Below are 58548 nucleotides of genomic sequence, written 5' to 3' on the forward strand. Positions count from 1 at the left end.
CTGAGGACTGTGTTCTTGGAAAAGCATATGCAATCTAAAAATGTATATACCACAAACTATTTTCTCCAAAATAATAATGATGAGAAAGAGAACTCAGTCATTCTGAACTTTATAGTAGGAGAATATACGATATATGCATAAAGATGGGATATATTTAGCTGTGAAAGATGGCTGGAGTTAGTGGAGAGTTTCACAAGTGTAACAGGCTTATCTACATTAGATGACTACTGTGTAGGGGAGGCTGAGAACCAGAGATTCAACCTTAGCTTTTTCTTTAAGACTTAATCACAAACACATCAACTGTTTAAGGTGTGCTGCCATCTCCTGGCCAAACTTGTGTTGCAGTCAGATCACAGCAGTTACAGCAAAAAGTGAAGCAGCTATGAGTATGATGTGGTAATCCAAAACAAAACAAACACGCACACCCTCTGGGAGAAGGCATGCTGCGTGCTGACGGACAGTCCCTGGTGGCTACAGATAGTGCTGCTCTGCTGGTAGAGGCCTATGATGGTGTCCATCAGGCACTGCCGAGCAAGCAAATCTGAAGAGCAGGCTGAGGCAAAAAAGGAAATTCACATATTCCAAATGCAGATAGGCCCATATATAGATTCCATGCCCAGATTCTCTCACAGTGTAATGAAGAGTACATAGGCTTGTGCACAAGTTCAGAATGTTGCAAGTTCGTGCTGAAAAGAGGCTGGTGGAAAGGGTGTGAACCCAGGAGAGGCTCTGAAAAATAAATTGCTATCACTCCACTTTGCCCCCGTCTTGGCTCTCCTGCCTCCCATTCCCGGGCCTTACCCTCTGGTAGTGGTTATGTCAAGTGCCCAGAGACCGAGAGCAATCCATGGGGGAGAGTAACATGTTCCATCGATCTCCAAGGCAAACTAAAAGACCTCTAGGGTCCCAGTGGAAATGGAATGGAATAGAGAGCATTCTGTAGACACAGTGAGGTTAAGGGAAAACAAAAGCCAAACAGATATGAACCTAAAACGTTAATGTGATCTTTATTATACAGCACATCTGGTGTTTGTGCACCCCAGAAGTATACACAATACTCTATAAAACCAAACCCAGCCATTCAAAATTACACTAAATGAAGACTTAACCCATAGTTGCATCTCTTAAAAATATACACAATTAACACTGTCCCGCTGTAACAATATCATGGAAAGAGACAGGTAGCACAAGGAGGGAGAGCGTGTAAGAACTGAAGTTTGTGCCAAAGTAATTTTCTCTTGTTATTGCACTTTTATTCTACACACTTAGTATATTACACTTTTTATTTAACACTGTAATAATAAACATTAGTCCTTTGAAACAAACAAAAACATTACATAAAGACAAAAGACAACAAGCTGTCCAGGCCAATTTCCTTTCCAACCCTCTGAGTAAGGTGTCCCCCCAGTGTCAGGTGTTCACACACAGTCTCTTCAGTCAGCTCTGTGGACTGGATGTTAGTTAACAAAGCAGATAAAGTTAAAAATAAAACCCTTTTCAGAACAGTAGTGTACTTAAAACCCCCCAAGGGAGTTTGCCATACAGGTTTCTCAAGTTGACTCCCTCCTAACCCACTTAAACATCACACTAGCCCTAACCCACCCCACCCCCACATTTAGAAGGATAAACCCTCTTTTTTTTTCTTTTAAAGAAAAAGTGGGTTATTTGATCCAGCAAATCCAAAAATCAAGCTTTGAAAACTCAAAGAAAGCAACTACTCTTTCGGCAATGGACTCTTCGAGGGCCATTTATTCCACTCTGATGCAGTATGAACTTAGGAGGTTCCCTGATTAGTCAGATGGAATACCACGCATGCCGTCTCTCCAAAGCAAGGCCAGAGGGAGTCTGTTCCCCAAAGTGCTGTTATAATCACCAATCCCTTTTGGCTTCTCAGTGCTAAATAATAAGCCAAAAAATAAAGTGTCATTCAGTGCAGTTATCACTTTGCAGCCCCGCTACCCCAAACCACTTTGCTGATCAGGAAAAAGCTTTGTCAACACCTCTTTGGCAGCTCAAGTGAAAATGCAAAAAAAACGCATTGGAGAGCTGACAGGTACTGCTTGAGAGTTCTACCAGTCCCCTGTTTCTATCCGTGGTAGTAATATATCCCTCCCTTCACTCTTTCCTTGAATTTTAGTGTTAAAAATTAGGAGAAGCTGCTGCCTAGGCTCTGTCCCCTTGAAACTGATGGAGTCACAAATGACTTCTTTGGTCTGGGAAGAACCAGCACAGTCCTCCTTCCCAGAGAAGTGAAAGGCTTTTGCTCAATCAATGAGCCACTCGCTGCAGAGGATCCAGGGAACTAGGGCATGCCTGTGGAAACCTCACCCCGACGTGCATTCCGCAACGCCCCCAGACTGACCTTGCCACTGGCTCCCTAGGCACTAAGGCAGCTACTCTGGAGCCCCAGGCTCCACCGCGTCTTCTGATTGCTCTGCAGGAAGGTCCGTCACTCAATTCTGAAGCAACAGAAGCGACCAGACCTCAAGCACATTAAAAATGGCCAGGTAATCATTTTCAGGCTGGGGTAAATTGCCCTAATTAAGTTGGTAAGAAGGATGGAACACAGTGAGGGTAACTCTTTCATCCCATCCTTCTTCCTCCCCCTGCCACAATCTCACCTCACCACGTGGGAGCACAGACAACCAAAGCTAGGAGGTAAAATCTTCAGGACTTCGGCCTTGTTGAGCCCTCTACGGCCCAAGTGCTGCCAGGCCTCTTTGAATATCTAGTGTCTTCCCAAGTAATATACAATACAGTACATTTCATGGCATTGCATCACCTAAATAATGGATGCCAAGCAACAGAAGAACCCCAAATTAGCAGACACTGTTATTCAACAAAAGCAAAGTATACACACGTGTTATACATATGTATTCCTGTACTCAGCCTGCTGAGCGTTTAAATAACACTTCCAAATATCTACATGTGGACTCTGGCTGACCTGCACCTTTTCTCAGAATACTTTTTAAAAAATGAACTGCAACCACTCATCTCCTTACTAAGCGTTAGCCCCTCCCTTGCTTCTCCCTACTCAGGCAAAATATGTGCGCAATCTGCTAGAAAACTGGTATCTGAGAGCAGACTAAGCCACGGGGGATAAACTGAAAAGGGACTCTGGGTGGAGAAAAACCTAACCTCCCATGTGTAAACGGAGCTATGAACTAAGACTTCCAAAGAATGTTAGGAATGTGGGCTCCACTATGGGAGCACAGAGTCCCGATTATGGCTGGAGTTAAAAGACAGTCTGGAAAAGGGAACTAGGTAAGACTTTTCTTGAAATTTCATACAGAAGAGATTTATACTGACTTTTTGGCTAAAGAAACAGCTTGGGCATCAGTGAACTGCTGGATATGCTCAAAGCCATCCAACTCTTCCCTATCCAGGAGTCATCTCTGCCTGGAAAGGTCTCAAGTTGCCCCCGCAAGCATCAGTCCCCTTGGGAGCTCTCTGTAATGAATGTCAAATTCTTCCCATAGCCAAAAGGTGAGGGGAAGGAAAGAAAGAAAGAGCGAAAGAGAAAAGTCTCTGCTTTCAAGTAGAATCATCGAGTCCTCTGCTTGGCCTCTCAGAATGTGACTTGCATAGCCGGTCCATGATGCCCTGGAGCATGGGCTGGACAATGCCCAAGAGAGGTCTCTGCGAGGGGTCACCATCCCAGCAGGCTTCCATCAGCTGCCAGCACTCCTCGTCAAACACAGGGAGGCGTTCTGGACGGGCCCCTAGAGAGAGGAGCATGGAAATAAGACCCGAGGTGGCGAGAAGGGAACCGACACAATGAAGAGGCATGATCAGCTCACAGGCTCTGTCCCCTTGAAACTGATGGAGTCACAAATGACTTCTTTGGTCTGGGAAGAACCAGCACAGTCCTCCTTCCCAGAGAAGTGAAAGGCTTTTGCTCTATCAGTGAGCCACTCTCTGCAGAGGATCCAGGGAACTAGGGCCCCAGTTGGGGCTCAGGATGCTACACAATGCAGTGAGCTTTGGCTTCAGCTGCAGGTATCTAGGTTAGAACCTAATAGTAGCTGTGATGAAAAACTGGAATACACTGGCAAGAGGATGTTGAAGAATTAGAAATTTTAAAGATAAAAACCTGTCTGAGAGTTCAGAACCACGCTGCCTGGAAGCAGAGGTTTGACTTAAATGTCCTTTCTGGATTCCATGATGGTTTAAATGTGTATGAGGTCCTGCTGTGGAGTGGCCAGAGAGGAGGACAGGAGGCCGCTGCGGCAGTGCCTGGTCTCAGTCTGCTCTCTTCTGGGGAGTCAGGGCAAAGCAAGGCTCGTGGTTCTTACCTCTCCGCACATTGTTCCAGAGATGGTCTTTGCTGGCACACCTCTCAAATGCCTCAGGGAGCTTGACAGAGCCTGAGCAGATATACCAGAAAAGAATGCCAAAAGCGTAGACATCCACAGAATTATCATACTTCCCTATAGCAAGAAAGGGTGACAAGTAGTGAGCCAGGGAGGGAATCAACAGCATCACCACTAACTTGCATCTGCAGAGGCCTTTACACATTCTTTCCTAAAGCCTTTAATGCCCATTATCTCTTATAACAACCCTGTTAGGCAGGACACATTTATAATGCCCATTTTATAATACGAAAAACTATGGCACTGGGAGGGCTAAAGATTGAAAGAGCCAAGACTAGAACTTGACAAAGGGGAAGGAAAACAGGCCTTTTACTTTATTTTATTTATTTTATATTTCACTGATAGTCATTATATTTTGTATTTGATTATTGTTTGTGTGAAGTACTTTTTTATTTTTAAAATAAATAAATTAATTTATTTATTCTTTCATTCATTCATTTTTGGCTGTGTTGGGCCTTGGTTGCTGCACACGGGTCCTCTCCAGTTGCAGCAAGCAGGGGCCACTCTTCGCTGCGGTGCACGGGCTTCTCATTGCGGTGGTTCCTCCTGTCACGGGCTGGAGCACCGGTGCCTGGAGCACCGGCTCCAGGCACGCGGGCATCAGTAGCTGTAGCACTCGGGCTCAGTTGTTGTGGCTCACAGGTTCTAGAGCACAGGCTCAGTAGTTGTGGCTCACGGGCTTAGTTGCTCTGCGGCATGTGGGATCTTCCCGGACCAGGGATTGAACCCGTGTCCCCTGCATTGGCAGGCGGATTCTTAACTACTGTGCCACCAGGGGAGTCCGGGCCTTCATTTTAATGGGACAATCAAAAAGATTAATCCTGAAAGGTCATGTTAGGGAAATAAAGTTGGGAAATACAGGTGGGTAGATAGGTTGGAACCATAACATAAAGATTTTTAAAGTCGGACAGAAGAGTCTGGATTTGATGGGCAGCAGGAGTAATTTATCCTTTAGAGCAGGAGGTGACATGAAGAAAATATTTTAGAAAGATTATTTTTACAGCAGTAGGATGAACTGCAGTAGAAATAATCAAATGAATTTAAATATGAAGTAGCCAAGATAAAATAATAAAAGTGGGAATAGAAATTTTTTTAAAAGTCAGGGAAAGAAAAATGATGACTGTCTATTTCTTTTCAATGTGCGTAGGACTACAGCTATCCAACTAACTCCTAATCCTTATATGTATCACTCAATGAAGGGTTGGGGGAAGACTTGTGGCTAATGAGAGAAATCCAAATATTACAAATTGCTAATTTTAAGTCTTACCAATACTAACAAGTGACCTGCCATTCCCTTTCCACCTTCCCCGGCGATGACGCAACCTTCCTCATCCATTCAGCCTCAAAACCTCGGAGTCATCTTTTAGTCATTCATTCCTGTTCATCACCCATATCAAGTTAATTACAAAATCTTGCCCATCCTTCCTCTGAATTGATCTCAAATCTGTAACATTTTTTGTTTCAGCACTACTACCAACTTAATCCTAGGTCTGGTCTCCACCACTGGTCTCCCTACATGGCTCTTGCCACTCAATCTGCCTTACCTACTGCTACTAAACATTTCCATGAACATCTCTTTTCATCCGTCACCTGTTCAAAAGCCCAATAGCTCCTTACTTCTTTCACATCAAGCCTTCACTCCACTGCATAAATTTCAAGCTCAAATATATCTTATCTCCAACTTGTTTGCTATTACTTCCCACACTGATTTCTTTCCTGTCATGCTTATTTCTAATCGGCAATTTTGCTCCTATTTCCTCTCCCCCAGCCTCCAGAATTTTCTCTCCTACCTAACATGGTTGGACTCTAGAGACAGAAAGACCTAAATTCCAATCCCAGCCTCATTATGTCTAGCTCAGTGTTTTGGGGTTGGTTTCTTCATCAATCTGGCCTCAACTTAATCCATGACATGGACATAAAAATGCATCAATATCACCACAGAATTGTCATGAGGATTAAATGGAACAAAATATATGATATAACATACCCACAGTGCCTAGCTCAAAGAATATATTAATAAATATATTGACTTCCCTTCCCACCTACCAAATTTTCCAGATCTCATTCAGTTTCTATCCAGAATGTCCCCTCTACCACAAAACCATCTAACATTTCTTCTCTGAACACCAACATTATGTAGCACTTAATCACATGTTGTCTTATACTGCTTCTTAATTATTTTACCTCTCAATATATCTCTGTCAACTGTAAGTTCTTTAATGATAGAGGACAACTCTTATTATATAGGAGTTATTCAATCAGTACTTTAGGATTAAATAATTGGTTGACTATGGCAATGATGGCACTGACAGCCCAGAGAGACATCCAAAACAACAGTTGGTGACTCCCATTTACACTTTTCTTTCTTGCCCCTTTACCTCTTCACTTGTCCCCCTACTTGTCTTAGGTTTCCCCTGTTCTGGTTTCTCCCCTGCCTGTGCCAGAACTGCCAGTAGTACTTGTGGATACTACTTAGCCCAAAGGGTAGCACTTGGTTAAAACACGGAGCCCTGCCCAAACCCACTCCCTGCCCTCCAGCTTACCTGTGAAAAGTTCAGGGGCCATATGAATTGGTGTCCCCACAATGCTGCCTGACATCATGGCCTCTGGCTTGCAGAATCCTAAGTCAGTGATCTTGGCACGGTTCTGCTTGTCCAACTGCCAACAAAGCAGGGTGAGAGTCATCCTATGCCTGGTCCTGCACGTAGCGCTCAGCTGCATACCCAAGCTCAAAAGTAGGCATCTACCTCACAGCAGTACTTAATCAACTCTGCCTCTATTCTCCCTGTCTCTAGATTCACTCCCATTACTGTCTTCTCCCCATACTGTAAACAACCTGATGGCAAGGACTGCCTTTTTCATCTTTGTACCCCCAGCACTTAGCATAGTGCCTAGCACATATCAGGAGCTTAGCAAATCTTGGAAGAATGAATAAATGAAGGGCACTGAGGAAAGTATTATTAGTTCCTGATTATTCTCCTCTGACCTCCAGAACCCAGGGCAGGAAGTTGCTAAATAAGAAGGTTGAGTCCTCTAGTCAGCTGAGGAGGGTTTTTTAATTCCCTCTAGTTTCCTTTCCTGAGGTCCAAGACAATAAATCTGTCCCAGGTGAACGGATAAAGAAGATGTGTGTGTGTATATATATATATATATATATATATATATATAGGAATACTACTCAGCCATAAAAAAGAATGAAATAGTACAGTAACATGGATGGAACTAGAGATTATCAAAAGAAGTGAAGTGAGTCAGACAGAAAAAGACAAATATCATGTGGTATCAATTCTATGTGGAACCTAAAATATGATACAAATGAACTTATTTACAAAACAGAAGCAGACTCACAGATATAGAAAACAAACTTATGGTTACCAAAGGGGAAAGGGGGTAGGGGAGGGATAAATTAGGGGTTTGGGATTAGCGTATAACAACTTCTATATATAAAACAGATAAACAACAAGATCCTATTGTATAACACAGGGAACTACATTCAATATCTTGTAATAACATAAAATGGAAAAGAATATGAAAAGGAATATATATGTAGAACTGAATCATTTTGTTGTACACCAGAAACTAACATATTATAAATCAACTATACTTCAATAAAAATAAAAATTAAAAAAAAAATCTGTCTCATTTGGCTATTGACAAGCCTCTTAGGTTTCAGCCTAGAACTTTAGGAAGATATTTCCCTCCCCCCAAAACTGCTATCATCTTTATATATCATTTTTTAAAATTTATTTATTTATTTTTTGGCTGTGTTGGGTCTTTGTTGCTGTGCGCGGGCTTTCTCTAGTTGCGGCGAGCGGGGGCTACTCTTCGTTATGGTGTGTGGGCTTCTCATTGTGGTGGCTTCTCTTGTTTCGGAGCACGGGCTCTAGGTGCACAGACTTCAGTAGTTGTGGCACGTGGGCTCAGTAGTTGTGGCTCACAGGCTTAGTTGCTCCACGGCATGTGGGATCTTCCCAGACCAGGGCTCGAACCTGTGTCCCCTGCATTGGCAGGCGGATTCTCAACCACTGCGCCACCAGGGAAGCCCTCTTTATATATCATTTAACTGTTGCCAGAGACACTTCAGTGATAATCCAATATATTTTCAAAAGGAGTATGTCAAAAGATTCTTTATAATTTAGATAACAGGACTGGTAGGTTCATGACTATCTTACCTTTTAAGGTGTGTTTACCCATCTCAGTCCTCATCTACCATCTCAAACCCTAAGCAATAACAAGACCTGGAATCCTCAAAAATATCAATGTCACAAAAGCAAAAAAAGGCAGGACTATTCTAGATTAAGAGGCTAAAGAAACATGACAAAATGCACTGTATGATCCTTGGATTGGATCTTGGGCCAAACAAACAAATAGACCATATTTGGGATAGTTGAACATATTTGGGACAACTGGAAAATGTTAATATAGACTGTGTATTACCTAATAATATTGTATCAATTTAAACTTCTTGGGTGTGAATAATGGCATTTTAATTAAGTGGAAGAATGTCCTTTTCCTTAGAAGATACAAGCTGAAGTATATAGGAGTAAAGTTTTATCTGCAAGTTACTCTCATAGTTCAGTAAAAAATGTGTGTGTGTGTGTATGTGTGTGTGTGAAGAAAGAGAGAGAGAGAAACAAAGAGAGACTACAATAGGAAAGAGAATATGAATCTGGGTGAACAGTATGTGGGTCTTCATTGTACCACTCTTTTAGCTTTTCTGTAAGTTTAAATTTTCTCAACAGTGTTGGGAGAAAAAACCTTAAGCAATATAAGCTAGGCCTATGATGCAACTCCCCCCTAAGCTTCAGGTCCAAGATACCATCCATCCACTCTGCTGTTAACTGGTCACAGTCTTTTCCTGTGACCGAATTTACATTCATGTGTACCTCCCTCCACAGGTCACTTACACATAGAGACAGGGAGTTATCTTGGGGAAACAGCTCTTACTTACCAGCACATTCTTCAGTTTGATATCACGGTGGACAAGTCCCTGGCTGTGCAGGAAGCGGATTCCTTCCACCACATCTAGGGCTATCTGCAAACGGGTCTCCAGGGTCAGCCCAGCCTTGGGGAGACAAAAGGGTTTACCTGTCACTAAGAAGACAACTCCTCAATCCAACTTGCTTATACCAACGAAGAGTTCCTTCTGTGAGATACTGAAAGACTGACCACGCTAGGGTACACAAGGGCAGAAAAGTGGATGAGAATAAGGGAAGAAGAAGGCAGTCAGGAGAGGAAAATAAAGGAAAAGCAAGGAAGGGCAAGCCATAAAGGCCAGGTCAGATCCCTTGGAGGCAGCACTTAGGCCAGCCGGATGATCCCCAAATGTGACTAGGAGAGCCACAACCAAACGCCTGAAGGCATGAGTGCATCTCTAACCCTGAACAAACTCTAGAACTGCCTTAGAGGCTCAAAGTGAGTATTTCTAGGACTCTCAGGCAGATTTACTTCCATTGCTTTGTAGGACTGGTTAGCCTTTGGTTTTATGGATTCAAATACCAAAGTCCCCCATCTTACTTCTACCAAGCCTCCAATTTAGGGTCTCTTGAATTCTGGAGAATGTTATATCACTCATCCAAAAGCCCATATATGGTTGTCTAACCCACTTATGGAAAAGAATCACACGGTACTTAGCTTAACTCCCCTGAAATGAAGAAGGAAAGCCGCTTGCAGAGTCCTTTTATTCACCATATTGATTTCTCATGGCTCCTGCAAGCATTTCTAAGGATTCTTCTGTCTTATTCCATATAAACCGGTACAAGAGGCACCTGTGAGAAGGGACCTACCAGATACTCTGGGGTTAGCTTTTCCAGCTCCAATGTAGAGGACAGACAAAAGAAACCTCTCTATTTCCCTGCTGGTGGCTGTTTTAGATGAGGGGAACTCAACATCCAACTGAGGGTATTTCACCTTCATCCAAAATCTTTCACTTCTCACTGTCTACGGCAGAATTTGAATGCTATGGAACTTTTAACGTTTTTGGTCTTCTATAATTTGTTCCCAACATTTCTTTGCATATTATCTCCCCTCTATTCCCCAAATGAACCAGCTCCTCCAACACAGTCAGTGTCCTTCAAATGTTCTGGGCACTAAGCTATTCCTTCCCCCGGTATGACCTCTTCTTTCCATCTGCCCAACTTTTACCCATCAGGGTTCATTTATCCAACTCAAATGCCACCTGTTCATGAAATATTCACTGACTACAATTATTTTATTTTATTTTTAAAAAATTTTTTTGAATTTATTTTTGGCTGTGTTGGGTCTTCATTGCTACGTGCGGGCTTTCTCTAGTTGTGGTGAGCAGGGGCTACTCTTCATTGTGGTGCGCGGGCTTCTCATCGCGCTGGCTTCTCTTGTTGCAGAGCACGGGCTCTAGGCACGTGGGCTTCAGTAGTTGCAGCACACGGGCTCAGTAGTTGTGGCGTGGGGGTTAGTTGCTCCGCGGAATGTGGGATCTTCCCAGACCGGGGATCGAATCCGTGTCCCCTGCACTGACAGGTGGATTCTTAACCATTGCACCACCTGGGAAGTCCCTACAATTCTTTTAAAAGCCCCTGGCCAATTATACTTTTTGACATCCCCTCATGTTGCTTAATACAGGGCCTTGTACAAAGTAGTCACTAATAAATATTTGTTGACAATAAAAACTAGCTTAATTCACTGAGAACGAAAAAAGAGAAAGAATAGCAGAGTTATAGAAAGCTTTTCTGCTCTTCTGTGTAGTCTAGATTTTTACACTACCACGAGAGGTAAAAGTGGTGAACTGCAGTATTCTGGATATAAACTGGGCAAAAAAACATGTTCTGAGACATTTTTAAGGTTTTTTGGAAATGAAGGTAATAAAGCTTGATTACTCCAACATTGTCTTATGAGAGCTAGAGGCTCTGAATAAAGAAGAAAGGAGGAAAGGCCAGAAAGGAACCTGTGGATCTGGCTGCCAGCTGGGCCTCACTCCCTCCTTGCCCTGCCTCACCTTCAGCCCACTGTAGAGGTCCCGGTGCAGCCGCTCCATAATGAGCAGCACAGCGATGCTGGAACCACCACCATAGTTGTAGTCGATGACGGAGCCGTGCAGATCCACCAATCGCTCATGCTTCGGCAGAGACCTGGTGAGGAGCGGAAAGGTCTGGGCTAGAGCTAACCTTGCATAGCATGTCACTACAGTGGAAGAAATAACCCTGAGACCGTGCAGAGTCCAGGCCCAGAGGTAATAGCCCTCAGTACAGCGAGAGGGCAAAGAGAATGGCCTCTCTAACGAGGACAGAGAATTATGGAATCTAAAAACTGACAGGCCTTAAGGACTAAGGAAGAAAGTCAAATGGAAGGATGGGTCTGAAAAATTAGGACGGTGGGGAAAGGGCAGGTAGAGGCAGGAAAGGCCTTGAAGAGAGCACATTTCTGGGCCAGACACTGGAATACTGGTCTATAACATTTTGAGACATAGGAATGGAGAGACAAGGTTTACTATAGCTCTTGGTACAAAATTTATACCAGGCTTCTAAGCTTCTTCTCTGGATCGTTCCCCACGAAGATGAATGAGACCAGAACCCACCTCATGTAGTGGAACTCCAAAGCTAGGTCATTCCAGTGCTTCTCATCTGGAGGGACAACTGACTTGAGGGCACAAGGGAAGTGTCCCCCCCAGTTGTCACACAGGTACACCACACCATACTGGCCCCGGCCCAGTTCCTGTCCCAGTTTAGGTTTACCTGTAAGGTACAGAGACAGAGATAAGGCAGGAAGGATGGGAACTTGCTGGGCAACCTCCCTAAGATTCTTAGACATGGACCTGCCTAGAAGCAGGAAGTCATAATTATGCCAGGGGAAGAAATTTGGATGTTTTCTAAACCAGTAGTAACCTAACTGGTTTAATTTGAATAAACTTTGGTTGTGTTATTTGAACTATATAAATAGCAGGACCAAACAGACTTCATCAGAAATTCAAAAATACATCAATGGGTGTTTAGGCAGCTTCACAAGGAAGCAGCTTTAGACACTGGGGTTCTCCAGGGTTGGACATGAGGATGTCAGGTATCCAGAACCTTCCTCCTCCAATTTACTAGGGAAAAAAATAAGGACTCACGATGCAGCAAGACATCCTGTAAAGAACGGCTTTCCAGCGAAAGGCGGGCCAGGCGGGGAGCATGATCTTTCCGAACCTTCAGCCATAGATCTTCAGTTTTCTCCAACCGGCCTGAGTGGCCAGCTTCCAGCTGGGAAGGAAAAAGAAGAAAGAAATATGACTTATCAGGTCCCCAGCTTTGGCTTCTTCACCTATTATATGGGGATAATAATATCTACCTCATGAGGATACCTGTGAGAATTAAATGAGATATATGTAACATAGCTCAGAGATTGGCAGACCGTGAGCATTCATTAAGTAATACTTTTTCTTCCTGGATGCATAATCACGTCTACCCACCCTCCCCTCCACACACATGTACACATGCACACGCGCACACCCCAAAGGGATAAGCAGATGTCACATAACTGCAAACTACTATGGAAGTTGGAATGTCATCCCTTTCTGTCACTCATCCCTAAAATACTATATAAACTCATATAAAATTCCTACCCCTCGATTTTCATTCCTCACTCAGTGAAGTGGGGAGACATTAATTGAGTTCCCTCCATTCTCTCTAAAGTTAGAGAAATATCCACATGAAAAAGTTACTGATGAAACAACCTGTAACTTAGTATTATCCTTTAACAGAATAGAAAGGAAATATACTGATGACTTTTTAAAAATTATGTAGACAGCAGTAGATGAAACATTCCACAGTGGATGAGGTTCCTCTCCGATTGATCCAGCTGTATGTCCTTTCCTATATACCCACCTGCCGCAAGGAGGCTGCAAAGGCCTCATGAGAACTGTTGAGCCGAGTCCGGAATTGGCTGCAAATGCTCTTGGCCAGCTTGGAGGCGCTGAGGCTCTCGATGGCTTCCTGGGCCACCTTTCTCTTCCACTCTAATGTGATGGCAGGTGGGCTCACCCATGTGATGCGCTGGATGATCTGTCAGGGTGAGGACAGTGAGAACACTGAGGGATGGGAGACAGGAACCACCAGGAAGAACCAGCACCCCTCCCTCTCTGGGTTACCCACTCGTTAGGCCAGGATCTTAAGACAAGAGCTGTATGAAGTCCAGCACTCCTCTGCAATTCCATCTACCTCAAAATCGGGGCTCAGCCCAGCGGAAAGCATCAAAGAACACTAGGCCTAGTCTGCGTGCTCACAAATCAATACGTTACACTCAGTACTGGGGGTGCCTGATAAACCCCTTTCTAAACACAGCAAATAGCTCTACGGAAGAGTCAGATGGAACATCAGAAAGGAAACCGCACTCATGGCCTCTGGCAACAAAGCCTGCTTCTGAGAAAACACTTAGGTTGGGAAAAAGAAATATGAAGAAGATAATGAAGCAGGGTTTTATGGCTCCATAAAATATCATTTAGACACATCACTTTTAAGAGTTAAAGGGGGCACTGTTAATAATTATGAACAGGCATAAACCAGGATTCTCCCAGGCAGGCAAACCACGACAAATGGCCACCTGCCCTGACAGACATCAGTTTGTTTAGGACAGACACCCTAGACATCAGTTTCTGTTGGAGCGACCAGATTCACCTAAGCCAACTAGGGGCTGAAAAACACTTCCCTAAACAACCTCTACCTGTTTGATTTGCTCCCACAGCATCCTTGTAACTGAGGACCCTGAGTGAAATGTGACTTCAACATGATAGGCAGCATTTAAGATCTGAAAGAGAGTACACAAACGAAAGTCAATATTCCCTGAGTAGAGTGGCTAATTAAAAATGCAATAAATGGGGCTTCCCTGGTGGCGCAGTGGTCGGGAGTCCGCCTGCCGATGCAGGGGACACGGGTTCGTGCCCCGGTCCGGGAAGATCCCACGTGCCACGGAGCGGCTGGGCCCGTGAGCCATGGCCGCTGAGCCTGTGCGTCCGGAGCCTGTGCTCCGCAACGGGAGAGGCCACAGCAGTGAGAGGCCCGCGTACCGCAAAAAAAAAAAAAAAAAAAAAAAAAAAAATGCAATAAATGATATTTATTTCAAGAACATGGTGCAGTTTCAAGGTTCCCAAATCTATCCCTCAGTGTATGTGCAGAGTCAATGCAGGCTGATCATCTATCTGGTGACTATTTGGGCTCCTTTACTTCATCTTCATCTTCTTGCTCATTGACTTAACCGCAATTTGACCGTTCACAAGCACCTCCCACGGACAGCGGTCATGAGATAGGAAAATAAAATAGAATTCAAACTGGACTGGCAAAAAGTTGAAAGGGAAATTCTTGACCAACTTGAAGCTGGGTTCGTGGGTGGATTCTGTTTCATGTGTTATCTGTGACACGCTCTTAACTACCCTTTGAGTACCTGTTTGAGATAATTACTGGTGATGTGAACCGAGACATCCTGAGACTTCTCCAGGCTCTGCAGACACCGTTCCAGCGTTCCGACGAAGCTCTCACGTAGGTAATCCACAGAGCTGATCAGCTTGTTAGCCACTGCTTGATTAAGCCGGGAGATGATGAGTTCCTGGATCTGTCGGATGCAGCATTTGATCTCTCTGGTGCCCACTGGTTCTCCATTCTCAGGGACAATGACATCTATGGAGGCAGAGCAAAAAGCTAGTTGGCTGTGAGGGGAAGGGGCAGGCACACTGAATAAAGGCAGCTCCCAAGTCAGACCCAAGGAGCTACCATGAACAACAGCTACTAAACGCATATGGCTGACAAACTGACTCTCAGTATGACCATGGGCCATGCAATCCTCAACTACTTAAGGCATCTAAGAATCGTGAGAAGGAGCAACTGTGTACAGAATGAACCTATTGATTTTGTCAGCTCTTATATCACATTTATAGAAGAGGAGAAACAACATTCATTGACTGCAGACTATTTGAAATGCACAGTAAGTATTTTTCATATGTAATCTAATTTAACCCCAACAACAACACTGTCAGGGGTATATTACTGGTTATATTTTATATGTCAGGAAAAAGCCTCAAAGAGAGAATAAAGTGGGTACTGGGAAGGGATGGTACAGTTAGGAAGTAATATAGCTAGCATTTGAATCCAAAGCTCATGGATTCCAAAGCCTCTTATCTTTGTAATAATTCACACTTCCTAGCATATTAATGAGAAAAATCCAAGAGTCAAGAATTCAATTTTAATCAACTACTAGAGAAATAAAAAGTAAAACTGGAACGTTGTCCCCACTATGCTACTAGCTCTCAGGATTAGAAAAGTCTGTTTTGCAAACCAGAGGACAGAAGAACTTAAGAGAAGACAAATCACCTATAAAAATTCCACTCCTAAAAAGGCCCTCTCTAATGTTAGAAACTTATATTGGTACTACCTCTTTGGAAGATATCTGGCAATATCTATCAAAAATTTAAGCTAACCAACCAATAAACAAAAGAAATCTATACACCCTTTGACCCAACTACTCTTTCTGCTTCTAGGAATTATTTTTCTAGAAATATACCCTTACAAGTCTCAAATACATGCATGCACAATGATGATCAATGCAGTATACTCTGAGAGAGAAAGAGAGAAAGAAAGGAAAGGAAAGGAAAGGAAAAGAAAGGAAAGGAAAGGAACAAAAGAAAGAAAGGAAGGAAGAAAGAAAGGGAGGAAGGAAGAGAAAGAAGGAAGGAAGGAAGGAAGGAAGGAAGGGAAGGAGGGAGGGAGGGAGGAAAGGAAGAAAGGAAGGAAGAAAGGGGCTTCCCTGTTGGTGCAGTGGATAAGAATCCGCCTGCCAATGCAGGGGACCCAGGTTCGAGCCCTGGCCTGGGACGATCCCACATGGCTGTGGAGCAGCTGGGCCCGTGAACCACAACTACTGAGCCTGCACTCTGGAGCCAACGAGCCACAACTACTGAGCCCGTGTGCTACAACTGCTGAGGTCTGTGCACCTGGAGCCCATGCTCCACAATAGGAGAGGCCATCGCAATGAGAGGCCCGTGCACCACAACGAAGAGTGGCCCCCACTCGCCGCAACTGGAGAGAGCCCGCGTGCAGCAACAAAGACACAATGCAGCCAAAAATAAATAAATAAAATAAATAAATTTATTAAAAAAAATAAAAGAAAGCAAGAAACAGCCTACATATCCAGCAGTAGGGGAACAGTTAAATAAATTAAGGTATATCCATTAGAAGAAGACAAATTCCTCTGCACATTTATGGAAAGATCTCTAAGATATGGGGTAAGTGAAAAAGCAAGGGCAGAAGAACATATAGAGGAAAACTAGATGACTAGGAGACAGTACCTTTTTATCTTTGAGTAAAGTACCACGTTTATAGGTACTATCTTTTCAAAACATAAATAATTTATAAAGTATGTATGTCATGATACCTAGTATGCATGCATTACCTTTATTTTAAAACAAACAAAAATCAGTAATAAAAATCTGGCTCCGGGGCTTCCCTGGTGGCGCAGTGGTTGAGAATCTGCCTGCTAATGCAGGGGACACGGGTTCGAGCCCTGGTCTGGGAAGATCCCACATGCCGCGGAGCAACTAGGCCCGTGAGCCACAACTACTGAGCCTGCGCGTCTGGAGCCTGTGCTCCGCAACAAGAGTGGCCGCGATAGTGAGAGGCCCGCGCACCACGATGAAGAGTGGCCCCCGCTTGCCACAACTAGAGAAAGCCCTCACACAGAAACGAAGATCCAACACAGCCAAAAAATAAATTAAAAAAAAAAAAATCTGGCTCCATAGGATATGTGGCAGCTGTCTTCTAAATCTACTTGTCATTGCCTGAAGGATACCCAGAATGTATTAGAACAAGGTAAGAAGCAGCACGTAAGTCCTGTCTAAGATGTAGCCAACTAGGTAAGTAGAACCACAAGTCCATGATGTAGTTAACAGAGCCAGACATTTGATGTACTTGTTCCCAGTTACTCCACATCTGAACTAACCACTGTGCCCCAGGTACCAAACATGATTACCTGGTACATGATAGACAATCAAATGTTTTCACTGACTGCTCAACCTACCTGCCCTGACAACCCTTTATCATGTCTACTCTGATGCTGGCATTGATGCTCCGGTGTCTTTTATTCAGGCACTGAATTAAATTAAACATTCAGAAGATTTCCTAGGATTTCCACTGCAAGTGAGCACTTCTCAGCAACTCCTCCCTACAATGGGAATTCGCCAAAGAGGTATCTTCGTTCATCTTTAGAAAGACCTATAAGAAATCAAGCATGCTATGCTTGCTAAAGTATATTTCCTTTGTATCTATAAGTGTGACAAACATATACCATCACTCACACACTCATTCATTCTCCAAAGATATACTATACACAGACTCTGTTATTTGCTGCAAGGGATATAGTGATGAATAAAGACCCAGATCCTGTTCTTCATTTCTAGGATTTTAGAAAATAGAGGAACATAAACAACTATAATAATAAGATAAAAAGTGAAATATACCAGAAATTTCAGTTCCAGATGAAATTCTATGGGAGTTCAGATGAACTGCAATCATTATTAGCTAAGAAAATTAAAGACAACTTCATGAAAAATGTTATTTGGAAGAGGCCTTGAAGGGTAGGTAGGATTTGAAAATTCACAAATAAAAGAGATTCAGGTTTAGGGCAGGGCATAAGCAAAAAATAAAATAAAATAAAATAAAATAAAGGAAGCATACAGAGGACAGGAAGCAGTTGAAACCAACCAAAAAAGAAATTACAGGAAGGTGCATAGTGGGAAATAAGACTGAGAAAGTTGGAAAGGGTTAGGCTTTGGAAGATCTTGAATACTAGGCTAAAGGAGTCTTAACTCAGTCTGCAGAAATAGAGCCAATAAAGATGAACTGGGGAAAGGAGAGAAAGATCTCAGTGAGATCAGTCAGGTAACAGTAGTTCAGTTAGACTAAAGAGGAAGGAATAGAGAAGCAAAGGTATATATGAAATAGGGAAGAAGACTCAGCAGGACTTGGCAACTGACTGGATACGGGGACAAGAGAAAGAAAACAGTTAAAGACCATGCTGAGGTTTTTGTTTGAGACTTTTTTTTTACTTTTTAAAATATTTTTATTTTTTTTATTTGGCCGAGCCGCGCAGCACGTGGGATCTTAGCTCCCCGACCAGGGATCAAACCCGTGCCCCCTGCATTGGAAGCGCAGAGTCTTAACCACTGGACCACCAGGGAAGTCCCCATGCTGAGGTTTTGAAGCTGGTTCCCAGGAAGATGGTAGCATCGGTCACTGGGAATAGATTAAGAAGCAGTAAAGCATGGAAATTAAGAGTATGGGCTCAGGAATCAGACTGTCTAGATTCAAATTCTGCCTCTACTATTTAGTAGCTGTGTGACCTTGAGCAAAGTACTTAACCTGTCTAAGCCTGAGTTTCCTCATCTAGAAAATGGCAATAAGCAGAATCCACCTAGGGAGGTTGTTTTAGAGAAAAACAAAGACAAAAAACTGAGGCTAGGTCCCATGTCAGAAATGCTGATTAGGTCTGGAGTGGTCTTTAATGGTCTCAAGCATCTACATTTTCAAAAAGCCTCCCAGGTTATTTGGATGCATAGCCATGACTGAGAACCTCAAGGGTAACTTGCAAACCACGTACTTTAATTAATAGGTAGTAGAGCTAATGTTCATACAGAAGTCAGTATACAAAGTCAGTAGCATCTAAACCTCAGACACCAAAAGACCAGACTAAGCATTTGGCCCAGTTTTGTTAACAGTCATTCATGAAGAATGGGAACGCCAGAAAAGCCAAAACCGCTACTTTGGGAAATCCTTCTGAGTTAGGTCTCAGGAGCAGCCTGAAAAGAAAATGAGACCATGACACACAAAAAAGAACAGACAAAGAAGCATGGGCCATGCCAAAGGAGCCAGGGTTGAAGCATGACTCAGTGACATTCTTCAAGCAGCTCTTCTCCAGTTTTATCAAGGCCAAGGGGATACAGATATAAACGGGAGACTAAAGAGCACTATTGGGATGAATTTACCAAAAGCTGGACTAACAGTCCTAGGAAGGAATGATGGTGGAATCTTCCAGGAAGGTCTCTCAGAACAAAAGATGCCACCTTGGCTAAATGATTTAAGGTGGGCTCCTGCTAATGACAGTGGGGGTAGGTGAGATGATCCTGAGGTTCCTTTGGGCTTCAGAATTAATGAACTCAACTTCCAGCTGGAAAAGAGTTAGAGGATGCTGTAGTCCCCACGCCCTACCAAGTTCTCTAGGACCTACCTTTAAACTCCATGTTGGCAGCATCATCCAGAAGCTCCTCCTTCATGGTGTTAAGCGTCTCAACGATCATGTCCTTCATTTCCTCCTGCTTTCGGTTGGCAATATTCATCAGTGATTCGTACAACTCATTCTCCTTTTTTCGTGTATATTCTAGACGTTTGGGAGTAATCTGCAGGTCCCGCTGCATGTCAAAGGCCTGGTTAATAAAGATGTCGAGGCAGCGGCAGTGCACCAGGTTCAGGGCCTTGGCTGCGTCCACCAGGTGAGTCTGTAGCACCTGGTGAGAAAATGTGTTCAAGTGTCTCAGCTTCTCACTTTGCTCCACCAACACGCTCTGAGCTTTGGTGTCCTGGCTGGGGTTCCCACAGTTACAGTGACTGCTGCTCAGATAGCCCAGGTCAGTTAGCTGGCGATGGAGTGGTGATCTTTCATTCTCCATTCTTCTGGTGGAGGAGCTGATTATCTCCGAGCCCAGCTTCGGCACTTTGAAAAAGAATACGGGAAAGGAGAAATACTTTCGGATTTCCTGAAGCTCTTGCTCATCCCTTTCAGAGAGTTCATCTTTGTGGAGTGCATAGGTTATCACAGGCAAGAAATCATTCACCAAGTCACCCAGAACATCCACTGTGGGCCGGAGGCCTTGGCACGGTGCTACCACAATGTCCACTTCCTAGAAGGGGAAGGGGGTCATATCAGCACTTCAGGGTCAGAACCAATCCTTGCCTCCCCAAAGTCCCACACTGAGGCCAAAATCCAGATCTATGATGGGGCAACTGAACTTCGGTATGCCCCAGTCATTTGTCCACCTCCTTCCTTGGTTACCAACACTCCCTGGTGCAGCCTATGCAGGCAGGCACTCGTCCAGAGAGAGTGAAAAAACAAGTAAGTAGAAAGGATGGCAGTCCTTTTAGCCATTTTATTTATTTTTATTTATTTATTTTTTCTTTTAGCCATTTTAGATAAAAGAGACTATTTAGTCCCTTTTGTTGCTTTGGAAACTCCCATTAATTCCCTCTGATAAAGAAATAAGACAAATAGTAGATGAAGAAAGAACTCTTAACAGACTGGGAGTGAATCTGCCTAGAACATTCCTCCCCCTCTTTCTAACCTGACTAACTCATCCCTATCTTTCTAACACAGCTAATTCCCAAGGTCCTTTAAATCTCAATGTATACATCGTGTCATACCCCTCGGGAGTCTTTCCTATTACACAATCCCGAGCACTCTCTACTTCTCCTTTTCTTAATGTTCAACACATTTAAAATTTATTTATTTAAAACCTAATTCTTTCCCATTAGGCTATAAACTCTTTGAGGACAGGGACCATGTCTATCTTGTTCACTACTATAACTCCAGTGCCTAGTACAGAGTAAGTCCTTAACTTTGTTGAATCAATCAATCAAGCAGCAAACCAAAGGCTAGATCTGCCAAACATTACGGTCCTATTCTAGGAGTTGGCAGGCATCCCAAAGTCTTAGCCACCTAAGTCTTAGTAATACCTTTACGCTCATGTTCACTTGGTCTGGCAGAGATTAAGATTTGCCTATCCAATATTTAACCTCTGCATTATTGGGAAGGCAATGTCTTTTATAGACGGGGTAGCCAATAATAGGTGGGGCAACAGGAAAGCTCTTTAAAGGGTTGATTCTACTAGTAAGTACACCCTTTGGACTTGCCCTTCTTGCTTGGAGCACAGATGTGACAGACAGAGCAGCAGTGATCATCCTGCAGTCCTCGGGCAAACGTGAGAGTAGAAGCCAGCCTTGAGGATGATGAAGCAAAAAGAAATAGGGGGACTTCTCTGTGGCGCAGTGGTTGGGAATCCGCCTGCCAATGCAGGGGACACGGGTTCAAGCCCTGGTCCAGGAAGATCCCACATGCCGCGGAGCAACTAAGCCCATGCACCACTACTACTGAGCCTGCGCTCTAGAGCCCATGAGCCACAAATACTGAGCCCGCGTGCCACAGCTACTGAGGTCTGCGCGCCTAGAGCCTGTGCTCCGCAACAAGAAAGGCCGCTGCAATGAGAGGCCCATGCACCACAGCGAGGAGGGGACCCCGCTAGCCGCAACTAGGGAAAGCCTGCATGCAGTAACGAGGACCCAATGCAGCCAAAAATAAATAAATTAATTAATTAATTAATTTTAAAAAAAAGCAATAGGGAGCTTGGATCTCTGATGACTACAGAGCTGCCACACCAGCCCTCAACTGCCTAGCTTTAGACTTCTTTTATGTGAGGGAAAAAAACTAACCTCTGTCTTGCTTAAGCAAGCCCCTACTTTTCTGATTGTTTTGTACGATGAATCCAATCATAACTGATAAACCCAACGCCTGAAGTGAGTTTCAAGAATGATCTTTGGTTTAGAAACAACTTTCCACAGGTCCTTTCCCTAGCTAGTAGTTTCTTTTTATTGTTCTACTTCTTTCCTAAGGATCTTGAAGCACTTAAGAGCATGTATTTCCATCCATGCATAGGTTCCTCCAAATCTCTGAAATTGCCTACTTTGCCTGGCACTCCAGACCTAAGTGTTGACCTGGAGACTTGTGCCTATATCACCATTGCAGGCACACCAACTCCAAAGTCTGCAGACTCAAAATCAATCCTTTGCAAAATTCTAGTACATTTTAAAGAGTTATGAAAGAACTCAACACAAATCTGCTCAAGTCTGTGTCCTTAACAGTTATCAGATGTAGCCCATTTACTTTATTTGAAATCTAAGCTATGCAATTTGTTTATTTTCTTTCAGACTAATACTCTGTTTTTATTCCTTTTTTGAGCAATAGGTATCATTGATGAAAGATTTTTAAAAATCAAAACCTGGGATCTTTTCCTTTTTGATCTCGGCTGGGAAATGCCAGCCTATTGTTTCTTGTAGTGTGTGTGTGTGTGTGTGTGTGTGTGTGTGTGTGTGTGTGTGTGTGTGTGTGTGTGTGTGTGTGTGTGTGTTGTGTGTATGTGTTGTTTCTTGTAGTGTGTGTGTGTGTGTGTGTGTGTGTGTTGAAGGACAGAGAGACAGAGAGACAGAGAGACAGAGAGAGAGAGAGAGAGAGAGAGCGCTCTCCTATTTCCAGCAAAGCACAAAGGTCTCACCTTCTTCCTCAACAAAGAACTCATAAATTTTATTTGCAGGTAGGTCACAGAACTTTCATTTGGCTGGCCACTTTGAACTCCCTAAAGCTAAAAGTGCTTTTACCATCTCAGCATTTGTAATTTGAGCAAACACTGTATAAATCCTCGTGCTTTCTACCCAAGCCTAGGCCAAGAAGAAATCTGCTGTTTCATGTGTGCCTCGAATTGCATGGAATGTTTTCTGATTGGAAGACTAGTGTGACACTCACCCTGCTATTCAAAACAAGCCCCTTCACTACACTGAGTCACACGGCTGGAGTACCAGTCACTTCATGAGGCACATTCAAAAAGTGGGTAAGCAAGAACTTTTAGGGTTTAGAGTACCACATGCAATTGCCTAAGTGCCAAAACTTTAAAGACATATAATAATTAGATAGGCTAGAAGAGAACCCCAAGAACTGAAAATTTATAACAAGATAATTACAGATGACAGTGGTTTTTTAAAATATTTTAAAAATTGCTTCTGACTTAAGTAAATATCTTTTTAAAGGTATAAATCAATCAAACTTATTATAGAAATATTAAGGGAAGAAAGCCTAAATATTCAAAACCTAAGTTAAGTGTTGTTTAGAAAGTTTTCAGGAAGAATTTTGTTGGCTTGTTTATTTGATGGATTTTCTTAAAATTCTAAAATAAGCTTCCAGGTTTTCCTCAAAGGACCATTTTGTGTGTGTAACACAACCATCAGCCAAAGCTGCCACGTCCATTTGTAGAACCAACATCCTTTGTAAGGGACAGTTGACTTTATTTGCTCATAGTTGCAAATTCATTTTTTAAAAAATGGATTCAGTGGATAAAGAAGATATGGCATATATATATATATATATATATATATATATATATATATATATACACACACACACACACACAGTGGAATACTACTCAGCCATAAAAAGAATAAAATTTGGCCGTTTGCAGTAACATGGATGGACTTGGACAGCATTATGCTAAGTGAAATTAGTCAGAGAAAGACAAATACTGTATGGTATCACTTACATGTGCAATCTAAAAAATAAAACAAACTAGTGACTATAACAAAAAAGAAACAGACTCACAGATACAGAGAACAAACTAGTGGTTACCAGTGGGGAGAGGGAAGGAGTGAGGGGCAAGATAGGGGTTATGAGGTACAAACTACTATGTATAAAATAAATAAGCTACATGGATATATTGTACAATACAGGGAATATAGCCCATATTTTATAATAACTATAATGGAATACAACCTTTAAAAATTATGAATCACTATGTTTTACACCTGTAACATATAATATTATATATCAACTATACTTCAATTTTTTTAAATTCCCCCAAAATGAATTCTGATGGTAGGTACTGCCTGGTAACATTGGCACCTAGAAAGAAGTTGTCTACTCCTAAATACATCTTGTACTAAACAAAAATGGATAGAAAACAAGTACCATGCTCTCCTCCGTTCCCCAGTTAATTAACTTGTGCAGTCAGTCTCACTGTTCTGACTACCGAGACTGTTGGAAGACAGGCAAAAAGAGCTGCTGGCTGAGACCCTGGCAGCAGTACAAATTAGACTGGAATGTGATATGTGATTCTGCAATACTCACGGCAAAGGGATGACTCATGCCTGACGGTTATAAACAAAAAGGGAAGCCATCACTGTCTCCTGGAGACAGGGAGTGAAAAAAATTCACAGAGAGGATGAGCCCTGTTCTGGGTCCTATTATGGCCACCTGAGAGGGAAGACTGACCTCAGACTGTTTCATGGAAGGCTGTGTTCCTTCCTGGCACTTAGAACAGTGTCTGGCACTTAATGAGCATCCAATAAATAAATGTGCAGTTGGACTTCCCTGGTGGTCCAGTGGTTAAGACTCTGTGCTTCCACTGCAGCGGGTGTGGGTTCGATCCCTGGTCGGGGAACTAAGATCCCACCTGCTGCTTGGCATGACCAAAAAAATAGTAATAGTAAATAAATAAATAAATGTGCAATTCCTGGATGAATAAATGATGCCTTTACTACTTGCTCAAAACCACTTTCAATCATCCTATATAAAATTTTCTATTTTTAGCCCATATCCCACACATTTATCTGGAACTGCTATTTGCATCTACTCCAAGAATGAAGCAGTGAGTAAGCATTTTGCTCCTAACTCAATCAAGGAAGAAGAATCCCAGGGAATCATGAGAGTACGCCATAATTCCCATTTTGAGTCACAGCAAATTCCTAAAGAGATTTCTCTTTTAGAATACATCTGCACAAATCTGTCGAATCTACATAAGTTGATATGTTACCATCAATTTTCTTGGCAAGATTAAGAGAATGTAATAGAAAGGAGATTGCTACTCTGCAAACACCAGAATTTACCTCTCTGGTTTTGCTTTTTATGTAAAAGCTTTTTATGTAAAATGACACTACCTTAAGTGCCAAGAAGAAATGCCTCAATCACTGAAGCCTGACCACTTCCTAAGAATATTGGCTCTTACTGGTGAGGACTCCTTACTCTATGGCTCATGGCACATTACTGAAACTCAGTGATAGCTAAGGATGATTATCTTAACTGATGGTTCAAACAGAAGATGATCACGTACTCAGGTAGGTCATAAATATCTTTGTTTTCCCTATAGTTCTGAAGCCTCATTACATCACACAGAAGAGAAGTACATAACTATATAAGAGTCCTGCCCTTGCCCAGCAACTGACACAGCCTCGACTCCAATCCCTGCCTCTGTATTCTACCTATCGTCACTATCAATTCTCCTCCCATGCCCACTCTCACAGGGCAATGGGAGGTTTTTCCCATCTGTTTTTACACAGGATTGATTTTTCCTCATTTTTATACAGTTCCCTGAACTATCACTCTTAAATATCAATTACATATAAAGGCAAATACCTCCCTCTTCTTGTTACACTGTAGAAAATCCCTTTACTCTTGGTACAAACACTCTCCATTGGGGAGCTGCTTTCTAGAATATAACAGGCCACAAGCAGCTGTGTCAACCCAGAGCTTCACCCCAGCAGTCAGCATAGAACAGATACAAGCTCACCTCCCTACCTAGTAAAAAGTAGGGAGTGGTAACTCAGAGGCCATAACAAGACTTGGGAAAAACCATAATCCCAACCAAAGCCCTGAACTAGCCACAGAAAACATGAGGCCATCATGCTAAAAGTGGAAGTATGTTTACAATCCCAAACACCCCAAAGTAAAGGCTTTAGGTCTGCGTCTCAACTCATAAGCATGAAGCCCTTAAGGATCAGAACTATCTGATTTCATACTGTGATGAATGAGATAACAGACAAGTTGACAAGAATGTACTGAATAGCCTCTGTGTGGTCTGTTGGGTTGGCCAAAAAGTTCGTTCGGTGAGGGAATACATTGTTTCATAAAATTCTTGGTGAAAATGAAAAACGTGTCTTTTATTTTTACTTAAAACCAAACGAACTTTTTGGACAACTCAATACCTTGTGGATATTCAAACATCCAGGTACCCACATATACAGATAAAAGCAGGAAAGTGAAGCTTTATTCTCTTATCACTTACTAGACCCAATCAAGAGAGACCATAGTAGAATGGAGAAGAAGGAAGAAGGGGAAACTTTACCTTTTAACTTTATAACTTTAACTTTTGTGTTTTTTACCTTTTTATAACATCTCTCATTTTATTACAAAAGTACTTCATAATAATTATGAAGAACTTTGCTTCTAACTAGAGCAGAATAACTCTAAGTAAGCTGGAACCAGAAGGACTTAAGTTTGACAAAAGGAAGGAGTCCCACGGTGGATGGCTGTCAGGGAAGGGACAGGTGACTGAGAGAATAGGAAATCCTCTTCTCAAGGACACTGATTAATTCATTCAAAGGGAGACTTGCTAAGTGCCTGACACTGTTCTAGATGCTTTACACTTAGTCTCTTATTTAAGCCTCACACCAGTCCTAAAAGATACAGATTACTACTTCTATTTTACAAATGGGGGACACCCCAGCACCACAGTCACACAGTTAGTTAAGTAACCAAGCCAGGATGTAAGTCCAGGCCCACCTAACTACAAAGACAGTGTTTAAACAGTAACTGAAGGTCCACTGTGTCAGGAACTGTCTGGGCTGGTGTTAGGAAAGTTCTGAAAGAAGAATAAAGGATGGACAAGATGATTTCAGGGACCCTAACAGTCCTACTGTCTATATTAAAAAGTATACGCTGGCTATAAGTAAAAGCCCTGCTCTGCTATGAAACAATGCTGCAAAAGAAGTCAAAAAGAAAATATTTTTTAATTGCCCGAATAACAGAATTTCTGCCTGCTGACAGTACTTTCAACCTTTGCATCTCTGAATCAGGGAGGATTCCCTACCGCCACCATCCATTACCGAAAGGGAAACACAAACAGATCTTTGAGATAGTGAAGATAGAAAGAGATGCCATTTGGTGCAGGAAAGAGGTAGATAGGATCCTTAAAAAAGGGAGAAAACATGAGAGGAAGATTAAGACCATAATCTCTTGCCAGATTTTCCCCCAAAGAGCTAATCTTAGAAGGCCAAAAATGAATCAGTGGTGGTGAATTGAGAAAATATAGCCTCAGCTTTAAGCTGTTCTTTTTAAGAGGGATCAAGGCTACTACAGTGAGCATAGGGATTTTAAAAAGAATCTTGCCTCTAAACCACATATATCCTTAATAGGTAAAATTAACCTATTAAAAGTATTACCAGGTTTCTTGGCAAAGAGCAATGTATCGGTTATATTTCACTATGTATGTTAGTGTGTGTTAGGGGAAAGGCAAGAGCGATGTTAAATTCAAAGAACATAGAATTACTGCCTAGAAGGAACTTATAATTTAGCATTTGCCTGAACTTCCCATATCCTTTTTTAACACATCACTTTAGTTCCCCTTTCTTTTTGCCCCATAAAATCAGGGTTTCTTTAATTATGTTTCTAGAATAGCATTATTTCTCTTATACATATTACCCCAACTTTGTTTCTTTTCCCTTAGAAACGGCCATCTTTGACCTAATTCCATACACTCTCTCCTCCCAAAAGTATCTGCTTACCTTGAAGATAGTCACCCAAGCTTCTTTCCAACTTTTTACCAGTCAACTGTTATCTTTCAATCTAGATACATTCAAGAGAAGACACGGTATCTAACTAAAAGTAAGCAACACATAAATTTAGTTTCATAAGGCACCAAAACAAATACTAAAAACTAGACAAAAATTGAGAGAAGCTAGTTTTCTAGCCACAAACAATGTTTAGTAAATTTGGGGGTTAAAATTTTGCATAAATTTGTGATTTTTTAGTAAGATACTTTGATTTGGGGTTATGAAAGTATTAACTGCTGATAAATTAAAACTAACAGTGCCTGTATGGATCAACAGAACAGAATAGAGAGCCCAGAAATAAACCCACACACCTACGGGCAATTAATTTCCGACAAAGGAGGCAAGAGTATACAATGGAGAAAAGACAGTCTCTTCAGCAAGTAGTGTTGGGAAAGCTGGTAGGTCAGTCACCCAAGGCAATAGAAATAAAAGCAAAAATAAACAAATGGGACCTAATCAAACTTATAAGATTTTGCACAGCAAAGGAAAGGATAAACAAGATGAAAAGACAACCTACAGACTGAGAGAAAATATTTGCGAATGATGTGACTGACAAGGGCTTAATTTCCAAAATATACAAACAGCTTGTATAACTCAATAACAAAAAAACAAACAACCCAGTCAAAAAATGGGCAGAGGGCTTCCCTGGTGGTGCAGTGGTTGAGAGTCCGCCTGCTGATGCAGGGGACACGGGTTCATGCCCTGGTCCGGGAAGATCCCACGTGCTGCGGAGAGGCTGGGCCCATGAGCCATGGCCGCTGAGCCTGCGCGTCTGGAGCCTGTGCTCCGCAACGGGAGAGGCCACAACAGTGAGAGGCCTGCGTACCGCAAAAAAAAATAAAAATAAAAATAAAAATAAGGGCAGAAAATCTAAATAGATATTTTTCCAAAGAAGACATACAGGTGGCCAACAGGCACATGAAAAGATGCTCAACGTCACTAATTATTAGAGAAATGCAAATCAAAACTATAAGGAGGCGACAGAGAAATGGATAAAGAAGATATGGTACATATATATAATGGAATATTACTCGGCCATAAAAAAGAACAAAATAATGCCATTTGCAGCAACATGGATAGTCCTAGAGATTGTCATACTGAGTGAAGTAAGTCAGACAGAGAAAGACAAGTATCACATGATATCACTTATATGTGGAATCTAAAAAAATGGTACAATTGAACTTATTTACAAAACAGAAATAGAGTCACAGATATAGAAAACAAACTTATAGTTACCAGTGGGGGAAAAAGGGGGGAGAGATAAGTTGGGAGACTGGGATTGACATATATACACTACTATATATAAAATAGATAACTAATAAGGACCTACTATATAGCACAGGGAACTCTACTCATTACTCTGTAATGACCTATATGGGAAAAGAATCTAAAAAAGAGTGGAGATATATATGTATAACTGATTCACTTTGCTGTACACCTGAAAGTAACACAACATTGTAAATCAACTATACTCCAATAAAAATTTTTAAAAATAAATGAATAAAATAGATCACAACAGCAAAACAAAACTGTAATGAGGTACCACCTCATACCAGTCAGAATGGCCATCATTAAAAAGTCCACAAATAACAAATGCTGGAGAGAGTGTGGAAAAAAAAGAACCCTCCTACACTGTTGGTGGGAATGTAAATTAGTACAGCCACTATGGAGAACAGTATGGAGGTTCCTTAAAAAACTAAAAAGAGAGTTGCCATATGATCCAGCAATCCCACTCCTGGGTATATATCCAAAGAAAACTATAATTTGAAAAGATACATGCACCCCAATGTTCATAGCAGCACTATTTACAATAGCCAAGACATGGAAGCAACCTAAGTGTCCATTAACAGATGAATAGATAAAGAAGATGTGGTATATATACACAAGGGACTACTACTCAGCCATAAAAAAGAACTAAATAATGCCATTTGCAGCAACATAGATGGACCTAGAGATTATCATACTAAGTGAAGTAAGTTAGAAAGATAAATACCATATGATATCACTTACATGTGGAATCTAAAATATGACACAGATGAACTTATTTATGAAACATAAACAGACTCACAGACAAAGAAAACAAATTTCTGGTCACCAAGGGGGAAAGAGGGTGGGGGAGGGATAAATTAGGAGTTTGGGATTAGCAGATACAAACAACTATATATAACACAGATAAGTAACAAGCTCCTACTGTATAGCACAGAGAACTATATTCAATATCCTGTAGTAAACCATAATGGAAAAGAATTTGAAAAAATATACATATATGACTGAATCACTGCTGTACAACACTGTAAATAACTAAAAAATTATAAATCAAATTTAAAACTTTTAATTTTTAAAAATTAAAAACTAAAAATATCAATGTCTGTATGAAATTACAAACAGCTTATTTCCATTGATGGCTACTGACTGAGGGTTATAAAGAGAAAATTTTACTACCCCAAATGGTTAAGAGTTCAAAGTAGTAAAAAAGAAAAAGTTTATTTGCAAGTCATTAGACCTTTCCTGGAAACATCAGTCTACTTTAGTTCCCTGAAATACACCCTACCAGACATCACCATGAGCCAGTAACCATGACAGTGTGTGGCAGCCTGGCTGTCAGGTGACATGTACATTTGTCCAGAGGGCCAGAAAACACCTGGTAGGGATAAACAGGCTATTGATTAGAGCAGAAAACTGAGAGCTATGAAACTGCCACAGAAAATGAAACGCCACTGCTAGGCTGCAGGAATCCCATCTTAGGCTGAGGACGTTTAATCATCTCTGCTCCTTTTTATTCCTTTTCTTAGAGGTGTTCATAGGGAAAAACATATACACACTCACACATCAGATTGAGGCAACTCTAAGGCAGACAGCTGTGTTCCACTGGACTTGTAAAAGGAACAAAAAAGAAAAGGAGGTGATGTATGTACCAGAAAGGGGGTGAAGGTTAGGAAGGGGAAGTATGTAAATGAAGACAGAACTAGTGAATATGGTGAATGGCAAAATGTGTTGCCAGCTGGAAAATGACTATGTTTTATTTATTTTTTATTTATTTTTTGCGGTACACGGGCCTCTCACTGTTGTGGCCTCTCCCGTCGCGGAGCACAGGCTCCAGACGCGCAGGCCCAGCGGCCACGGCTCACAGGCCCAGCCGCTCCGCAGCATGTGGGATCTTCCTGGACTGGGGCACGAACCCGCGTCCCCTGCATCGGCAGGCGGACCCTCAACCACTGCGCCACCAGGGAAGCCCGAAAATGACTATGTTTTAACACTACATGAGGTTTCAGAAACTAACAGCTTGATAGTATTCCTCTATTATTGAATTATGAACTGAGAATCTCAGGGGACCCAGAGCTAAAAAGCTGGGAATACTGTGGTATTCCATGCGGGTACCATGTGAGTTGGCCTATTCCAGAACAAACTGAAAATGGCTAATTTATGAGGCCTTTAAAGTAACGTATTAGAAGAATGACCATTGTATAAGAGGGTAAGGGGAAATTCTGTTTTAATAATTTGACAGTTAAAAATGAACATCTCACTTCCCCTATTTCAATCTTGGTTTCCTTTAGCTAAATGTTTCCTTTCTTTACCACTCCCTTTACAAACCAAATGGAAGGGCTGTTTAGAGCTAACTCCCTGGCCACAGCCCTGGCTGTTTAGACCTAATATAACGGGAGCTAAAAAAAAAAAAATCTTTCTCACTGGCACAAAGAATCTTCAAGGTACTTAGGAAATGCTCCCAGCAGTAAGCTGAGCATCCCTGATACACTAAATGGAGACAGGAGCCTGACTACAGTGACTGAGCAGGGCCTGAGGGCCCCAAAGGCTGCTAAGGCCCCTCTGAGGCTCAGCATCAAGGGATTCTAAAGTTAGAAATGCTGTTTCCACATCAAAACCAGTGGAGAATAAAGCAGATCCGGAGAAACACTAGCTAAGGAAGCCTCACAAACCACATGAAACAGAACAATGAGAGGCTGGAGAATTCCACAAGAAAAGAGAAGAATATTTCTCAAGAAAGAGAATATATATTTCAACTGTGCAGACAGAAAGTTAATTAGGGGTCTCAACTTCCCTCCCCGCCAAGTAGCCTCCTCAACTGTTAACTCAGTTTGAGTGCTTACTTACTACATATACCTGGAACAGCGATGGGAACTCTCACCAGTAAGATACGTGCTCAGGTATGCACTTGGGAAATGGCTCTCACTTTCTTTTCTGTGACTTTACTTTATCGCCTCAATTCATGCGACCAAAGTAAATGAGCATTAAAAATTAAAACCAATAAAGTGAAGGGACACAGAAAAATCAATCAGATAATGTGCCTGTCCTGCAGATGGCTTTGTTCACATTCCAAGACTCTTTACAAAAGGCAAGAACAGGAAAAATCACCACCCAACCAATAGCAGTCATTTCAGCTATTTAACAGTGTTTTTTAAGTTGCAGGTCACAATACATTAAGTCAGATCATCAATTTAGTGGGCTGCTACCATCATTTTTTTTAAAAAAGAAGTCAAATAGAATAGAGAAGAAAATATCAGTGTGTTTTGCAAGAAGTAAAAGTATTGTCTTATGAAACTTTATTTCAAATGTATGCGTGTATATATGTACTGGGTCCTGATAATAAAATGTTATTTCTTAGAGTGAATTAAAATCTAAAAAAGTTTGAAAACCACCACGCTATTGGACACTGAAGGAACTAGACCAGAGCAGAATACTATAGAGATTGTGTATGCATCAAATACTTAGGAATTGTGAAGAAGTTGGCGGGTCAACTGAGCAGGCTCAGTCAATAAACAAAGATCACCGTCAGAGCTACTGTCAGAGTTATCCAAGAACTCTAACATGGTCCTGGAGCTAAGCAGTGCACGCTGCCAGTCTGAACACAGAGGAAAGCCACCACTGAAACTGAGCTGAGAGGAAATGCTGGCTGGTATACAGAGCCCCCTCTAGCGTTTATCAAGATAAAGGAAATCTGGACTCTGGAAGGAAATGAGATGGCAGTCTCTACTTCTAGAGGATCATAGGCCGAGGCCACAATCAAAGGACTCACTCACTGACTGAGATCAAGCCTTCTAGAACAGGGGTAGGTGAAGAGAAGAAGAAACCGTTCTCCTAGTCCTGCCAAACTAGCCCTTCCTTCCTGGCACAGCTAACCAAGGTGATGGACGCTCTGTTTTGAGCACATCTGCATTCTTTTATTCCTACCAGCTCCTGATCCCTGACATAGTCACCTTCCCTGCCCATTCCCCCCATTCTCCTGACCCCCAACATAGTCACCTCCTCTGCTCAACCCCATTTGGCCTAATCAAATAGCCCAGTCCTAGCTATACAGAGACGAGTCCTTCCTAAATGGAGATCTGAATACCAGATAGACAATATGATCTTTTAGGAGATGCCGCAAGACCTATGTTCTGTTTGGGAGTTGGAAGAATATCTTTGAGAAAAGCAAAGATATTCTTCAGATGACGGGATCTCCATATCTCCTTACATTGAGCCAGACCTGTCCTCAAGTTCTGAAGTCCCTTAGAAAGTAGGAGACATGATCTGTCTCACTTAGTAAATAATGGCAGGTCTAAGGAAAACTTCAAAAGTTCTTCACTTGTTCTCAACTTAAATAAGAACATTAATCATCTTATTTGCACCTTTCAGAAAGGGATGGCTAGAGACAATTCTAGCGACACCTTCCTGCTAAAAAATGAAAAAAGGATTTCTAACCCTGATCCTAATTCTGTCAAAGCACACTTGAGATGCAAGTAACACATTCCTTCAATTTTAGACAGGAATTAAGCAAATTGCCCAGGGCCTTGCAGCATGGTAGTAGAGGCAGCGATGGGCACTGCTACAGCCTTGTCTGGCTTTCAACTTCCTAGATCATGTTCCTTTGACTCTGAGCATCAGCTGATGCTCAGAGCCCAGAGTACATATTGCCAAATTATTTTCTGAGAAAGCTCAAATACAAGGAAAGCTGGTATATATCTGTGCAACTATGTAAGTATGAGTTTGGTACCTGTAAGAGAGCATGGTGCATCGTCACCTCCAGTTCGGCTAAAACATGGGCAGCATCCTCACTGTCCTCTTGGACCTCCAGGTCCTCCTCAGGGATGGTGTCCCAGTTGCCCTGGTGAGCAACCAGCGTGTGCACTAGTTCATACTGGCCAGGGAGTGCCAGGCTGACCCGAGTCTGAGTCCCATAGGTGAAGCGGAGGCGCCGAAGCTTACAGTTCTCCTCACTGCCCAGCTTGGTGGTGGGAAGCACCTGCACCCCCAAGAGCAGGTTCAACAGCTGGCACTTGACACTACAGTCCTGGCCGAGGATCAAGATGCAGGGGAGGCAGTCCACAATCTGCTGGAGGTGCTTCTCTTCCTTAGGCGGGAAGGAAATGCAGCTCAGCTGGCCTGGTTGGGGAAGGGGAGGGTGGAGAAGGAGAAAGGAGTACAGAGAGAAGAGTGAGGAGGGGTAGGGAGAGACTTCCAGGGACATCCCATTAGGATGTCAGGCTCCTAGAAAAGACATTTCTAGGAAGCTCTTGGCTGAAGGAGGTACCAGGAAAACATCCCAGTCAGAAAAGGTTCCTCAAATATCAAACAGGATTCCCCTCTCTGGCTCATTCCCAGAACAGTTGTTTCTATCCAGAAAGGTGGCAGTGACCTGATCTACCCTCCCCTCTCGTTTTTCAACCAGTGGAGGGACAGCCTAAGGAGTTTACAAGGACTCAAGTATAAGATCATTAAATTGACAAAGCCAGAAAAGACTACGCTAACTGGGATGTGAATCCAAGAACCGAATATATCAAAATGAAAACCTTCCTTGTGACACAAGACCTAATACTTGAACATATAAAGGCCCTTTAAAATGACTCTACCACATGCAGTTTTAGCTTATTTTCCTCATTTATAACATATTTGATAACTAAATGTATCAGCCAGTCTTTAAATACACATGTATTGAAATAAAATGTTATTCAGGTGTGTATAAGCTTTAGAATCTTTTCTGGTTCATTTCACTGATGGCTGGTGACAGCATCCCAGCTGCCAAGTCATCTGTTTTCTTAAAACACTGGGTGCTCAATTAAGATCAATATCTCCTAATCAAATCATATTCTTTCAGTTTATGGAGGACGAGACCCTGAATAAGACAAAGGGAAAGAACTACCTGTTAGGATAAAATCCCGGCAAATCTAGGAAGAGATGTGATCCATCTCAGAAATATCCTTTCAGGGCACCACACTCATCTAAACAGATCAAATAATACTCAAGGGAAAACAAGGGACTTCCCTGGTGGCACAGTGATTAAGAATCTGCCTGCCAATGCACGGGACACGGGTTCGAGCCCTGGTCTGGGAAGATCCCACATGCCTCAGAGCAACTAACCCCGTGCGCCACAACTACTGAGACTGTGCTCTAGAGCCCGCGAGCCACAACTACTGAGCCTGCGTGCCACAACTACTGAAGCCCGCGTGCGTAGAGCCCATGCTCCGCAACAAGAGAAGCCACCACAATGAGAAGCCCGTGCACCGCAATGAAGAGTAGCCCCCGCTAACTGCAGCTAGAGAAAGCCCACGTGCAGCAACGAAGACCCAATGCAGCCAAAAATAAATAAATGAAAATAAAAAATAAATTAATTTTTTTTAAAAAAGAGAGAAAACAAAAGTCTTCCTAAAGTATGAGAACATCTTTTTGGGAAAAAGAACCAGAAATTAGTTGACTAGAACTCTCATATTCTGAACTCGATCACTCCCCAGCTTGTTCAGTGCCAGTGCCTGCCCAAGTCTAAGATTCAGGCAACTTTGTGTTTGTCCAGAAAGGCACAGACACACGGTTCTTAGGCTGTTAGAAGTCCAATCTCCGAGCCAAATACATACATCTTAATTGAAATTTAGGGTGGCACCAAGTGAAACAGTGTTTGCTTTAGTCACTTAACCATGAGCTATTCATTTTGTTTATGTAATTGAAGCAAGAGAGACCTGATTCACTTAAGAGGTTGTCCTACTTCAGACTCTACCTATCCTGCTTCAAACTCAGTATTTCAAATCCTCAAATCTTTTTCTCTCCCACAAGTGGCACCACCAAAAGATTTAAGGAAGTTGGCTTTCACCCAGCCCCCTTTATGAATTTCATTAAGCCCTTCCTTTCACATCGGCCTATAAGTACATCACCTGGCCAGCACATGTAAACCAGTAATACGAGACACTGAAACAGGAAATCTGTTCTCCTGGGACAGAGATGAGAAAGCAAAGTGTTAACTGAGTGCCCAATTCTGTGCAAGGTATTTACTAAGCTCGAGAGTAAAACACCAGACCACTGGTCTAATTTTTGACCCACTGATACAATCTAAAAGCAAGGGGACACAGCCAATTGCTGTGCTACCACTTAGCAAGTAGTGAGTCCTGAGTCCCTTCATATCTTATTGACAACTAAACAACACTTACCACAGTTGTCAGGGAGGAAAAACAATTTTCCTCTACCCTTTTAGTTTCCTCTGGCTGGGTCTAAGAATTAAATTGACATGAGACAGATTACCAGGAGAAAATGAAATTTAATTAGGTACACATGGGGAATCCGAACATGCGATTCCAAAGACGGGTTAAATGAGATACATATGTCATCCTGGACTAAGGAGAGGGGGTAGGGGGCTCAGTCTTCAAAGGGAAACAAGGCAATCCACAGTAAGAATGAAGAGTAAATGTTTGGTAAAATGTTTGCTGGGTCATCCAGAAACAATGGGACATAGAGAGGACTTTGACCAAACAGGCCTTGCTAGGTTCCTCCCCTGACTACTACACCTGGTTCATATTACACTGTAGCTAGCCCTGGTGATAGCTCTCTTTCTAGGATAGGCCCTCTATCTAAATTCTTTTAGGCAGTTAAGGCAGAGGAGATAAAAGCTCTTCCTGAGCCTTTTGTTTCTTTAAAACAACCAAGCCTAAAGTAATCCTCATACCACAGAGACACATTTTGAGATGGCAGATTTTGCTCCCCTATACAGACTATTCTAGTTGTATGTTTATAATTACCAAAAGCAGGAAGAACCATCATATTTCCCTCTGTATCCTCAACACCCAACACAATGACTAAAAAATAGTTAGTGCTTTGTTATAAGCTTTCTTGCTTTGTGTAAGAATCCATTTACCATGGAGAATTGTCTACAGAAAGCCAGAAGTGGTTCTACTAAGTACTCAGAAAAGTCCAGTAGCATGATGAACAGTCCGGTACCATGAATAGCATAGGAGCAACTGTCATTCCTAAAAACCTCCTTCATCTCAACATGGAGAGTAGAGGTGGACAACAGAATAGTACCTCCCCATTCACCTGCAGACCACAGTCTCAGCCTGAGCAGTGAGAAGTCCAGTTAGATTCACTCTTATCTACCCTTCCTGTACTTTCTCTTTTCCCAGTCTTCCTCAGATCTCAGATGGGTGTCCAAACTCCTATAACAAAAGTTATAAAAATAAGTCTAAATAAAAACCATAATAAAAATAAGCTTAAATGAGTTTTGTGACTGGTGCTGCTGGGAGAGCAGGTAACAGAGAACAAAAACCAACTAACCATTTTTCAGGACCAGAGGGAGAGATCTTAACACCTCTGAGACCTCAGGGTCAACTACAGGAAAGCCAGTAAACCATGCTGCGTTGGCCAAAACCACAGCGGACATACCCCATTACTCATCCGGTCCAAATTATCACACCCCCATCTCTGTACTGACAAAAATAGTCACTATAAATAAACCCGCTAGAGTCTAACAACCATAGGCCAGTGCAATGGGAGAGGGGGCTGACAGCGAAACCGGTTCTAATTTTCGTTTCCACGCACTCTGCTAGCGTTCTGCGTGCAACCCACTGGACTGAGAAAAGGTCTTCAAAATGGATATCGCCATCTGTTTTTCGAAACGTCATTATCCAAGGCTTTTGCTTCTCCCACCAATCTTTAGCTTTTTCATTGCTCTTCAACGTGTCTACAAGATTTGAACAAGAGCATGGAGAGAAATGAAGCTGAAACGAGATCGTTTCACTCCTTGCTACTCTCGGCAAATGCGTTGGTGAGGGAGGAGCGCAGCGAGGGAGTGGGCAGAGCACCAGCCGAGGGCAGATGCTCTGATCCCGGGCTTCACCACTGACTGGCAATCTACTTGCTTCTCTCAGCCTTGGATTTCTCATCGGTGAACTAAGGGACTTGGATTAGATCATCTTTAACACCCCTTCCAGTTCTGAAATTCCAGGATTCCATCAGGTTTTAACTGTTGAAAGAAAAATAACTGAGGGGGATGGGCAGTTGGTCTGATTGTTTTTATTTTAAACTGTACGTGAATTTAATTACTCGAGCTCTCCCTGGACTACTATAAGGGCAGATCAAAAGCTGACTGAACTAGCCAGGGGCTCTGAGGACCTACCAGGCAGTTTTAGCCGTTTTCTTAAGAAGAGATTAAAAACTGTAGACTGAAGGTAGGAGGGAGGAAGAAAATCTGTTTCAGATTTGAGCAGCTGCCTCACTGACAGTTAAAGGACTTTCGAGTTAATCAGGTTTTCTTTTGTAATTAATATAACAGCATCTGCATATGGGGCTGCCGGAAGGTAACAGCACGGCCTCTCGGCTGGAGCGCTTTAACCCTGCCAACTCTGGCTGCAGGAAAATTCAGATTGTCTTCAATGCAAGCCAAGACTTCTTCTTTTCTTGATGATTCTTAAAAACAGATTATCTTGATTTGGGTTACTTCTAAACAAACGTTTCAAACTACAAGGAGGAGAGCAGCTAAAGCAGCAACGCATTTTGTTTATCTGTTTTAGATAATGAAGGGGAACGAAATATATCATCCCAAAATATGCCTCTTTGACATATTATTTTGAACAGGTTATTTTTACGAAACAGACACAGGTGAAGCTCTGGAAACGGAGAAGTTACCCTTTCGTAAGAGACATATTTAAAAGAGAAATCTCCATTTGTAAGGGGGTCTTCCTCCAGTACCAGGAAGAGGAGGGCTCAAAATCTCTAGAAACTCTTATCAATGCAGAAAGCAACCACTTAAAACTGCACAACCACCTTACCCTTCTTTACTGTGCTTTTCCTGATAAACGCCCATAAATGACTCCCCCCACCTCACCCCACCCCAGTAGTGTTTTATCTTTAGCTGGAAATCGTATTTAAGGTAGTGGCTCGGGCCATTTTGGAGTCACGCAGTTTTTCCAGGGTATCTCCCACGTGTACAGGAGGTACACATGTTATTAAATTTCTGGTTGTTTCTCTCCCATTAATCTTTTTATAACAGGGGTGTCTCGGCCAAGAACCTAGAAGGGTAAAGGGAAAATTATTTTTCCTCACCCACAATAATGTTTACTGAGCCCTTTCTAAGTACATCACTTTATTTGCCCCATTTCATTTAATGCTCACAATTCTACCAGACATAAACTATTATTATCCCCATTTGTAGATGAGGAAGCAGTAGCTTAAAAGGCAACACAGAACAAAAAAGAAGCCATGTTTCTCCATTTCTCTAAGCAGATAAAAAGTGGAACACAGGGCAGAGCAGGAACTGTTCTTAAGTCTCAGGGGGCCAGGTGAATACTTAATGGTAAACAATGTCCCTGAAGGGTGGCAGAATATGCCATCCCCCAGAATGCCACTTTGGCATAAGGATTATTTTGAGCTAAAGGCACTCGACAAACAGCAGGTATAAGAAGGGCACTCTGACCTCCCCTTTATCTTCCTGAAAGCAAGATAAAACCCCCATTGGGAAGATGTCCTCCCTATAACAGAAGGAAAGCAAAATTCGTTATCACCAGAGACTGGGAGTCGAGATCAAGAAAAATCTGTACAAATAAGCCTTGTTAAACTAGCCAGTACCTTCCTAGTTACTTTCCCACCGTTAACTTCCCTAGCTCAAGCCCCTCTGTCTTGTCACGCTTTCATAATTTACTTCTTTGTCCACTTCAACTCTGTTTCTTTGGGTCTTCATTCTTTTGTGAGGACTCCCATGTACATGTAAAATTTAACAAAGTGCTTATGCTTTTCTCCTGTTTATCTGTCTTATGTCAGTTTAATTCTTAGGCCCAGCTGGAGATAGTAAGAAGATAGAGGAGAAATTCTTCCTCCTCCACCTGCCCTACCACACTTTCTCCCAATGTGGGGACAAACACAACTCAGTAGTTGTAGGACCCCAATTTAAAGCAGACTGACAGAGTCCTTACAAAAACTGCCCAAGACGATGAGGCCTGGGAGAAAAAAACAGCATTACCACTATCGAGTGAACACTTTTTAAAAATGTTATTGCTATTCTACCCAACAGCTCTAGAGTCCCTTTTCTAAAAGAAACAGTAGGTACTTTTCAGAGAAACTTTTAATGTTCCCCTCATCAGTTAGTCTGTATTACCCTTTGGGTTGAGGTTAAGATTATTCTAAAGAGGAAGAATTGGCGGGAAGTAATGTTAATGACTTTTTATTTATTTATTGAATTCTTGAATTTTATTTTTTTATACAGTAGGTTCTTATTAGTCATCAATTTTATACAATGTTTATAATGACATTTTATACATGTCACTCCCAATCGCCCAATTCATCCCACCACCACCCCCACCCCCGCCGCTTTCCCCGCTTGGTGCCCATTCTTTTGTTCTCTACATCTGTCTCTCAATTTCTGTCCTGCAAATTGATTCATCTGTACCATTTTCCTAGGTTCCACATATATGGGCTAATATACGATATTTGTTTTTCTCTTTCTGACTTACTTCACTCTGTATGACAGTCTCTAGATCCATCCACGTCTCTACAAATGACCCAATTTCGTTCCTTTTTATGGCTGAGTAATATTCCATTTTATATATGTACCACATCTTCTTTATCCATTCGTCTGTCGATGGGCATTTAGATTGCTTCCATGACCTGGCTATTGTAAATAGTGCTGCAATGAACATTGGGGTGCATGTGTCTTTCTGAATTATGGTTTTCTCTGGGTATATGCCCAGTAGCAGGATTGCTGGATCATATGGTAATTCTGTTTTTAGTTTTTTAAGGGACCTCCATACTGTTCTCCATAGTGGCTGTATCTATTTACATTCCCACCAACAGTGCAAGAGGGCTCCCTTTTCTCCACACCCTCTCCAGCATTTGTTGTTTGTAGATTTTCTGATGATGCCCATTCTAACTGGTGTGAGGTGACACCTCATTGTAGTTTTGATTTGCATTTCTCTAATAATTAGTGATGTTGAGCAGCTTTTCATTTGCTTCTTGGCCATCTGTATGTCTTCTTTGGAGAAATGTCTATTTAGGTCTTCTGCCCATTTTTGGATTGGGTTGTTTGTTTTTTTAATATTGAGCTGCAAGAGCTGTTTATATACCTTAGGGATTAATCCTTTGTCCATTGATTCATTTGCAAATATTTTCTCCCATTCTGAAGGCTGTCTTTTCATCTTGTTTATGGTTCCCTTTGCTGTGCAAAAGCTTTTACGTTTCATTAGGTCCCATTTGCTTATTTTTGTTTTTATTTCCATTACCCTAGGAGGTGGATCAAAAAAGATCTTGCATGATTTATGTCAAAGAGTGTTCTTCCTATATTTTCCTCTAAGAGTTTTATAGTGTCCAGTCTTACTTTTAGGTCTCTAATCCATTTTGAGTTTATTTTTGTGTATGGTGTTAGGCAGTGTTCTAATTTCATTCTTTTACATGTAGCTGTCCAGTTTTCACAGCACCACTTATTGAAGACACTGTCTTTTCTCCATTGTATATCCTTGCCTCCTTTGCATTGACTAGTTGACCATAGGTGAATGGGTTTATCTCTGGGCTTTCTATCTTGTTCCATTGATCTATGTTTCTGTTTTTGTGCCAGTACCATATTGTCTTGATTACTGTAGCTTTGTAGTATAGTCTGAAGTCAGGGAGTCTGATTCCTCCAGCTCTGTTTTTTTCCCTCAAGACTGCTTTGGCTATTCGGGGTCTTTTGTGTCACCATACAAATGTTAAGATTTTTTGTTCTAGTTCTGTAAAAAATGCCATTGGTAATTTGATAGGGATTGCATTCAATCTGTAGATTGCTTTGGATAGTATAGTCATTTTCACAATGTTAATTCTTCCAATCCAAGAACATGGTATACCTCTCCATCTGTTGGTATCATCTTTAATTTCTTTCATCAGTGTCTTATAGTTTTCTGCATACAGGTCTTTTGTCTCCCTAGGTAGGTTTATTCCTAGGTATTTTATTCTTTTTGTTGCAATGGTAAATGGGAGTGTTTCCTTTATTTCTCTTTCAGATTTTTCATCATTAGTGTATAGGAATGCATTAATTTTGTATCCTGCAACTTTACCAAATTCATTGATTAGCTCTAGTAGTTTTCTGTTGGCATCTTAAGGATTCTCTATGTATATTATCATGTCATCTGCAAACAGTGACAGTTTTACTTCTTCTTTTCCAATTTGTATTCCTTTTATTTCTTTTTCTTCTCTGATTGCCTTGGCTAGGACTTCCAAAACTATGTTGAATAATAGTCGTGAGAGTGGACATCCTTGTCTTGTTCCTGATCCTAGAGGAAATGCTTTCAGTTTTTCACCATTGAGACTGATGTTTCCTGTGGGTTTGTCGTATATGGCCTTTATTATGTTGAGGTAGGTTCCCTCTGTGCCCACTTTCTGGGGAGTTTTTATCATAAATGGGTGTTGAATTTTGTCAAAAGCTTTTTCTGCATCTATTGAGATGATCATATGGTTTTTATTCTTCAATTTGTTAATATGCTCTATCACATTGATTGATTTGCGTATATTGAAGAATGCTTGCATCCCTGGGATAAATCCCACTTGATCATGGTATAAGATCCTTTTAATGTGTTGTTGGATTCTGTTTGCTAGTATTTAATTGAGCATTTTTGCATCTATATTCATCAGTGATATTGGTCTGTAACTTTCTTTTTTTGTAGTATCTTTGTCTGGTTTTGGTATCAGGTTGATGGTGGCCTCATAGTATGAGTTTGGGAGGGTTCCTTCCTCTGCAGTTTTTTGGAAGAGTTTGAGAAGGATGGGTGTTAGCTCTTCTCTAAATGTTTGACAGAATTTACCTGTGAAGCCATCTGGTCCTGGACTTTTGTTTGTTGGAAGATTCTTAATCACAGTTTTGATTTCATTACTTGTGATTGGTCTGTTCATATTTTCTATTTCTCCTGGTTCAGTTTTGGAAGGTTATACCTTTCTAAGAATTTGTCCATTTCTTCCAGGTTGTCCATTTTACTGGCATAGAGTTGCCTGTAGTAGTATCTTAGGATGCTTTGTATTTCTGCGGTGTCTGTGTAACTTCTCCTTTTGCATTTCTAATTTTAGTGATTTGAGTCCTCTCCCTCTGTTTCTTGATGAGTCTGGCTAACGGTTTATCAATTTTGTTTATCTTCTCAAAGAACCAGCTTTTAGTTTTACTGATCTTTGCTATTGTTTTCTTTGTTTCTATTTCATTTATTTCTGCTCTGATCTTTATGATTTCTTTCCTTCTGCTAACTTTGGGTTTTGTTTGTTCTTCTTTCTCTAGTTCCTTTAGGTTTAAGGTTAGATTGTTTATTTGAGATGTTTCTTGAGGTAGGCTTGTATAGCTATAAACTTCCCTCATAGAACTGCTTTTGCTGCATCCCATAGGTTTTGGATCATCGTGTTTTCATTGTCATTTGTCTCTAGGTATTTTTTGATTGCCTCTTTGATTTCTTCAGTGATCTCTTGGTTATTTAGTAATGTATTGTTTAGCCTCCATATGTTTGTGTTTTTTATGGTTTTTTCCCTGTAATTCATTTCTAATCTCATAACGTTGTGGTCAGAAAACATGCTTGATATGATTTCAATTTTCTTAAATTTTGAGTCTTGATTTGTGACCCAAGATGTGATCTATCCTGGAGAATGTTCCATGCGCAGTTGAGAAGAAAGTGTAATCTGCTGTATTTGGATGGAATGTCCTATAAATACCAATTAAATCTATCTTGTCTATTGTGTCATTTAAAGCTTGTGTTTCCTTATTAATTTTGTTTGGAAGATCTGTCCATTGTTGTGAGGTGTTAAAGTCCCACACTATTATTGTGTTACTGTTGATTTCCTCCTTTATAGCTGTTAGCAGTTGCCTTATGTATTGAGGTGCTCCTACGTTGGGTGCATATATAATTGTTATATCTTCTTCTTGGATTGATCCTTTGATCATTAGGTAGTGTCCTTCCTTGTCTCTTGTAACATTCTTAATTTTAAAGTCTATTTTATCTGGTGTGAGTATTGCTACTCCAGCTTTCTTTTGATTTCCATTTGCATGGAATATCTTTTTCCATCCCCTCACTTTCAGTCTGTATGTGTCCCTAGGTCTGAAGTGGGTCTCTTGTAGACAGCATATAGATGGATCTTGTTTTTGTATCCATTCAGCAAGCCTGTGTCTTTTGGTTGGAGCATTTAATCCATTCACGTTTAAGGTAATTATCGATACATATGTTCCTATGACCATTTTCTGAATTATTTTGGGTTTGTTTTCGTAGGTCCTTTTCTTCTCTTGGGTTTCCCACTTAGAGAAGTTCCCTTAGCATTTGCTGTAGAGCTGGTTTGGTGGTGCTGAATTCTCTTAGCTTTTGCTTGTCTGTAAAGCTTTTGATTTCTCCATCGAATCTGAATGAGATCCTTGCCAGGGAGAGTAATCTTGGTTGTAGGTTCTTCCCTTTCATCACTTTAAGTAAATCATGCCACTCCCTTCTGGCTTGTAGAGTTTCTGCTGAGAAGTAAGCTGTTAACCTTATGGGAGTTCCCTTTATGTTATTTGTCGTTTTTCCCTTGCTGCTTTCAATAATTTTTCTTTGTCTTTAATTTTTGCCAGTTTGATTACTATGTGTCTTGGCGTGTTTCTCCTTGGGTTTATCCTGTATGGAACTCTCTGTGCTTCCTGCACTTGGGTGGCTATTTCCTTCCCCATGTTAGGGAAGTTTTCGACTATAATCTCTTCAAATATTTTCTCTGGTCCTTTCTCTCTCTCTTCTCCTTCTGGGACCCCTACAATGCGAATGTTGTTGTGTTTAATGTTGTCCCACAGGTCTCTTAGGCTGTCTTCATTTCTTTTCATTCTTTTTTCTTTATTCTGTTCCGTAGCAGTGAATTCCACCATTCTGTCTTCCAGGTCACTTATCTGTTCTTCTGCCTCAGTTATTCTGCTATTGATTCCTTCTAGTGTAGTTTTCATTTCAGTTATTGTATTGTTCATCTCTGTTTGTTTGTTCTTTAATTCTTCTCGGTCTTTGTTTTCGTTTTTGTTTTTTTTTGCGGTATGCAGGCCTCTCACCACTGTGGCCTCTCCTGTTGCGGAGCACAGACTCCAGATGCACAGGCTCAGCGGCCATGGCTCACAGGCCCAGCTGCTCTGCAGCATGTGGGATCCTCCCAGACCGGGGCACGAACCCGTGTCCCCTGCATTGGCAGGTGGACTCTCAACCACTGTGCCACCAGGGAAGCCCTCTCAGTCTTTGTTAAACATTTCTTGCATCTTCTTGATCTTTGCCTCCATTCTTTTTCTGAGGTCCTGAATCATCTTCACTATCATTATTCTGAATTCTTTTTTTGAAAGGCTGCCTATCTCCACTTCAGTTGTTTTTCAGGGGTTTTATCTTGTTCCTTCATCTGGTACATAGCCCTCTGCCTTTTCATCTTGTCTGTCTTTCTGTGAATGTGGTTTTAGTTCCACAGGCTGCAAGACTGTAGTTCTTCTTGCTTCTGCTGTCTGCCCTCTGGTGGATGAGGCTATCTAAAAGGCTTGTGCAAGTTTCCTGATGGGAGGGACTGGTGGTGGGTAGAGCTGGCTGTTGCTCTGGTGGGCAGAGCTCAGTAAAACTTTAATCCACTTGACTGCTGATGGGTGGGGCTGGGTTCCCTTCCTGTTGGTTCTTTGGCCTGAGGCAACCCAACACTGGAGCCTACCTGGGCTCTTTGGTGGGGCTAATGGCAGACTCTGGGAGGGCTCACGGCAAGGAGTACTTCCCAGAACTTCTGCTGCCAGTGTCCTTGTCCTCACGGTGAGACAGAGCCACCCCCCGCCTCTGCAGGAGACCCTCCAACACTAGCCGGTAGGTGTGGTTCAGTCTCCCCTGGGGTCACTGCTCCTTCCCCTGGGTCCCGATGCACACACTACTTTGTGTGTGCCCCCCAAGAGTGGAGTCTCTGTTTCCCCCAGTCCTGTCGAAGTCCTGCAGTCAAATCCCACTAGGCTTCAAAGTCTGATTCTCTAGGAATTCCTCCTCCCGTTGGCAGACCCCCAGGTTCGGAAGCCTGACGTGGGGCTCAGAACCTTCACTCCAGTGGGTGGACTTCTGTGGTATAAGTGTTCTCCAGTTTGTGAGTCACCCACCCAGCAGTTATGGGATTTGATTTTATTGTGATTGCTCCCCTCCTACCATCTCATTGTGGCTTCTCCTTTGTCTTTGGATGCGGGGTATCTTTTTTGGTGAGTTCCCGTGTCTTCCTGTCAATGATTGTTCAGCAATTAGTTGTGATTCTGGTGTTCTCGCAAGAGGGCGTGAGAGCACGTCCTTCTACTCCACCATCTTGAACCAATCTCTCGTTAATGACCTTTTGATGTCTCTAGTGACCCATTAGGTTAGATACATTGCTTAAATTGTTTTTGGAGTAATGGATTTATATCATCACACTCTCCTTCTTGCCTGTTTTCCATCCCAGTCAATAATATGAGTGAAAGCCGGGTAAGGTATAGTCCATGGCCAAGGAGGGAAGGCACTATATGGAATAAGTGAAGTGGAACGCTATCTTTGCCTTATCCTATTCTTGAAACTCATAAGGTTGATGGGGCTTCAGAGTCAATTCAGGTCTCAACAGAGTTACTACTGCAATACTTGTTCCTGATACCCAAGGATCTCCCTCCTTCGGTAAAATTTTTTACCTCACCTTTAACACTGAACTTGAAGTCCTCTCTGAAAGTGAGTTAAATACAAAGGATTTTATATAAGTCACTGAAGTAATCAGTGACACAAATATGCATTTCCACAAATAAGTAGTGATGTTTTATTTGTTATTAACTACATGTGCCAAGAGTACAGAACAAATCCTAAATTGAGAAATGAACATTATACAGTCTTTCTACTACAATCAATTCTACTACAAGCTTCAAAGTATTGAGCTACAAAAACCCCAGGAGCTGAGAGAGAAATAATTCTGCCAAGAAGCATTTATTTATCATTCCCAAACAAGCTCTCTGACCTTCAGCTAAATTTAAAGGATTCTGAATTTTAGAAGGGGCATGCCCATTTAAGGAAAACATATGCTTAGGGAGTCTGGGTTTCAGAATCTTCAGGACCAAATAATATAAGGTATTTTGGTTGAAGGGGATGGTTTTTGGAGATTAGAGATGGAAATGTACTCAAGCAGCTAAAGCTCTTGTTGGAAGCTGAAAGTCAAGCTGGCAGAAATGTCACTCAAGTTATCCTACCTGGTGGTCGTGTTAAGATCTTGAACAGCTTTTGAAAAGCAGACTGTACTGGTACCTGGGAAGGGGGACATAACCTCCCCCCCCCTTTCCCCTGCCCATACCGCCCCCCCCCCCCCCCCCCCCCCGCCGCAGGGCTTATATGTCCTGGGAGCCATGTGACATGAAGAGACCATACTCAGCAGCCTGCTGACAAGTTCTCTTCTGGGAGAAACTGCTCCTGAGGCTGGTCGAGCTGCAGAGGGAATAGAAAGGCAGCTGGCAGCTGAAGCTGTAATTTACGGGATGCAGAGATGGAAGCACTTCTTCGAAGAAGCCGACCCCATGCTTCACTCAGGGCTTAGTTTCTGTCATTTGGAAGGCAGCTTCTTTCAGCTAGTTACCATTAAGAATGATCCAATGGTGGGAATGTGTTAAAAATGGCACAGGAACCACCTAAAAGGGGGGCTTACTCACCGGACTGGGGACAATTTAAGCATAAAATTTTTTTTAAATGATAATAAGAAATTATAATCCATTGAAAAAATTCAGAAGTCCCACACTGATATAAATAAATAATAAACAAACAATGGAAAAGGAATGCTCTAACTTTGCAAATACCAACTAAGAAATATAGAAGAAATAGTGGATAGAAAAACCACCACTGAGGCAGGTGGGCGTTGTCAATGGATGCTAGGTCTAGTGGAGGGAGGCATTTTCAGGAACAAGATCATCCGTGAAACCTTAGAACACCTTCCCACAAAAGACTAATCAATTGCAAAAGGAAAAAGTGTGACTTTAAGGTGGAGAAATCTAAAGGACACCAACATGACCAGAGATCAAGCTTAACATCTCCAAGGGTGGGTGGGCCGACAACATGTACCCCTGATGTGACTGCATATCACGTCATTTCTGTGCCTAGTCCTGCTGAGAGCTCATGACCTGAGTCTAGTCATGAGGAAGCAGCTAGATCCAGGCTGAGGGTCATCCCATAGAATGTAAAGCCTTCTCTTTAAACCTGCCAAAGATATAAATGCCAGGGAAAGGCCGAGAGACTGTCCACATTCAGCGAGTCTGAAGACACATGATAACTAAATGCAACATGTGCTTCTGGACAGGATCCTGGATCAAAAGAAAAAGACACGACTGGGACAGTTGGCAAAACTTAAATGGGGTCCATGGACTGGATGGTAATACTGACTCAATGTTGATTTCCTGATTTGGGAAGTTGCATGCTGATAGCATGTCCTTGTTTGGGAGAAATGCACACTGGAAGTGTTTAGAAGAGATAAGACAACCTATCTAGAGCTCACTTTCACAAGGTTCCGAAAAATATATACATATATTATAATAGAAAGAGAGAGATTAGGTGATGGGGCAAATGCAATAAAATCTTAACAACTGGAGAACCTGTGTGGAGTGGGTATGAGAACTCTTTGTACTGTTCTGGTGACATTTACATAAATTTGAAATTATTTCAAAATAATTTTTAAAATATTGGCCAAAAAGATAACCAGCAAAATGTATCCAGGTCTGAATCTCAGAGAAAAGAGATTAAGAGATAGAATTTTATTCATCAAAAAAACTGGGCTTCCCTGGTGGCGCAGTGGTTGAGAGTCCACCTGCCGACGCAGGGGACACGGGTTCATGCCCCGGTCTGGGAAGATCCCACATGCCGCGGAGCGGCTGGGCCCGTGAGCCATGGCCGCTGAGCCTGCGCGTCCAGAGCCTGTGCTCAGCAATGGGAGAGGCCACAACAGTGAGAGGCCCGTGTACCGCAAAAAAAAAAAAAAAAAACCCAGCAGGTAAAAAATACATCATATACAGTAATAATACAATTTAAACAATAAGTTTCTTCACTGTCGCCACTTCTGCCCTGCACATTACCTTCTTTCTCCTCAATCTTCCTGTGATCATTTTCTGATGCCAGTTCTGAGTCTGGGGAGTCCAAGGCACTCATCTAAACAAGTAGTTCAGGATCAGATTTAGAACCCAAGTCCTCAAGACTAAGCAGTATAGACAAACACCCACTCCAGGACAGGACACTTTGATGAAAGTTACCTATAACCATCCAGTGCATTGAACAAGAAGCCACCAGAAGAAGCTTGACCTTGCACTGCCTGCAGCGGCCTCCTGATGCGCAGCAGTAGGGAACACACCTCCACTTCTTCTGCAGCTCAGGCCTCTTTATCACAGGCCAACTACTTTTATCCTCGACTAACCAACCACGTTTCCAAGTTGCAACAGCAGAACTTCTCCACTTTTCTCCATGGAATATGAGCCAGCAGAGCAGGCCAATTGTTCAATCAGGAGAAACTGAGATAGGTTTCCCCAGAGGACTTCTTATATGCCAAAAGAATAAGAATGACTTCTCCTACTAGCTGTTTTCCCCCAAGTTCTTCATTCCTTTTTGCCCCTACATATCTCCATAATATTAAAAGTTCAGGCTACAGTATATTGCACAGAATATTCCTAAAAAGTAAGCTCCATATTGGTTCAGTCACTGTCCCTCTAATTTGAATAAAAACAGAGCTTTTATTCAAATTAGTCTTGTTATCCAGTTGCTTTTATGATACGGCCTTACTTAATCTTTAGTCTGGAAAGCTTGGCTTAACCAAGAAAATCCTGGGAAATATAATTCTCTCCCATTATATAAACTAGAAAGGGTAAAATCTGTCTGGCATAAATAACACACTGAAGTCTTAATCTGATGAAGCTAAAATTAGACCTTTTTTTATATCTGAGTAAAATAAAAGTGATAAAAGCATTTTTTTAAAAAGAAGTATGAGGGTTTTTTTTTTTAATAGTCAAGGGCTTTTATGAATACATAAGCTATTACTATTCTTTGGGATAGTTTTGATGTCTTATTAAACAAGTGAAAAGCAAAACAATCCTCAAGTTCTACTTCCCATCTTCCTGCCCAGAGAACACCACCCCAGGGAACGGAAGCACATTATAAAGCCCAACTCCAAAGACTTGCGGTCAAAAGGTTCCCGCAGCCACATGGCACCCCACAGGCTGGGGACACGTCCAAACCACTCACACTGCACACTGCCTACTAAATACGACAGAGAAGGCACCGCATGTGATGGGCAATTCAACCAGGGTCCCACAGGGGATTCTGATGAGTCCCCATGCTCTGACCAACTTTCCTTCAGAGAGTTTTGGTTTGGACTTCGGAGGAATACTATCTATAAGGAGACTTTCTCAGAGAGGCTGATTTATAGCTTTAAGCAAGGGGGCACATAACCACTGCTACATCTGTTCTCCTCTGTTAAAGTGTCAAGTTCCAGGATCCCCAAGATTACCAGACTCCCCATTTGGCAAAGAATGGAATCAATTTTCAAGCATGGGGTGGCCTATACTTAGACTGAAAATCCTACAGGGGACTCCAGTCAGACCTCTGAGAGTCATGAAAGAGAAGCTGCATCTTTCACAGGGACTCTACACTCTTGTTATGAATGACACCATTCAGATTCCCTGGACCACGCAGGAAGCAAAACCCACTATCCCTAGAGGTGAACTATTTTCCTACAAAAAGTAAAGAGCAAATTCACCTTAGGTCTTAAAACAGTTAGGGAAAAAACCGCATCCACCCACACTCCTCACACGCTTCATATTGGCATCCCTGTGAGTAACCTCTGATGAAGATAAAAGATACCCTAACAACAATCTTCATGAATGCATTCTGCTCTTGAACCATGCAAACAAGACAATTATAGTTATTCCATCCCAGAGACAGACTGGGGCTAGTTTTCCTGTACTGTCAGAAAGTTAGTAAAGCATCTCAACTACTGTTTTTATCAATGCCATTTAATCTTAGAATTTCTCATATGCCTTATCCTCCTGTCCTCAAAGACTAATGGTTAAGCAGGAAACCAATGTGTAGGAAATCCTCTAGAGGGAACATGATGAAATACTAATCCTTCTTTCTTTCATTCTAACATTCTAGCATCTAACATCTAACAACATTCTAACGTGTTAGAACTCTAACAATTCTAACATCAGCTTAGAATTTAAAATATCAATTAGTTGGACAATGTTTCACCATTGTGTGTCCTGTACCCAGTACAAAGTTAGGCATTAATAAAGATTTGTTGAGTGAATGAATATTTACTTCCCATATCATGGTGAAGCTCCGGTGTTGCATGCGACTCATTCTCTGGGACATGAAAATCATTCTTTGGGATACTAGCAGCTCCAGCCTAATGAGTCATCTATCAAATGCTTATCATTGTTCTATTTTAGGGGCCCAGAGAGGAAAATCTTGGCAAAGATACAAAATCCCATATCTTTCATGGGGGAAAAATTGCCCTTCTGGAGTGGAAAAAAACATTATTCCAATATCTACCAGATATGTAAACGATCTAACAGATACTTGCCTGTTATGTACAAAGCACTATGGTAGGTCACTCTTTACCCTTAGGAGTTCACGATCTAGTAAGCGAGATAAGACAAATCTATCCATAGCTATCATATGAATAAATAAATAAAAACATGACCTGTATGTCCAGAGCCTATAGGAATTGAGCAATAGGTTTAAGGTGAAATTCATATTTCCCTTTACTTCAGTAACATATTTTTTGAGGTTCTAGTTTCAAAAGATTGCTTTTGAGAAGTGCATTTATTGCAGGAAGATTCTTTGTTGACTTAACATAGTGAGACAGAGAAGCATGGAGAAATAAATGCTGATGACTGGAAAGTGGACAGAGCATAACAAAATCTAAAGACCAGATGGATTTTTATTTAAATCCATGCTTTCTTTAAATGCTACTTGCAAGGCTGAAGAACTAACCATATTGAAATCAGTAATGCCTTTTAAGACTAAACTAAACATATTAAAAATTATAATAATCTTAAAGGTAATAATGTCTTTTCTTTCAAGAGCAGGCAGAATTATCCAAGCCTTTTTAGTAGTGCGCTGCCCCGTGCCATGGGAAATAGATTATCCTAGCAAAGGAAGATTAGGAAGGGGAAAGGAAAGGGACTGGAAATTGGTATAAAAGGCTTGAGTAGGTAGTGTCACATTATACTCACTCAATCAGATAAAATCTCCCACTGAAGTAGATTATGGTTCCATGTCAAGCTATGGAGCCTGGGTTATGACTCACTTGTAACGTAATCTCTCCATTGCCAGGGTGCATTTTCTATTCCCATGGCCAGATCAGGAAAGAACAAGGGAGGAGTCACAGAAGCAGAACGGGACTGGGAGCTTAGAGACCTGGGCCTAAATCTGGCTTCAGCTCAAAACTGTTCTGTTCCTCATTCCATTCATCACTCCTCTTATTCTTCCCCCGACACCCCTGTTCCAGCCTCCTAATCTAATGTTCACCAAGTACATACACACACACATTCAAATGTCACGTATGTTTAGTACTAACTATATGCCTGTGCTAAGTGCTTTAATGTATATTATCTCTAAATATCACAACAACTTTGTGAGGTGACATTATCACTCCCATTCTATTTATTTATTTAGATATAATTCACATATCATAAAACTCACACTTTAAAACCACACAATGTAGTGGTTTCTAGCCTATTCACAAAGTTGTACAACCATGACCACTATCTAATTCTAGAACATTTTTATTGCCCAGGAAGAAATCCCATACCCATTAGCAGTTATTCCTCATTTTCCTCTCCTCCCATCCCCTGGCAATCACTAATCTACTTTCTGTCTTTATGAATTTGCCTGTTCTGGACATTTCAAATAGATGCATTCATATAATATGTGGCATTCTGTATCACTCCCATTTTACATATGAAGAAACCAAGACTCCAATAGGTTAAGTAACTTGCCCCAAGTCCCACGGTTAATAAAAGGCTGAACTAGAAGAGGAACTCAGGTCTGATTCAAGTGCTTGTGCTTGCTTTTGACTACTTTTTTTTTTTCCACTTGTTACACCAGAAAACAATGGTGGTTAAAACTTTTGACTACTGTATGCTGCTTCCATACAGGAAGAAAATTGAGAGAAAGTGAAAGTTTTAGATATAATTGGGGAAATGGGGTTTTGTTCATCTAAGGTAATACAAGTAACAAATAAGAATCACAGTTATAGCACCATCTCTGCTAAGCTTCTGTTGAAATGCTGAGGCAGCTCTTCTAAACAGATCATGGCAAATTACTAGAAAGCACACCCTTCCCAGTCTCTGGCTGATTTACCCCACAACCGACTCCCCTCCACCCCTCAGCCCCATGAAGATGGCAACTATAAGAAACCAGGCTGTAAAGAAAATCCTCTCTCCCAACTTTCCATCCCTTGCCCAGATGCCACTCTGCCACTTAAACTGTATTATCCATACAAATTTCTGTCTAACAAGTCCAAGAAAAATGTGCACTAGGGCTTTTCTTAAATAAATAAGTACACTAGTGCTTTTCTTCTCCCTTTTAATTCTGGCAACCAAAAGAGGGTGAAGGATGTTGGAGAAACGAAGTTGTTAGCAAACCAATGGCAAAGAGCTATAAAAACCTAAGAACTGTAACTCACATAAAATGCCTATAATCTACCTTTAGCTTTTTCCAATTTTTCTACTTTATATGTTGCGTATGCATATGGCTGAGATTAGATTACCCCTTTCTAGAGGGCCAGGTTCAGATCTTCGATAGTCCTTTTCCTCCCTCATCCAAATAAACAAACAGGTGCACTGTAATGACAATTATATTTTTTTTTCTTTCTTAGCAGAAAACTATAGAAGGGGAAGACTGATCTCCACTAACCCAAGGCCAAGACCAACGTTTGTTTTTACTTTTTAACCCCATTACCAGGGGCTCAAATGTTTATTGACTAGTAATAGCTAATACTTACACAGCACCTTACCAGGCACTGTTCTAAACACATATACTAACTCCCAACAACCCTAGAGGCAACTACTATGATTATAATCCTCATTTCCAGATGAGAAAACCGTGGCACAGCGCCGTTGTGATCTGCCCAAGGTCACTCAGTTAGTAAGGAGCGGAACCAGGAAGAAAGGAATGTGGCACAGATTAAAGCATTCCAACTAAATACATTTAAGTCATTCCAATTTCTTAAAATTGAGAGGTTTATGATACACTGCAACAGCTTGGAACTCTACTAGATCATAAAACAAGAAAAATACTTCTCCCTCTGCTACTCTGTAGTACTCCACTCTGCCTGTCTTCAGAAGTGGTCGAAGCCTTTATCTCATTACTTCTGAACCCTCTGACAGAGGAAAATCAACAGATAGACGGGGTCTCATCCCCTATAGTTAAGTGAAAAGAAGGCCAGTGCTTTGGGAAGAAAAGGAGGAACTGAATCAAGGCGGTTTCATTATAATTCAGTTTTCCCTGTACAGGCCAAGCTACTCTCATTTTAGATTCCACCTACTTTTTAACTTCTAAAACATCATGTACATTATATACTCACTATACTGCCCTCAGTGAATTGAAAACTGTGAAAAATAAGAAGGAAGCATTATTTGGGGGGTTGTTCCCATCTCTTTTGTGGTTAAAAGTGAAATAATAAAAATTTACAGTTAATCCATGATCTTCAATTGCTCAAATACCATACTACATCCAACCTAGAAGACACTTCCATTCTGAAATGATAATTAAAACCTTCAAAAGAGGTTTTAAGAATTGAGGTTAAGAATTGAGTGTTCCTTCGCTTAAAATTTCAAGTTCCTATTAATCAGAAACCAACATTCACGGAAGAAAGTTGAGACAGTCTCTGAATGAACTTGACCTTCTAAAGATAGTCTGTAAAGGGAGAGAACAAGAGCTAGTTGTCTTTTTTTTTTTTTTTTTGAGCTAGGTGTCTTTTAAGGAATGGTTTCTACTTTCTAACACAATCACCTAAACAGCTGGGAAAATGGCATCCCCAAAATATACACAGTAAGTGCCACCTCACTAATTTCTCCTGATGCTCCTTTTCACCTCCAAAAATAAAACTGTCCACACTAAAGGAATGGAAGCATTTCATGGAACAAAATCAAATGGCTCCCAGTCCTGTCATCTGTACCCTCTCCTGGTTTTTATTTCAGATGGACAGACTCCAGAGGGTGAAGAGAGTTAAATACGAAAAGATTAGTTCGTGATGCAGTCAACTAGAAAAGCCAATGAGGCAAAATACAAAGGTGCATTTGTATTTCTTAAGTTGGCTTTTAAAGAATAAAAACAAGAGCCAGCCAAGGTGCCTTGAAAACCTCCATCTCTCTGAGGTGAATCTACTCTCTGATTTTTTATCAGTAGTAATTCTAAAATAGTTGTTAAAAAATTACAGCAACAGAGGGCTTTTTAAGATAAGCTATAAGAAAAACTTGTGAGCAGCAGGGAAAGCCGCTGGAAAGCATTGCTGAGGGAGAGGGTGAAAGTACACGTTCTGGGGCTCATCCCTGAAAACATCTGCCCTTCTCACCAATTGTTTTTGATAGCCTCACAGAAATTAGTTCCCTCTATGGGTCCATTTTAAGAATAACAAATCTCTGGGCAGAAGATGGCAAAACCACAACTTCAGAAAAGCTAGTCATACCCCCTTGTCCCACTTATCCCATGAGGTAAAATAAAAGCTTTTTTATTTACATCCAGGCCAACTAAGTGGAATATCATCAATCAGAATCTTATTTTTATCACCATTTCTGGAGTCTCAGACAAATTTAGGATATTAAACAAGCAACTTTGGAAATATAGGGCCCAACACACAAACTCTGAAGAGTTTAAGAATTCACTGTATTCTACGCCTCATGTTCAAATTTGCTGTCAGCATCTAAATTAGTGTTTCTGAAAGTGTGCTTGCTGGCCCACTTGCGTCAGAATCCCTACCCATGGCTTGCGTTTAGATTCTTAGGACCCACCCACTAGACATAATCAATCTGTGGGATAGAGCCTGAGATATTTTCAACATTAATCTTAATACACACTTTAGTTAGAGAATCACTCAATGAAACCCACTGACTGCTATACTGTCCCAAGGTATCTGTCTGCATGGGATGCCAGTCCCTTCTTCCATCCAATCTGTTATTTCCTAATTAGACCAAGTTATCAAACCCTCCAGTTCCCCACCAACAGCAGTTTAAGAGGAAGCAAGAAATTAGGAAAGGTCAAAAACGCTGCACGATTTTAAATGCTTTAGGGCCTCTAACACATCCCAGAGAGAATCAAGTCAAGTTTCAGGACCAAAAAACGATCCTTTCCCTGTCTAACTTCTTCACCCTAAACACAATCCGCATCTCTGGCAATTCCCTGGCACCCATCAGACATCCTTTCCTTTAGCGACCCCAGCCCCATTCCCCAGTACATTCCTTTCACAGAGTTGCCAAATGATTGATGCAAGCCTATTTCACATACATAGTCAAACACACAGACGCGCGCGCGCGCACACACACACACACACACACACACACACACATCGGACACACAAAATCCACTACAGTTCCCTGGCCTCCTAGGGCTCCCTGCCTACCGCCCGTCCTCCATCCCTCCATTCCACCATCCCTAACTGGGACTCTGACCACAACTGCTCATCCCCGAACTCAGAGCAACTTTCCTCACTCCGAGGCTTAACCTCCGCCCTCTCAAACTGGGGCCCTCCGCCCTCCCGCCCGTGCACAGCCCGGTCCCCTGGATCCTGCTCCTGGCACTCCTGCCTTCGGGCGCCCCTTGCCCTCTGGTCCCCGCGGCCGAGTCCTTGGAGCCCCTCCCCTCCCCCACCCCGAGAGATGCCCTCCCACGGCATCTCGGATCCGGCCAGCTCAGGCCCGGGGGCCTCGCCACGCGGCCCTTCTTCCACTTTCCGCCTCTTCCCGGGGTTGTTTGCAGGGGCAGGGGTGTGGCCCACCCTCAGTTTGCCTCTCCAGCCCTGTCTTCCTCACGGCTACCCTCCTTACCCGCCTGCAGCCCGATCTCGGCGACATCGCCGGCAGGGCCGCGCTCAGCCCCGCCGCCTTCCGTGGGGGAGGAGGGACAGCTGTGGTTGTGGGAGCCCTTGATGTCGCGGAAGAACTTCTGCGTTTCGCGCAGGTTCTGCCTCAGCCGTCCCAGGTAGCGGCGGTAGCGGCCAAAGCCCCGGCACAGCTCGCGGATCATTCCGCCGCCTCCCGGGCCGGGACCCGAGACCGGCTCGCTCCCCCACGGCACCCCGTCGCCCTCCATCGCCTCAGCCTGCTCTGCCTTCGCGGCTTGGTGCCCGGCCCTCTGGTCCGGCTCCCCTCCTCCCGCCCCCCAGTGCTTAGAGCAGGAGGAATCCGCCTCCTGACGCCCCCGCCTGCAGTCGGCCGGGTTCCCAACCTCCGTCACCGCCGTTGAAAACAAACCAAACCGCAGTGCGCTGCGAACGGAACCTTTATCTCCACTATCCAGAGGAATGAGGGAACGATCACCGGAGCACCCCGTCACTGCGGGGTCTCCTGGGACTTGTAGTCTGGGCCGGGGCCGAGCTCCAAAACCTGGAGACTGTGGATGCGACCGACCGTCCTTTGGTATACATCTCCCCCGTTTTCACACAGAGCTCACACGCTCTTCCCGACTTAAAAACGTGTTCCTGCTCCCTACAGAAGTGTCCCTGAGGAGAGAGAGCACCTGCAGAACCCGGACTCCTGCAGAAGGAGGGGTGCCTTACTGAAATCAGAGCGAAAGATTTTAATAGCAAAGAAAAGTAAGGAAACAAGACTGAGGCTAGTACTGTCTCCATGGCTACCCTAAATGACTCTCACTTTCCAATACAGTAGATACTGGGGAAGCGGCTGAAAATACCACGGAAATAGGGAAACCCCTCATGTCTGCATTGCATTCTCCTTTTCAGACTTTCCTTCTCCAGGTGTGGAAGGGGGGTTGTAGAAGGGTCGTTAAAGAGCTGTAAGCTGAAGTTTAGTTGGTTTCTTGAAGTAGAGAGACCGAGCTGGGTAAGGGGAAGTTGAGGTTAGTAGCCTTCCAAACCAGTTCTGATTATCTTAATTTGGCTTCTGATAATATGGAAGACTTCTAGTGACATGGATTGTGACGGAGCCTGGGACACAATTAGGAATAAAACAAAACTTGACAACCACTCCTTTTTCACTTCCTGCTTTCTTTCTCCTCTTCTCCAGGCACAGAGCCCTCCTGTCTTTCTTGCCGTGGAAAGACCCCATCTTCTACCCAGGCCAGATGTCTTTTCCCACAGGCTGGATAGTGTAGTCCCCCAACAGAATTTAAGAGGAGACTTGAGTTTGAGTCTGAACTTCTCCAATGCCTTGCCTTGAGACCTGTGAAGTAAGGGTTTGGGCTAGTTGATCTTTATGCCCCCTAAAATTTTGTGAGTTTTGCTTCAAAATGTTTGCTTTAGTCTTCCAACCTCTCATTCCTTGAGTGCAAGTGCTCTTAGCTTATTGATGTTGTGATAATTGGGTTAATTCCATGTAAAATGGGAAGGTTTTACCTGTCCAGGGGCTTTTAGTA

General features: G+C 42.1%; 1 protein-coding gene across 3 annotated transcripts; it reads right to left on the reverse strand.

Annotated features, from left to right (window-relative positions):
* Positions 1 to 370: 370 nt before the first annotated feature.
* On the reverse strand, positions 371 to 57421 carry DSTYK (dual serine/threonine and tyrosine protein kinase). 3 transcript variants are annotated; one of them, XM_079939549.1, is made up of 13 exons: positions 57003 to 57421; positions 33771 to 34159; positions 19593 to 20262; positions 14763 to 14995; positions 14046 to 14129; positions 13211 to 13387; positions 12457 to 12586; positions 11926 to 12082; positions 11347 to 11479; positions 9325 to 9438; positions 6917 to 7031; positions 4296 to 4367; positions 371 to 3722 (listed from the first exon to the last, which is right to left on the reverse strand). In XM_079939549.1, the coding sequence occupies exons 1-13, from the start codon at positions 57265 to 57267 to the stop codon at positions 3535 to 3537; spliced, it is 2727 nt and encodes a 908-aa protein (XP_079795675.1). In that variant the 5' UTR covers positions 57268 to 57421; the 3' UTR covers positions 371 to 3534. The 3 variants fall into 3 exon arrangements, with proteins under 3 accessions (XP_079795675.1, XP_079795674.1, XP_079795676.1); XM_079939548.1 differs by having other exon boundaries at positions 4296 to 4430; XM_079939550.1 differs by lacking the exon at positions 33771 to 34159 and having other exon boundaries at positions 4296 to 4430; positions 19593 to 20075.
* Between the last annotated feature and the right edge of the window lie 1127 nt (positions 57422 to 58548).

This window comes from Stenella coeruleoalba (assembly GCF_951394435.1).
Source record: "Stenella coeruleoalba genome assembly, chromosome: 1".
In the NCBI taxonomy this organism is placed as follows: domain Eukaryota; kingdom Metazoa; phylum Chordata; class Mammalia; order Artiodactyla; family Delphinidae; genus Stenella; species Stenella coeruleoalba.

Coding starts and splice junctions, on each gene's coding strand:
- DSTYK (XM_079939548.1), bottom strand. CDS start 57,267: ATGGAGGGCGACGGGGTGCCGTGGGGGAGCGAGCCGGTCTCGGGTCCC. Junction 34,160..57,002: donor CGAGATCGGGCTGCAGGCGG/GTAAGGAGGGTA, acceptor TTCCCCAACCAG/GCCAGCTGAGCTGCATTTCC. Junction 14,130..14,762: donor CCAGTAATTATCTCAAACAG/GTACTCAAAGGG, acceptor ACTCTCTTTCAG/ATCTTAAATGCTGCCTATCA.